Here is a 60,948-nt window from a genome sequence, read left to right on the forward strand (position 1 = left end):
CAGGATCAAATTACTTCTAGACAAAGTCTTTTAAAGAAATTAAATATTTAATTTGTTTTTGAAAGCCCTATGTCTAACTTTCAAAAATTTTAATTAAGAAAAAAAATAGGGCATGCAAAAAAAAAATTAACCTAAAATAGATTTCTTCCTATATGATTAATCAAAAATTTCTTAGGAATATATTTCTGTGATATGTTTTTAATTTGACCCTTATGGTATCTAAAGTACCAATTTAATCTATTAGATCTTCTAACTTGTTGAATATGTGAGCATGCGTGATTTTTTTAAACTCTTTTATGTCTATTTTTAATTTTTAATTTTCTATTTTTATCTTGTCGAAGTCTTCTAATCGATAAAATGTTGCTAGAATTCTTTTTGAATTTATCATTTTCTTTTTCTAATTTACAAGAATTTGTTGATAACACTTTTATAAACTGAAATAATTTATCAAGAGGTAGAGACCGTATTTGACTGACTTTGTCGATCCATAATCTGAAGCTCCCCCTGAAGTGTTGTAGTCTTCTAATGTCGCTCCCCCTTTATCGATGTTCATTTCAGATGAGCTTGCTTTGTCTTTATCTTCTTGGTGACTTGCCACTAGCGTAAGTCTAGCAATGGCTTCGATCTCTGATTCGGACAACGTTTCGTCCCATATCGCCTTTAGATTTTTGTACTTGTTCTGGGCTGGCTTCTTGTTCTTTACCTTGTCCTTGTCCTTTCTTTTCAATTTTGGATAATTATCTTTCACGTGCCCTTCTTCATTGCAGTGGTAGTATCTTACATTTCTTTTTCTTTGTTTACCCTGCACTTAATTAATTTTATTGGTTTTAAATAACTTTTTAAACTTCCTTACCATGAACGCAATTTCTTCATCATCAAGAGAAGTTTCAGAATTTGGTTCGTTCATTTTTGCTTTTAAGGAGATATTATGCTTGGGCTTCTTCTTCAAATCTGCACATCTCGTTTCATGAACTTCAAAAGTTGAAAATAATTCTTCTAGGGTACTTACTTCTAGATCCTTAGAGATATAATAAGCATATACTAATGATGCTCATTCAGTAGTCCTAGGAAATGCGTTAAGCGCGTATCTTAGCGAATCTCGGTTGGTTACCTTTTCTTCGAGATTCGTGAGTTCGATGATGAGTTTTTTTATTCTTGAGTAAAGGGGTGCAACAATTTTGCCTTCTTCTAATTTGATGTCGATGATATGATTCCGGAGCAAATCCTATCTCACAATTTTTGCCTCCTAGATCCATTCATGTAGTTCCAGGAATTTCTCCCAGAGCTCCTTGCCTGACTTGTAGGCTCTGATCCGGTTGACTTATTATGAAGGTAAGATGCTCACCAGATGGAACTCTGCTTTGTCGTTTGTCACGAAGTCGGCTTGCTCCTTCTTAATCTACTGGTATTTTGTCTTCTGGTGCTTCAAAATCAAATTTCATAACTAGTAATACATCAAAATTGGTCTTAAAAATATCTCCATTTTTTTTTCCAAATCACGAAGTCCCCCTCGAACTTAGGTGGGTTGATGTTCGGTCTGACCATCTCTTGTGTTTCGATCGGCAGTTAGTCCTTCTAAAGCGACATCGCTCTAATACCACTTGTTGGAGCAGGTTGGGTCGATAAGAGAGGGTTAATTGCCTGTTGAAAAATAAAATAAAACCCCTTTTCAATCTTTCAACTCAGATTAGTAGCACACTTATAAAAAGAAAATTAAATAACTAATAAATTAAGGACACTAAGGAGTTATTGGGTTACAACCTAAGTGGTTGTTAATCCAAGACATAAGAAAGTAATGAAAATATCTCTTTTGTGTAGGTGGAGAAGCTTGTTATACTTATTAAACGCTCAGAAAACTAGAAAGTGAATACAAGAGTTGTTAAATTATTCCTAACTCCATGGGTCTTGTTATAGCCCCTAAAAAATTCTATCCAAGGTTGGAAGGCGCCTCCAATGTGACAATTTTATCTGTGCAAAGATAAAGTTTTATCTTCACTAACGGTCACTGGGAAGGTGCCTTCGAACTGTTCATAGAGCAAGTGTCTTTTCTCCTTGAACAAGCTTCCGCTTCGGCTTCTCGTTCCTCGGAAACGCCGCATGCTTCCTTCTCATCTGCCAGCGTACTCCTCCGCAGCACCTCGTCCCTTAGATGCACCGAGCCCGTCAACTCTCTCCTGTGCCGTCATTTTCGCTAGCTACGTCTTTCGCTCGACTTCCTGTGCTCCTAAATTCCTGTACACTTAGACACAAGAGTTAACAACAACAGGACCTAATTTGACTTAATTGATCATATCAAAATAACCACAGGGTACTTACAGAAGAGACATCTACCACCATGAAGAGTGTTTTCGTGGTCCTTTCTGGGACTCTTCTCCTAGAGTCAGAGAGAGAGAGAGAGAGAGAGAGAGAGATCTACTCGAGCAGTAGCAATTGATGGCCCCTAAAGCTAAATAACGGAGTAACTATTGGACACAACTCTTCATCTTCTATTGCATTTGATCAAGGGTTGCCTTAAATATAATGTTGACTGAGCTGCTTATAACTATAATGACTCTTTTAACATTATAATTAGCAATTAAAGCATGAATTACCAGAGCGCCCTCAAGGGGGGCTTCCACCTTTTGTAGGTCTTGTGTACTAAAGCTTAAAGAGGGCCCAACCTTCCATCTCGACCGATTCCTACAACATAATTCTCCTGATGATGGACATGGGTTTTCCAGGCTCGGTTCAAATCTCTATTGGTGGTCCTTCCAAAATCAAGTTTATAATTCCTCTAGATGGACTCCTGACTTTCTCCTTGCCTTTGTGTCAGTTGCTCTTTATGGGAGATATTGATTTTTCTTGTTAGCGCCTTGATTTGCCCGAGTGTCTACATCAACTAGCAAGATTATTTTTTTCCCAGGTGATCTCTGGGCGGGCGATAGGTCACTTGTGTTTTTCCTTTCAGGGGTAGGGGAGGTTCCTTCCACTCTGAATACGGGATGGAAAAATTTGAGGATCCTAGATCCATTGTCCGAGCAAATTGAACCTCCTCTACATTAACATACTTGACTGAACGACCGAGCAAGTTGTCAAAATTAACTTGGGGTTTCCTTACCAGGGATAGGAAAAAGTCTCCTTCTTCTAGGCCTTATGAAAAGGCACTCATTAATATCTTTGAAATCATCGAATGTACATCCTGAGCTACCTGATTAAAGCGTTGAATGTCATCCTTTAGTGTTTCCTTAGTATTTTACTTGAAAGCGAATAAATTCAATGACATTTTATGATACCTCCGACTATTAGTGAAATGATGTAAGAATACAGTTTTGAAGTCGCCAAATGATCGGATAAAAGTAGCAGCGAGCCGGCTAACTGCATTTGAGCTAAGCTCGACAAGGTAGTTAAAAATATTTGACACTTAATGCCATCAGAATATTGATGCAGCATAGTGACATTTTCAAACTTACACACGTGATCTTCTGAGTCAGTCATGCCGTTATACTGTCCAATTATTGGTGGTTGGTAATGACGAGGCAATGAATCCTCCAGAATGTTCAGACATAAAGGAGAAGGATCCTGGCTATCCCTCTGAACAACTGCCGACATTCTATCCCGGTTGGAGTTACAGGGAGGGTATTTCTTGCAGAAGATTCAGAATGTATTTCCTACAGAAGATTCAGAATGTATTTCCTACAGAAGATTCAGAATGTATTTCCTGAGCATAAGCACTGGTAGTGGTTACCACCAAGTTTTGATGTATACCAGTCGGAGGTATTGTTGCCGGTGGAGCGCGAGGAATTCTTGTTGGAACCGGACCACGAGAAGTCAACTGTTGCACTTGTTGTTGTTCGAGTGTGCCTCTTACCATAGCAACCACAATCCTATCCAAGTCTTCTTGTGTGAGGGTGAGTGTCGGGATATTTCTAGTGTAATCCATTGAGTGTCTCGATTTAGGTATTTACCTTCCCATAGATTACGCCAATTTATTCCTACTCTGATATGCTCTAGGGTGACTCGCCAATGAGATGGCACGTATGTTGTCCACAGTTGACAAGTAAATAAAGGATCATCGTTGCCGAGAGTATCTGCAAACAAAGTCACCGGGGGAGCGATCCGGCGCTTGCACTTCAATGCTCAAGTCAGACACAATAACACGAAGAGGAATTGAAGAAATAAAGAGTTAGAGATAATGTCTAACCTTGCCCTCAGCATACACTTTTATATTTTTCTTGGGGACTTTCCCTCTTTCCCTATTTAGGAGCATTAATTACTGATAGAAGATATCTTTACTTGGGCTTCTTTGCCTTCAATGGAGCCAATATTAATTTAGCAGTATTGATTGCCGATAGAAGATGTTTTTGTATTGACTTCTTTATCTTTAATGGTGTTGTAACAAATATAGACGAAATCTCTTTTGTTTTCTTCTCCCTTTGTTTCATTGGTTTGTTATTATTTTGTCATGAATAAGTACAACAGTTATCTTCAACATCTGTTAATCATTAACACCCCTATCCGTTTATCCTCAACCCTCCAATGCTACTGTATATCTGATAGTCCTCTTAGCCTCCATAGGCAGCCTCGATCGATAGAGCACTTTGGTATTTACCCCTGTCATCTAAGCTAACTTCGTCCCAGTCGGCCGGGTACTTGGACAGCTAACTGGGACAGCTAGCTTAGTCGGCCGGGTACTTGGGTTGCTACTTGGACATCCAGCCCAGTCCGAGTGATATTCACCCCGGATAGTCGGGTACTTGGACAACTACTTGGGATAGCTAGCTTGATTGGTCAGGGTACTTGGGTTGCTACTTGGACATCTAGCCCGATCCGAGCGATATTTATCCCAGTCAGCTGGATAGGTATTATTTCGATCGTTCTAATTTTAACTTTTTAATCCATGTAGATAAAATATCTTAACTTAGAAGGACACGTGAAGACTTTATCTTTTCCCCATTTCATTACTCTATAGTTTTGATATAATCCTGGATTTGAGGTCTCTGAATTGACATATTATGGGCAATTGCAATAAAAAATCGTTCTTGAGTGAACAAATGAAACTACTCGTTTTATTAAGTTGCCATGGATTGCTTTAAAAGCCTTCTTATGATTATATGCGCCGAAAGAGGGAGGAGGGAATTTGTAATTGTAAACAAGTCATTAATGGGAGGATAATATACCATAAAATATTGAAATGTGTTGACAGACACTTGATTTATGTGAGCTATCACATTGATGATAAAACTATTATATTAAGTGTCAAAACATACAATAGAAAACTTATTCAATTGTAAAATTATGGCAATCCTTCAAGCGCAATCAAACTACAGTACCACAGAATAGTACTTTGCCTTGGAAACATAATAATAGGATTAAATCCTCCCACGATAGATTAATCAACTAAAGTTGAAGATTCTATTGTAATATATTATAAAAAAAATTTCTCTGGTAGTGAATCAAGAACATTAGCCGTCAATATTAGTTCAGATCTTTTGTCCTGAAATCATGTATGCTCGTGTTCCTTAAGATATGTACTTTCTTAATTTATTCTAATAGTATAAATTTTTATAAAGTTAAGCCAATCATTATCAGGATTAATTAGAACCTAGGGCCTTTTAATAAAAAACCGTCCGTTGCTTCGTCAAAATCCTTCCGTTGCAGCCCGGCCCAATACATATCGCAGCGGACCTGCTACTGAAACCGTCCGTTCGTTGTCTCATGGCGGTGAGTTCTCCGGACACTCTCGCCGTCATTTCATCCGTTTCGGACCGCGCATTCACGATGCGGCACTTCTGTCTGTTTCGTTGGGCCTCGCTCGAATGGGAAGCCGAGCCACGACGAGTCGTCGTCGTACGTCCTCGTCCCAGCCCCGCGCATATTTTACGTGTTTTCCACTGCACATTCAACGGATTGTCCTGCCTGCGGCCCACTTTCTCTCGTTTCTCACCCCACCAATCGATTAAATATTCCAAGGCACAGAGCAGCGACCCCATCAACAGTTCGCGTCTATGCGGTCGAGAGGCCATGCACGCAACTGAATTATTCTCATCAGTTGCGGCACTCGAGGAATCGTAATACTGGCTAACTAGCTAGCTAGCTACCCGACCGCCACCATGACTTTCTTCCGTCCGTACCCTGTCCATTGTGTTGCGTACGTGTCGTCGTGCGCGTAGTGAATGACGCCATCCTCCTCGACTTGGGTTTCTAGAAAGCGATGGCTTAATGTGGGCCGTGAGGCCCAATATCCGCACTCAAGCGGGACGAGTCTCACGTGCTTGTCGGTTTTGCACGGCCACCACGCGGCAGGTCGTCACGACGAGATTTCATATGAATTAGTTTACCCAGCTTGATTGCCTGCCTGCACGTGCCGTGGATAATAATGGTATTTGCATAAAGAGTTATTGCCTTCTCGTGCGTGTAAAAAATTGAAAAATAGATAAATAAAAAAGATGTCACGTGGTCAGTCGTGGAATTTTCGGAATTAGACTGAGATATATATATATATTTTTATTTTAGAAGTACAATAAATTGAGAGTAACTCTGCCGCTGTAGCTTTTATTGTCCCAAGCGAGATGTATGCATATAATTAATGGTGATAAATAGTAATATGTTTATCTCACACCTTGTTTGAAAACAACTTAAATAAATTAGTTGAGGGAATGTTTAATTTAGGGGAATAGAAGTGAGGAATGGGGAATGAGAATAAAAATTATTGATTGTCATTATTAATATTTGGATTATAAGAATAGGAATATAAATAAGGGAATGAATCCTTGAAATCAGGTAATGACTCATTCCCATGTACCTCCCCTTCAATGAGTCATTACCCTATTTTCATCAATCAAAATATTTTCTTATTCCAAAAATACCCTTGACCTAAAATTAAAATTTTCTCCCTTAATATCAAATATCAAAATATATTTATTTATTTTTTCTTTAATATCACTTCTCTCTCTTTGTTCTCCCTCCATATTTTCTCTCTCGTCATTTTATCACACTTTCTCTCTCCTATCACACTCTCCTTCCTCCTTTTTCTCATTACACTTTCTCTCTCATCATACTTTCTCTCTCCTCAATCTCTCCCATCACACTCTCTTTTTTCTTTTTTCTCATCACACTTTCTCTCTCCTTAATCTCTCTTGTCACACTTCCTCTTTTTTTTTTCTCAACACACATTCTCTTTCATCATACTTTCTCTCTTCTCAATCTCTCCCATCACACTCACTGTTCTCTTTTTTTCTCATCACACTTTCCCTCTCATCATACTTTCTCTCTCACCATACTTTCTCTCTCCTTAATATCTCTCATCTCACTCTCTCTCTGCTTTTTTCTCATTACATTTTCTCTCTCTTCATCCTCTCCCATCATACTTTCTCTCACATCATATTTTCTCTCTTATCATTCTCTCTCCTATCACACTCTCTTTTTTCATTTTCTCTCATCACACTTTCTCTCTCATTATTCTCTTTCATCATATTTTTCTCTCACATCTAGTTTTTTCTCTTATTTTCCTTTAAGGGTAAAAAAGGAAATTTTGATTTATTCCGATAGAAAATATGCAACTAACCAAACATTGCTTTTAAGAGTGATATCCATACTCATACCCATTCTCATTCCACAATATAATGATTCTCATTCCGATTCCTATTCCTAGGAAAGAATCAAACGCCCCCTGAATTGAATTCCATTAGGAATTGAATTCTAGCAGGAATTCAATTCAATTCCTATGTTTGGAATAGATTAGTGAATAACAGATTTGAATTGAATTCCTTAATTTGGAATCTATTTTAATTGAATTCCATTCTTATACATTTATCATTTTATCCTCATAACTAACCATTTAATAACAAAAATTTCAGAAAGAGAGTGTTAGCATACCACTCTTGATCTATCCAAACAAAATGTAGAGGCTACTGAGGAAGTCGTTGATTTTGTTGCTGATTCTATTCAGCAGATAAGAACTCGTGTTTGTTTTGCTAGGATTTCAATCCAGCGCACGGGAAGAAGTTGGCACACGGCGCACGGGAGCAGACAGTCGGTAGATAAAAAAAGGGGGGGGTTTTAAAAGGGGCATTTAAGTAATTCTAGTTCTTCAGGGTAAATTCCCTATCCAAATCAGATGGGTTTTGGTCTGATTTACATTTGCACTATTTCATGGAATTAGAATTCAATTCTTGAGCGATTCCATATCAAAATTTTATACCAAATAATGGAATTGAATTCCAATTCCACTAAGAATTCAGTTCTTAGTCTTTCCAAACAGGGTGTCAGTGTCTCCATCAATTTATCTTTGGATCAATACGGAGGAAATAATTCACATACGGCTACTAATTTTTTGAATAGTGACTAGCACATAAAAAAGATATTTATCTCAATTCTATTGATATTTGAATCTCATACCTTATGATGATAATATTTTATGTGTTAATGATCATATTATCCCGAGAAGATTGCATGTATATAACTAATGCACTTTAGTTTCATGATTAAAATATCAAATTGATGGGTGATGGTGAGTGATCCTGTCCGAACGCTGAATCGACGGATGCTGGGGACGTAGCGCTCTCCGGACTAGTGACGTGGATCTCTGACCGACTGTACGGATCTCCGACAAACCTACAAAGAAGTCGGGCTGGGAGGGAGTTCCCGGCGACGACCCTCCGACGCTCAAGTCAGACAAGAGGAAGATGAGAAAGTAGCTTCGAATATCAGAGATTGCGTACCTCCGGCGAAGTATGAGGACCTTTATATAGAGCTGTGAAGAGGCTTATGCACACATACCGAGGCGTTCACGTGTCCTACTACCATACCTCAGTATGGGCTTGCCAGAGGACCTTGCCTGACACCATACTACTACAGTCCGAGCACCTCTCTGATGGGACAGTAGAACCTTCCGTCATAGGATTCTGTGCATGACTTGGTCTTCGAACATGCTTATTGTCAGAAGATGTTCCTTTGTCCTTTTGTCTTTTCTCTACTCACGCCGAGCGCCCGACCGCTCGGTAGTCCCATCACGTTCGATCGGACATAGGTAATGGTCCGCTCAGGAGATTCCAGGTCGTGTGCTCGGCCGAACCTGTTCCTTCCCCGCCTTGCTGCTTTATGCCTCGGCCGAGCGGGCCACCCGCTCGGTCAGTGACCTTTGTTCACCATGAGCGTCGGAAACCCGACTCCCGTCGGGTTGTCTTTGATTCTGACCCATTTGGCCGGTTGACTCGATCCTTACCCGATCGGCTGAACTCCATATTACCCTTAACTTTTGACCTCTAAGTATCATTGACTTGCCTCAAACGGATCTCCCATCTTTACTGTCGGATCAGTGAAAAAAAGTCAAAGATTGAGAAATTTTTCCACAACGCTACGAATAATGGATTGAGTAATTAGTGATCAAGTGAAAATGTGTCGACGGTGGCAAGACGTGTTGTTTGGTTAACTAAAGACACTAATTAATTCATCATCAATTCTGTATTTATTTGTTTGTTTGTTTTCTATAACAAACTAAAAAATTCATCATAAAGTACCATTACGAAGCAATTGTATTTCTTAATTGAATCCATGTGCAATCGATTGATATTTTTCCACGGTCCAAAAAAAAAATAAAGACTAATAAATGTAAGACGCTTGTTTAAAGAAACAAAAATATCAATTGCCATATATAAAATTCCGAGATATTTCAGTCAAAAAAATGTCGAATCCAAATTTCTCCATTCCTGTCCTCCGTTTTTGGTTTTGATTGATCGATTAATGTCAACAACGACTCCACTAATTCCATCAATTGTCAACGACAGGACCATGTACTTACTACGTAATCATTGAAGTTGTGTCTATGCCGTATCTAAAGGAAGCATCGAGGAAGGAGAGTTGGAGGAGGATCTTACGAGGTCAACTCTTCATGTGAAGATGTCAATTACCATACTGTAGAAATTCAGACATTCTAAATTTATGTTTGAATGAAAAATCAATTTTTGGAGTAGGGAAAACCTTCTTTTACTACCAAGCACGTTGGTGTTTATTAAACTTAGAGATTCATCCTATTTAATATATTTTTAAAATGTCTTCTAAAATTTTACTAATATTAAAATATCTCAAAATATTTTTACTGATAAAATATTGCTCTCGTAAAATCATCATCCAAATTTGAATTTTACGAGTGAAATGGACATTGAAAGAAGTCTTTTAATATCAGTGATGCTTGGAGATAATTTTTAAAAATTATAAATCTGTTAGGACATTTTAAATTATAGTAAAAGATTATCATTTTAGACACAATCTGTTGTTAGATTATGTAAAGAAAGAGAAATCGACTATCAAATAGTTAAAGAGTACCCTAGAAGTTTTTTTTTTCTTCGAAAATGTGTCAAAATTTAATCCTAGTCTTATTACAGAAAACTTTCGATCATTTTAAAGAACCAATGTTGTGTAGTCAACTTAGAAAATAGCTTGATAATATATTTGTATTTCAATGCATATTTAATACAAAAAAATTTAGTGAATTTATTTAAAAGGACTAGGGGTGTAAATGAATTAAGTCGCTCATGAGGTATTCGAAACTCGATTTGATAAAAATTCTTTTGAGCTCGTTTAATGAAATTCGTTAAGATAAATAAATCAAGATCAAACTTCACAATATTCGATTCGTTAGCTTATAAACATGTTCGTTAAACTCACGAATCAACTTTTAAATAAAAAATAATAATTTTGATATTAATTTATAAATTTTACACATTACTTATGAAATAGATAGACAAATATATTGCCCCTAAGGTAAGATTAAGTTGGCTAGTGCAAAGTAGAGTTGCTATCATAGGGTAAGGGTTTGATGAAAAGTCAAGAAAAAAAACTCTCCTTTGCAATGGTCAACTACAACTTTCCGATTTATCTTTTCATAGATGATCGTGGGGTCGACCGTGTGGGGCCGTTGAGTTGACAGATTCCACCTTTTACTACCATATAGATAAATATATTAAATTTATTTATTAGAATAAAATTGTAAATTTTAATAAGAATATTATAATTTTCTCTAAATATATAATTTAGTTTTTAATGAATATTTAAATTTATAATTTATATTTATTTAGTTCGTTTAGATTCGATAAAAGTTCGAATAAGCTCGTAAGTCATTAATATATTCGTTAAATAAAATTCGAGTTCGGTTCGATTATAAATGAGCCAAACTAAAATATTAAAGAGTTTGATTCGACTTGAGTCGATTATACCCTTAAAAAGAGCATAATGTAGAAAATGAATTGTTGATGATTAGAAAATAAATAAATTTTCAAGGCTAGAAATTAAATTAGTGCCAAAACTACCCACTTCCTTTTTTTTTCTCAAATTTCTCTTTTACCCACCTAACTAATAATGAATATTTATAAACTCCCAATAATTAAGGGCCCAATAATAAACACTCAATTAAAATGTCGGGATTCATAATGCACAAAAAGATCCTGCTGATGACTACGAAGCTAATAAATTCACACAAAGTTCCAGATCACTAATCTCCGAAATTAGTGAGTTAAGCATATTTTGATGATTAATGAGTATATATTTTATCCAAATTATTTTAAAAATTAAAATGCTTTTGAACTTTTCTGCTTATTGTTTGAGCTGTTTCTGTGCCCCCTTTCAGTCTTCAACTCTTCTCGCTTTAGTCAGTGCGCGCGTGCAAAATTTGAACCCTATCGTAGCCGTCCGATCCTGGGTCCAACGCCAAGATGCGTGAAAGGAAGCACTGGCGGGGCCCTGCGGAGAAAACTGAGCCGCGACAGCCGTCCGATCCTGGGTCCAACGCCAAGATTCGTGAAAGGAAGCACTGGCGGGGCCCTGCGGAGAAAACTGAGCCGCGATAGCCGTCCGATCCTGGGTCCAACGCCAAGATTCGTGAAAGGAAGCACTGGCGGGGCCCTGCGGAGAAAACTGAGCCGTAGGTTCCTCATCTTCTCCCGTTTCCGTTCGTTATTATTAATGCGCCTGACGCCGTCTTGTTCGTCCCCTTTTATCCTCATTTCCTTCGCTTCGGGGTTTTAGCGGCGGGCAGATCGAGAAAGCGAAGAGAGGTTGAGGGAGGGGCGGGCGGCGACAGCGAACGCCGACGAGTTAAGGTTGAGGTTTGGATTCGTGATTTATGTCGTCTGGCGATCTCGATCTATTCTCGCACGGTGCCGGAAACTTTGCAGCTTCGAACCAGCGAAGCATCTCTGGCTCCTGCGTCGTCGGTGGGCTCACCTTCTTTCTCTTCGCCCTCTACGCCACCTCCTCCTTCATATCCTGCGCTCCTTGCGTTCCACTGAAGTGGGAGGGTTCGAAGAGGACGGACTCGATGCGATATACCAGGTTTGATTTCTATTATGATTCCTTGATTAGTTGGTTGCCTTCGTCGTCTTAAATAACTTGGTCGGGAAAGTTTCAAGATCTTTGCTTTCGTGGTTTCCATGGCTGCAGGGTTGGTTTTGGAGTGAAGTACTTTGGGTTTCAGCATAAAAATCTGTGCTTTGTCCTGTTCATCTTCTTGAGAGGAGCCCTTACTTGACAAAGGGAGCAGCCGAACAACTCCCCCTTTTTGGCTTGCGTTTTCCTCGTTTTTTTTTTCCTTCTTCCTTTGCTTTTTCGTTTTTCGTTCTTGATTCCGTCTTGAGGTTGAGGAAGACAATGACTGCACTTCGGCACATGCTCGGGAAGCAACCGCATAAGATGGGTAAAAGGAGGGCAAAGAACCAGCAGCAACTCGTCAGATCCGGTTCCTCCTGTCAGCACGAATCGAAGCGATGGGCAAGAACAATCCGCGTCGTCTTTGACGACCCCGACGCTACTGAATCAAGCGGCGACGAGGGCTTCAGCTATTCCTTTCGCAGGAGGAGGGCGATTCACGAGTTCCCGGCTCCTCTGTCTCTCCCTGCTGCTTTCTCGCCGGCCTCGTCGCGGGAAAGCAGCGGGAGGAACCGTAAAATCGCCCAAACGCGAAAGCCCCAGCTCAAGTCACTCGGTTCACTGACCTCGTCATCTTCCGCCAGATTTAAGGGGGTCAGGCAGCGGCCGTGGGGGAAATGGGCGGCGGAGATCCGCGACCCAATCCGCGGTGTTCGCCTCTGGCTCGGCACTTACGACACGGCGGAGGCTGCGGCCGCCGCTTACGCAGCCGCCGCTCTCCGCTTCCAAGCCGAGAAGAAGAATCTGTCTCGCACTTCCTCCGATACCACTTCATCCTCTGCCTCGACGCGCTACGACGCCATAGGGACCCAGGATCCGCCTTCCCCGTCGTCCGTGCTCTACCGCCGAGGCGCCCCCGCGAAGGCCTCCATCGTAGTAGAGGAGTCGATCGCGGAGCTCTTCGTGGAGCAAAGCCTGTCGCTCGCGGAGACAGGCTTAGCATTCGAACCGGACCTCTTTCCTATGGATCAAATGGAACCTGAGCTTCTGCCAACTGATCAGTTCATCGGCTTCGAAAGCATTCCCATAGACGAAGAAATCACCGGCGACGACTTTCCCAGTCTGGAGATCCTCAATCAATGGATGGATTTTGAGTTCTAACGAAGTTGAAAATTTTGCAGCGTAATCCCCGTTGACGAACTAGTGCCTGCCGTCTATCAGTCTACAAAAATCCTATTACCCTAATTTTTGTCACCTATAATTTATTATTATTATTACTATTACTCCTATCACTATTATCTAGAGAGAGTTTGCTGGAATAGAGGAAGAGTCGTGTTCAATTTTGCAATGTTTGTGAGATTTTCTTGGATTTTCCCGAAGCTATAAGAGCTGCTCCAAGAAGTTTGTTGCTCTGCCCTCTCTTTTGACTGTAATCGTGACAGTGATCTTCTTGTTGTCAAACCTGGTGCCAACTTTGATGTCTTCTCTTTCTCATGCTCACTGTGTGTTATTCTTTAGTAGGAGGCTGGCCGGTGTTCGACTGCTTGTTGCGTACGCTCTTTGCTTCCATTGCTTTGATGGTCGAAAGTGCTTTGTGCGACGCATTAATAACGCACTGTAAAAGGTGAATCTCGGTCATGGCTCTTAGCTGGCCTCAGGAACCAATTGATAGAGGTCGTAGTCAAACCTTACTTGATTCACCTTCTGCCGCGTCTCATTCAACTATCGCTGCTTGGCTGAATAGTATGGATTCTTTTCTATTGCGTAGAGTTGACGTTGGCCTCGAGGTCCCAAGGAGGAACACGCCAAGCAGTTGGCGACAACAGTGTTGGTTATCCAGTGCCGGTCGCCAATGCAGTGGACTTGGTCATGGCACACCAAGCCGCCGTGCGAGAGGGGCAGCCAAATGTTCAATGAAGTGAAGTAAAGCAAAGATTAGGATATGCCTACTTTAATGGTCCACGAATAAACAGTACTGCTGAGGAATTTTTAGCAGCCTTTTACCACTCAAAGGATTCACCGAAAGAATCTCTACCAGCAGAGTTCACCAGTGCAGTCATTTTTGCGAGTGTGAGATAGATTAAAAAAAAAAACAAATTGGCACTAATTTGACTAATTGAAATTATATTAAAACAAGTAGTTTAATTAAAAAAAACTAATTTTTTTTAAGAGCTGGTGTGTGTCCCGGCGCTGTGGCTGTCGACAGAGTCGTTAAAGGCGTGGAATCGTCCATGCTTATCCTCTGAATTCATGGGCAGCGCACGTCTCCATCAATTAACGTCGCACTGTACCAGGAGATCGATAGAGGCCGAATAGGGCCACACGTAGCAGGATACGATGACTCATCGTGCAGATAACGAAATCTAGTGCCCTTTGGATGCATCTGACGCAGCTCGAGCAGCACAGTCACCCTCTTTTATCGGATGGTGGGTGCAGGTAGAAAATAGGAGTGATAGTAGTGGGAGCAGTGAGTTCCCAGGCTTTAGGAATATCTTTTAATAATAACTTGATAATCTTAATTAATTAACCTACTTTAGAAGCATGCCACTGCCACAGTTCAGCCTTATGGGCCTGAGGTTTAAAAGAATACCCTAAGTAGAGTTCTGACTAGGACTAACTGAGAGAGAAATGAGTATCTTCGAAACTCATCATGAGTCGGGCCTGATTCAGCTCGGCCCATTTGCTTATGGCCTGCAAGAGCAATTTTTTTACAGATTTTTTGCACGTAAAGAACGTGATTGGAAGCTTCATTACGCATATATCGTCGCGTCAAATTAGCTTTGAACGAGGCAAGTTCTTCAGCCATCGTCATTTATTTCCACACGTACACAAGTTCATGATATGAACAGCATTTATTGATCGATACAGGCACGAATCACTCCGCTGCTTGTGAACATGGTCGCTCAATCTACAATCCAGAAAGCCAGGTTTAGGGTTTATATTTGAACAGACAACAAATTAAACCATGTGCATTCCGCTACTTAATTACCTTGAAAGTTGCACCCCAAGTGTCTTCGTCCGTTGCTGGCAAAACTGTGACTCTGTTCTTGGGATGCTCGTAGCTCCGTATTCCAGTGGAAGTCGAGAAGAAACAACCTACTTATTACAATCCCACATTAAAAAACCTTTGAGAAGAAAAAAAAAAATTAAGGTAAAGGACCTGGTGGAAACGATGCTAGTGATTGGCCACATGCGCTTCTGAGCACCTCTGTTTCATCTGAGAAAGCTAGGTAGCCATCGACGGTTATTCCCAAGAACAAGGGCACCTTCCCATCTTGGTCCTACGCAAATTAGATGGATTAATGTTTTCGATTAGTTAACTGATTGATTTGTGCGTGATTAATTACGGCTGCGGCGAAGACAGTGGAGGTGACGCGGTCGAAGACGACGAAGGCGAATTGGCCGACGAGGTGGGCGAGCATTTGGTTCGTTGAGTACGGAGCTCGGTCCCGCAGAGCTCGATAAGCTTCCATCACCAGCACAACCTCGCTCGCGTTCTTCGCCAGACCGTAGTGCTGCTTCAGGCTCGGCAGGTTCTCCAGCGTCCCCTTGAACAAGCAATAAATCTCCTCGTTGACTGCGAACGACCTGAGAATTAAGAAAATTCATCGAATATTGGTTCATTATATTGATCAAACAGATAGAGAGAGAGAGAAGATTGAGCACCTTGGTTGCAGCAAGGATTGGTTTCTGTGGGTGAAGGCGATCCGTGCGGCTCCGCCGATGTTGAGGGCCATGGAGCAGGGGTTGCTTTGGAGGAAGGCATCAAGAAGCTTGGTAGCTGTTTGTTTCGGGGTGGGAGTTCGGCTGCCGGCTTGGACGAGCTCCTCCGGTGGGCTGACGACTGCGTCGCTGAAGACTGCAAGCATCTTCGATTACTTCAACAAAGATATATTAACCCCCTTCGTTTTGGCAATTAAGAGATGCATCGATAGAACTTTATCTTTCATGAATTGGTAGAGAAATAGAGGAGGGCAAGAACAATAAAGGTGGCATGGACATTGAAGTGACCGCAATGTCCACTAGCTTCTTTTGCTCTCTGGACGGTTTGGGAAAGCGACAAGGGAGGTGGTTTTAGGAAGGCCAAGTGCAAGAAGAAGAAGGAGCTAGAGAGGCATGGAAGACGTGCAATTGGTGGAGGTGGCTTTGGGAAGATCGATGTCTCCCTGGGCCCTGGTCCAAATCCTGCGTTTTGATTCAGAGGAGAGCTCCGTTTCGTAACGTAGGTTGCTTAGGGGACGACGACAAGGCCGAGTGAAGCCAAACAGTTGCTTCCTAAGAGACGTAAAGGCAAAACTGATACATTAATTTTATTTTGTTCGTGTATTCTATTGTTTTATTATCATTCTCGTAAGTTTGTCACAGGGTGTAGTGCAATGATAAATAAGTTACTGGAGATAATGAGTGTTTAAATTTCATGCATGACACCTAAATCATATTCTTTTGCCTGATTAAAGCAACAATTCATTCAAAAACCTCTAATCATAAATCTATTTGAACCAATTTAAAAGGTCATCAATTCCCGAGTTATACGTATTCTTGAGAAAAAACTCTTTTCATTCTATAGTTATTTAACGATGGATTATAAACAGATGATATAATTTATCTCCTATAATTTAGAGTTGAATTATAAAAAACATCTAATATAAATGTAATAATATTTTTCTACCACTAACAAATTTAGAAAAGTGTATGGGCAATCTCTGCCGGGCTAATATGATCTATGGTAGCAAATGAGCATATATAGAATCATGACTAATGAGGGGCTAAAGGTATTAAGGCTTTGTTTTTTTATTATTACCTGAAGTTACGGTGCAGAGGTTAAGTTTTCCAAATAGTTAAACAAACATCTCCGGTTTAAATCTTTAACTACAGTATACTGTACACTGTATCTAAAAATATTGACCGCTTGAATAAGTCTCTATCAGGACTTTCTAATTTATTCTAGTAGTCAGTAAGAAATTTTCATCCAGTGCTTTCCGATTTATCTTGGTGGCTGATAAAAAATTTTTATAGATCAAGCTGATTATTTTTAAATTAGTCCGTTTGAAAAATTAAATACTTAATAGTACGGTGATAAAGAGAGGCCCCACCAAAATTAGGTCAAAGCAAGGAAGGCTGACTGACGTGGAGGTTAAAGTCAAGGAAGACATCAAAGACAACCAAGCGAGGTAGTTATGGCCGGATGGACGACATGCCCGAATGAACGAGCAAGGCCAAGCGGATAAACATAAGACTGTTGAATAACAATTTGCCGAAGATTTTGGGAATTAGTCGAATTTAAATAAACTAAATTAAATTCACTTATATGTCAAGATGACCTGAGTAGATAATCTTAAGCTGTCAACGGAGGTTGGTTTCTGCTAAATGCTGAAGGCAGCTCTGTAAATGAACCAAGCGTTCGTGAACAAGTTTGGCGTTCGGCTTGGTAAGAGCTTGTTTATGTTTGTTCAATATACATAAAACTAATTAAACAAACCAGTTTTAACATCTCGTTAAACTAAACAAACAAGCTTGAACACATATGTGTTCAGCTCGTTAACATTCGTGAACAATATTCGTGAACAATGTTCGCAAACCATATTCATTAATAAAACTCTTTTAAATATGCTAAATAAAATAAAATAAACAAATAAGTTTGAATTATCAAGCTCAATAAACAATCAAACAACTAAAAGTTTTAAACAATCAAACAAGCTTTGAATTGAGAGCTTGATAACATCTAAACGAACCAAGCTCAAGCTAAGCTCGAACCAAGCTCAAGCCAAGCTTGAATTGAGAGCTTGATAACATCTAAACAAGTCAAGCTCAAGCTCATAAAAAATAAATCAACGCAAGTTTGAATAACTATTTCAAAAGCTTGGTTCATTTTAAACTTGACTCAGCTCGGTTACCTTATCAAACAAGCTTGAACCCCCCAAAGCTCGGCTTGGCTCGGCTCGTTTACAGCCCTAGGAAGACTGCACAGTGATGGTAGAATGGGCTGAGAGGCCGAGTAGGCAGATCGACCGGGCAGATAGGTCAACGGGATAGTATGGTCAAGCGGACTGAGAGGCCGAGTGCTCGGTCTTATAGAGAAGTCGAGTGAATAGTGTGGCCGAGTTACCGAGCGAGCATAGCAACCATGCGGTTGGTCGGGCAGAGTGACTTTTAACGATGCATTTTAGCGTCGCCATATGTACGTAAAATGCGTCGCAGAATATTTTGCGACGCAAACACGCGTCGTCGGCATGCGTCGCAACTGGTTCGTATGCAAATGTCAATATGATCTTTGGCGACGCATTAAGGTACGGGTCGCTAAAGGTTACAACATTTCGCGACGCAAGTATTGGCGACACCTTCTTTTATTACGTCGACAAATGATGTCGTCAAAGGTGATGTCATTTCACAACACTAATATTGCCGACACCTTCTTTTATGCGTCACGAAAAGGTTATATCATGTCACGACACATGAAATGTGTCACGAAATGTATTTTTGGTATATTTTTTCTTTAATTATTTGTGACGCAGTCTATGCATTACAAAATATATTGCTCATTCAGTCACAACATCATAATGTGTCTAAAATGCATCATAAAAGTGCAATTTACTATTAATTAGTCAAATATTTTTAAAGCATGAACACAACTAGTCAAATATTATCCAAAAGAACATAAGTAGTGAAATGCACATTACATAATATTGCAAAATAAAAAACTACGTCGATGATGGAGACGGGGGAGGTGGTGGAGGAGGTTGAATTGAAGAGCATGTTGGTGGAGGCTGGAATGAGAAGCCAGGAATGACCTGTTGAAGTTGGTGCAATAATGCTTCAAATTTTTGATGCTACTCACGTATAGTCAGATTCTGTTCATCGATTATTTTTTGCATAGTTGCAAATTTTCCATAATCATCATGATGTTTTGAATTGATGTTTGTGGCTCTAGAACCACCCACTACAGATAGTTTAGGTAATTGACCTAAACCCTTCACGTAACGAGACCGTGAGCCTAAGACTTGCGTCATAATATTGATATCCTTTGGCTGGTTCACATTATCAACATTAGAGGTAAATACTTCACTTTATGATTGAGTCAATCGAAGATCTACCATTTCAGTCTAAAAAAAATATTAGAATGAAAAATAATAGATTAATGAATTTAAATTTTATGAATAAATACATCAACAATATATAAAAAAATTATAAACAAATAAATCACCAAATATACAAATAAATAACCAAATGTTATTTCATTTTACATTAATTCAATGAAGCAGAAGAAATTATGTGAAGTACGTATCAATTATATATGCAGACAACACGATCAAAATACAATTGGATCATTAAACAATTAATTATGTATAGATCCTTTGGCTGGATATAGATCCTTTGGATGGATATAGATACAAATGCTATTTCATTCTACAGATCCTTTGGCTGGATCAAAATACAAATGTTATTTCATTCTACATATCCTTTGGCTGAAAATAGATATTCATTAAACAATATAATTATGTATAGATATTCATTAAACAAAAATTTTAAAACAAAATATTAAGAAACATGCAAGCACTGTTAACGTAATTAATTAGTTAAGAGTCAAATAGGTTAAGTAATTTAATGTAAGGGTGGTGTGTGGTGAAGGAATGCCTCATTATCTCAAAGTGTAGTTAAAGATTATTATTATCCATCAACTTTTCTTATTCTACATTACTATATATGTATGTAGTTAGAGATATATGAAAGGTTTGCTTGAATATGTAACTTTCAACAATAAATACTTACATGTTTTTCTCGAAGATAATGAATACTTCACTAATTTGATAAATTGACAAAATAATCTTCTCTCTTGAGAACTTAATGTATATGTTGCTGGTGGCTTCTTCCATTTATTTCCATCTTTGTAGAGATGCAACTCTTTCCTAATCCCCATGTCTTGAAGATCTAGTCTTGCCTTTTCCGTGTCTTTTGATTTTTCTTCTATATTCAACAACGTACTGAGAACATTATCATTTACATTCTTCTCGATGTGCATTACATCTAAGTTATGTCGAAGTGGTAAGTGTTGCCAATATTCAAGCTGAAAAAATATGCTCTTTTTCGACTAATTAAGCTTAATGGGAGAACGATTGCGCTTTATACCTCCATATTGCTTATGTTTTTTCGGAATACCAATATGCACATGTTCTAACTGAGCTAATATTTCTTTAGCAGTTATTTCACTAGGAGGAGATATCCTTTCCGTCTGACCATCAAATTGTTTGCTTCGTCTCATTGGATCATTTAGAGGAAGAAAACGTCTATGTCCAATATAAGCGATCTTATTCCTTATGCCTTTTGAAGGAGTTTCATCATTAAAAGTTGGGCATGCTTTATACCCTTTTGTGCTACATCCATACATTAAAGCATGCGCAGGGAAATCATTGATGGTCCACAAAACTGCTGCACGCATTAAGAAAGTATGACTACTTATTGCATCTCAAGTATTCACACCTTCCCACAATTATTTTAACTCCTCTATAAGTGGCTAACGGAACACATCCATGTCTTTTCCAGGAGATGTCGGTCCAGGTATTAATAAAGACAACATCATGTTTTCAGACTTCATACACTTCCAAGGTCGCATGTTATATGGAACAACTATAACAGACCACATACTGTAAACAGTGTTCATCCTGCAAAATGGATCAAAATCGTCTGTTGCCAAACCAAGATGCACATTTCTAGGTTCCATGCCAAATATTGGAAATTTATCATCAAACATCTTCCAAGCAGAACCATCTGCTGGGTGTCTTAAAACACCATTCTCTTTTGGTCGCTCAACATCATGCCATCTCATATCTTTTGCGGTATGCCTAGATCTATACAAACACTTTAATCTAGGAGTTAGGGGAAAGTATTGCATCACCTTTTTTGGTACCTTTTTCCCTTTTGTATTTTTGCCAACCCATTTACTTGAGCCACATATAGGACAATTCTCAAACCCAACATTTTCTTTCTAAAAAAGAGCACAATCATGTTCACAGACATGGATTGACTCGTACCCTAGTCCCAATTCACGGAGCTTTCTCTTTGCCTCATAGTGTGAGTCGGGTAATATTGCTTGAGGAAATGCTTGCTTCAATAACTTAAGTAACATATCAAAAGACTTGTTACTCCACTTGTTGAGTACTTTCACATGCATTAATTTTACCAAGAAATTAAGTGCCGAGAAATTTACACATCCCGGATATAGTTCTTTTTCAATTTCCTCCAACATATCATCGAAATTCTCAGTTTGGAAATCTTCTTGTTGAATAGGCTCACTAGATTCTCCAATCTCTACTGGTCTCATCAAATCAGTTAGAACATTCGTCATTTCATCTGAGGCATCAATATTAGATTAGTTAAATTGCTAAGAGAAAAGAGAGAGTGACACAATTTCAGTATGATGGCATGACATAGATTAGTTAACTAATTTTAAATTACTTTCTTAGTTGTTTCATAAATGCCTACTTAAGTATATCACTAATTTGGCAAACATGGATCAAATGATAAGTATGACTTATGTTACACGAACAATCACATTGCACAAAATGCATTCATATTTCTATTTTTGTAAATTAATTTAGTAGAAAAATCAATATGTGAGCTTAAGCAAGGCTAGTAATTGAAGCAACCGCAGGTACTATTTATGCAAATGAGTGTTCATACTAAACCATAATGGTTTGATTGGTTCAATTTGAATCATTAAGCCATAAGTTGGTGACATCCTATTTAATAATTAGAATTGAGCTGGGGAGGGCTACTATGCCACATACATTGCTAAAGAAAGAATTGAAAATTTGCTAGAACATTTGTTTTCAATAATTTTTCAAATTTTTAAAACTTGTTTTGATTGTATAAGAGCTAAGTTAACAAATCCTAGTCCCCTCGGGGCGGTGCAATGGTTAAGACATGGGGCGTTGCCACATGAGGTCTTGGGGTCGAAACTGTCGTGACCGAGCATAACCTCCTCCATGTCTTGGCCATTTGCACTAATGGCTAGTAGTAACCCGTGATTTACCTCCTCCGTGTTGGCCTAGGGACGGGTTGACGGGGGCGCTGGGGGCGAGCGAATCGCCTTTTGCCACATAAGTTAACAAATCCCAAGTCTAAAGATGCATAATTTATGACCTCCTAGAAATTAACTTTATTATGCTGTCACTTGCCTCGTGTGAAAATCACTATCTTATTGCATTCATTGATGATTTTTTTATTCTAATAGAAGAAGAAATTTTCTTTAAAGAATTTTAAAGTTCCAAAACAAAGGTAGAGAGATAATTAAGGAAAGTCATTGAGATTGTATGAATTAATGTTGGTTGTAATTATTATGCAAAACAAGATGTAGTTAGGTAACAAATTGTTTTTTTTTTTGTAAGTTCTTTCAAAATTGTGGCAATTTTCCTCACGGTGGCAAAAGCTAACAGTAGCAGCAGTTGTGGCCAAGGAGGCGGTAGCAAGTCGTTGCAATTTGGTCACACGCCGCTAAAGAGGCCACAGGTCGCTCGTCGCTAAAGAGGCCAATGATCGCGCGCATCTACGACCAAGGAGGCGGCAACAGGTCGCTGTGATTGGGTTGTGTGCCACCAAAGATACCATTGGTTGTGCACATCTGCGACCGACAACAAGGGCATGCAATAATATAGTATAAGGATAAACCAAGGATTACCTATTGAGAGAGAGTAGGAGATCCTCAGCGAGCAATCGGCAATGGTGAGAGTCCTAGAACGAAGAAATGGAAATTCTGCTCATAAGCGCCCTATTAGCTCCAGATTTGCTTTTTTCCTGACAACGATTTGGAGGCAACGACGAGAAGGCTTTTTGGTGAAAACGGGATTGTGCGAACGAACAAGAGAATAGGGTAGGGGTTTAATGTATTAAAATAAAATAAGAATTATTTAATAATTGTTTGATTTGTTTTAAAATAATATTTATTTTGATTTATAATTTTGTTAAAAGAGAATATATACTAGTAGTTAATTTATTAAAATAAATTAAAATATTAATTATTTAATAATTTGTTTGATTTATTTTTAAATGATATTTATTTTGATTTATAATTTTGTTAAAAGAGAATACGAGCAGTTAATTTATTAAAATAAATAAAAATATTAATTATTTAATAAATTTCTTTCTAATACGTTTTCAAATGATATTTATTTTAATTTATAATTTATAAAAAAATTTAATCTCGAATTTTATTTTAACGACGCTTAAAATGTATCTACGATCGCCAAATGATCACAATTTGAGGAGGGAAAAATTTCCACTACTATTAGTGACGTTGAGTGCAGAATGCATCGCCATAGTGTCACATTTGGCGACGCGTTTTCTATGTCGTGTTGCCAAATAATCCAGGGAAAATTTGCGCTACCTTTTAGCGACGTGGAGTGATGTGCGTGTCGCCAAAGACCTTCATTTGACGACACGTATTGTTTAATGCGTCGCTAAATAATACAAAATAAATGTGGAAAAATTCCCTCCTAATGTTCTATCTTTTAGCAACGCGAAACATTCCACGCATCGCCAAAAAGTCATATTTTGCAACGTTGACTGTGCTATGCGTCGCTAAAAGTCAGAATTCTTATAGTGAGAGCGGCAGAGCGAGCAAGCAGTCGGGCGAACAGAGAAATTGAGTGATCGAGCGAGCGTTCAACTCGACGAGTGTGCGGTCGGATGGGCAGAACAGCCAAGCGACCGAGCAAGCATGGTTGGGTGAGCGTGCAATTGGAGGGGTGAGCAGCTGAGAGAGTGTGCGGGCGGACGGGTAAGTGGCTGAGCGAGCGTGCGACCAAATGGGCATGCAGCCGAGTGAATGAAGAGGTTGAGGCCTGTGATGATGGTAGCTAGTTTCCTTGAAACATATTCACTTCACCTCTCGCTGTGCTTCGATGTTTTTCTCCGGTCATTTGTTTCCCATGATACAACGGTTAACAGTGATGAGTATCAAACACTAGTGGTCACGACGAATTGAGAGGTATCTGACTGCTATCACGGGTATACTATCGAGTAAGATATGCACGATAGAGGAGGTGAGTAAACGTAGATGGTGAGCTTCAGCTTTTTGTGTGTAACCATTTTTCCTATGATTGTAGTCTCCTTATATATGAGTTCAAACCAAATGGTAACTTTAATGATCTATTAATGATTATTATTCGTCAAGCAGTAAAAAGATTTATGTGATAAAATATAAATTGTTCTAGTTAGATAAATTTTACTCTCATCGATCTCTAACGATCCCTTCACGACTACCCCATATTATTAAAGAAAATAAATTAAGAAATTGAGACTAGCTATAATATGAAAAGATAATTTCTCGATGTTTATTACATTCAACCTTTATTCTAGAATTTGTTATACGATAATCAATTGTACCATTCCTTGAGGCAAGAGATGTTAAAGAAAGAGAGTAATGAGCTTGCCGGTGAGAGAAACGATCACTTTCCTTTCCAAATTCCAACTAAAAGCATGAGGGAAGCTGACTTAGCTCAATTGATATGTTTAAATATAAATTGTAGATAAATTAATAAAAATATTTTGAGATAAAAGCGTTTTATATATTGTAATTTTAATTAATTTGGAATAATTTATTTTTGTTGATAGCAGCGTATTAATTAAGAATATTTTGGAATTAAAATATAAAGAGGTTGATTATATATATATTTTAGATTTTAAATTAAAAAATTAACAATTTTTTTATAAATCTCTAATATATTAATATATCGTAAATATATTATAATATTTAGTAAATATTTAAATATATTTCATTTTTAATTTTTCTTTTAACTAAATATTATAACCGAATTCAAAAATCTGAATTCAAGGATAAAATCTTAAAAAAAAAAACTTAAAATTATAACTCAGAAGCCTGAATCCTAGGAATAAAATTTTAAAAAATAGTTTAATTAATTTTCAATTTAAAATATATATATATATATGAATGATGGCGTCGAGTTAAATGATTAGAATGGTTATGTGTGATCATTTGGTTAATTTGATATTAATTTTATATAAATTTTTATTATTATTATTTTAAATAAATTTAGTTAATTCAGTATTATTATTATATGATAGAATGGAAATGAAAATAAAAATCAAATCCACTAACTCTATGAATTTGACTTATTTAAAAAATCATTCTTAAAATATCATTACTAAATCCACAGTGTCAAAACTATTTTTCATTTCCTCGTTCTTAAATCCACCAACTAAACACCATCTATATAATTTGTTTTTTTTTTAAAAAAAAATCAAGTGTAAGTAAAATGTCGCGTCCATTGAATTGCGCTATATATATTTCTCTACCAGTCAAACAGTTGCCCGGTTGCTGACCGGTACAAGGTGTTACTTGATCTTCAACGTATCTGATGGCCTGGAATGTTAAACCTCTGCGACTTTCTCTCGTCAGGGTAAAAAGTTTTGTAACTTTTATTATTATTATTATTATTATTATTATTATTATTAGAAATCTCGAATCTTACAGAATTGAAATCCAAATTATTCTCCCTACAGGATTGAATCAACTTCGCAAACAGAATTGTTTATTTAATTTGACTACAGACTGTTGGTTGAGATGATCCCTCGTCTCGTCTGTTGTAATGTAATTTTAGATGATTATATTTTCATAATTCGTACCTGATTATAAAAGTAAAATAAATTATAAGTTAACTAATTATAATCGATCATTAAATATTAGGGATGAGAAAAGTTTTTTTCAAAGGATATATATTTATTAGAAATATAATTAATCTCTATCTTACTATAATAAATTTATCTTCTTCTAATTAATTGGACGACTTAACTCCACGAGCACACTAAGAGTATCCACACCAGCTTCTCTATTCAAAATGTATAATTTAGAGTAAAAAAGTTACTTTATTAAATTTGGATATCCACTTTTCAAAACATCATATATCAGCTTCTTTATTTCTTCTCTCTCCTCTATAATGTTTAGGGAATGGAATCCATTCCCTAAATTTAGAGAAGTACAGTTCATAAATATATAATTTAGGGAATAGATAGGGTAACTGATGCAAAGATTTTTTAACTACCCTATCTAAAATTTAAGGTAAAATCTTTAAATAGGGTATCTATGCAGATGCTCTAATATCTCATCCATATAGTTTATGTTTCTGGCTACGTTACAATAAATAAGATCAATTGTTATTTGATCTTATGATTGTTGCTTGGTCTGATCGTAATTAGTGAGTTAGATCCCACTTGTTATTTTATTAATATATGGTGGGAATGCTAAAAGTCTCCACATGTATACCAAGGTCAAGATTTCTATTGACGTGGAGCTTATGTGGAAGACAAAAGTCATGCGGCTTAGTTGGGTAAAACCGACTCGAATCATGTTGACCGTGGCGGGATTCATAAACTTACTCCGTCTAATACTCTCGATCGATCGTGCCCGCCCGGGCATCACTTGGTCCAGGCGTTAGGAGTCAATGCCACTCCCGATCGCCCGTGTCCGCCCAAGCATCACTATCACTTCAGGGCATTATTGTGGGAATGCATCTTCACTGAATCTCTTCTCCAATTTCTTACTTCAACTTACCAATTGCAGACTTCATGTCCCTTAACCCACCATGACTTCTTGTCAGATTTCAACCAATTTGGACTCTTGTCGGCTATCAACCTAACTGGACTTCTTTCTGCCAGATCTCAACCAATCTAGACTTCATGTCAGCTATCAACCTAGCTGGACTTCCTCCTGTCAGATCTCAATCAATCTGGACTTCATGCCCCCTATCAATTTAGTTGGACTTCCGCTTGATGTTCCGATCCTCTAGATGAATCATGTCCTGTACACTTGGTAGAAAGATCAGATAAATAAAACATTTAACTTGTAACTTATTTATCATCCACCTCCTATTTCTCTCCAAGTAGGTAGATCGGTTTCAAATTCTACAACCACTAACTTAGTGTATTGAGACATCATTCAATAGTTCTTGCCATTGACTAAAATTATTGCTTAATTTTGGACTATTTTTTATTTTCTACCATTATGTGGACGAAAATCATTTACAATTCAGTTCTTAATAACTTATATTTGTCAGTTCTTTTGACTACCACAGACTTAAACTACCTGACATTTTTGTTGTTTTTAGACTTAGAAGCCGATCTAGATATGATTATACAGACATTTCCCCTTAAACTTACTACTAATTGTTCTTTAATAAAGGCTATGGTACTTGACTGGGCTCTCTAGATTTTCTTGCTGAAAGGAAATTATATTATATTAAAAAAATATAAATTGTGTCCCAAAACATTTATCAAAAATGACTGATAGAAGTTCTCCAGGTTGCACAATGATGTTGAACAGTGGCGGATTTAGCTTAGGGCTTAGGGGCGACAACGCTCCAAAAATAATTAATTATTAGTGTTAATTTCATCATAGGTGAGAGTAGTTAACTACGGATTAAAAGGACGGATCCTTTAGGAGCAATGATAATACAATTATAGGTGAGACTATCAAATTCAATGGAAATCTTCTGGTTGACTAGGAATTGGAAGCCAAGGGACGGAATTTTTAGGAGCAATAATACAATTATAGAATACTCTAGAAAAATAACATGTTCAACTGAAACTTAAACTTATGTATTACTTAAGAATGGAGAATATTTATCAACACCGAAGATAATAATTAACATAAACTTCCATAATAATTAACATAAACTTTCATGGTTACATAAAATAGAGGATTTAGTCATAACTCTTTAATTTAACATTGTTTGTGTCGATGGATAGGAAGAGACACAATGATGAAAATAGTCCTTGGAATGATGACTACTTGTGTAAGTTCATTAAAAAAATAATTATTACCTTCATGAGTTGGTCGTAGTTAGTATCTGCATGGCTCTTTAATCTAATAGATTTTGTGATCAATTTTCAGCGAATACAAAATGTTTCATTTGAGATCTAATTTCTCTCATACAAAGGACCAATGCGCTAAGGTAAAATATCTTCCGTGATTTACCTGGTTGTATCTTACTGTAGGATAGATGATATTGTGTCGTTTTAGATAAGCGATATCACCTTTGCTTAAAGAGAAATTGCCCTTGATTTAAAAATCATGAGAAAAATGATTATCGGCATCAGACAAGTAACCCAAACCCTATAAGACTTGATTCAACCTATTTAATTGGTAGATTTCTCTTGGAATTCACTTTGGCTCCTCCAAAGATAAATATATATAGTTGATCCGATGGTACTCATCACTTAGTATGTGGCTCCTCTAAATTTAAAATCTTAGATCCGCCCTGATGTTGAACATCTATAAAATAGGTTACTTAGGTTGCTTCTTAGTTTTTTTTTTTCTAGTTATTTATTACATAATAAAGGATATACTCTGATTCTTTTGTAAGCAGGTAATCTCCTTACTAAATATAGGAGTTGATTTTGTTGATATTATAGCACTGTGTAATCCTTCACCTTCCTTCAAGAAATGTTAAAAATATTTATGGAACATGGAAAGAGAATACGAATTCATTTACCAAAATAAAAAATTATCTTGTAGCAAAGATAACAGAGATAAACAATGGTATATATGTAATCTATTCTTATTTTTGGGTTTAGCCATGTTGCATCATCTCTTCATTTGTAAGCAATTCATTCAGGTAAGGTTATTGCAATAACACAATTAATTTTCCCATTAAGAATTGGATGATTTTATTGTTTGGATTTAGGAATAGAGACAACATGTGGTTTGACAATAGACAATTTATTTCTATCCAAATCTGCAAATGCTTCGCATAGGGCTAGGTATTTTCGCTTGAGGCATGCAATGGCTCCAGTTTGACTATTTATTCATCAGATGGAAGTAGGGGTGAGCATTCGGTTAATTCGGTTCATAAATTAATCGAATTAACCGAAAACCGATTTAATGTTGGTTAATCGAATCAAATCAAATTAGTTATTTCAGTTAACATCGAATTAACTAAATTTGTTTAAAATAACAATAAAAAGAATTTATATAAAATTAATATCAAATTAATCGAATTAACTGAATGCTCACCCCTAGATGGAGTTGTAAATTTTCAAAGTACACAAATCAAATTGTTTTAAGTAATTTCTCCGTTCCTGTTGTTTGTATATTCTTATCATTCACTCTTTTGAAATAATGTTAGCCCCTTAATGCAATATTAATATTGAAATTGGTCTCTCTTTCTCTTTTCTTATTTATTTTTTTTCCTTCTAAAATTACTATCCATTTGGGTCTGAATTGCTCCTGCATAGTAAGAATGCCTTTTACATTTGAAAATTGGCACAAGACACCTTTTTTTTCTCATTGTCTATGATAAACCCTTCAAACCTGTATTGATGGAGCTTTGTAATATTATCAAGCTCCCTTGTTTTTTTCTGTTTATTAACATGACCCTCATGTCAAAAGTCAGTAATGATAATATAAATGCTTCTGCACTGTTTGAGTCTAGCAAGTACATCCTCTGGGATAAAGCAGTAATTGGACTTTCATGATAAACATGTACCTATTTTGAGAATGGAGAATGTTTTGATAAGTATCTAAGTCCTTGTATTCTTGTTTACTCTTTGCAGAAAGTTTTAGGTCAGGTTTTGGAGGAGCTTGGATACTCAAGAGATTCAACACTTTATTTGGAGGACTTCATAAAAGTACTGGTCTCATTCTTTACCCATGGGCTTCTATGTTTATCAAAAACTGAAATATTCTGTGTTCTTTTACTGATGAATAAAAACCATGATATTGATATTAAGCTGTCTGTAGGTATTGTCTACAGATTATGATAGCTCTTTGTTTCAGTGTTCTAAATTCATAGTATATTATTCCATATTAATTAAATGAAACCAGAAAATGTTTTGCACGCTTTTGTGTTTGTGATTGTTATTTCTCCATCAATATATGTTATCCCTTCCAAATTATAGAGAATGAAACGTAAGTTGATTTTCAAACTTTGAATTTTTTTTACAACTATCTTTTATTGCTTTAACCCATGTATTCTATCCCTAGCTTTTTTAGGTTTGAGCGTCCAAGAAATCTAAAGATACAGCTAGATTTAGTAGCTTGAGTTGTAAAAAGATGATTTATAAATATTATGTGTACTGTTGTTTTTGATATTCAAATACAATAATTTTAAAATCATTGTCGTTTTAGTGTACTTTTAACAATAATGTTAATTACAATAATTTTTAAAAAACAAAAACATTGAGCATTTTTATTCTAGTGAATTAATGTTTCCAGTGGCAGTAAAGAGAAAGATTCTTAGGTATTCAAAACTTTCCCTTCTAATTTCATTGAAATGTCTTGTCAAATGTCCCCATATTACAAAGTCATTGTGCAGAATTCCCACATTTATTTTGTTTGGCATAGGAGCTTGCCCTCACCAGCATTGTTAGTTAGAGCCCTCGAGCCAATCATTTGATGATTGTTGTATGGACTCATTGTATCATATTCTTGTATATATAAATAAAGACATTTGTTTTAGTTATTATACTTACTCGTATTGGTGCCAAATAACTAAGTATAATGCGTCCTTGAATAGAGGGTTCTTACCTATATCAATCGGTTAGTTGAACTGAGAGTGAGATGATATAGGGAAGACTACTCTTAATCATTTCTAGTTGAGTATTAACATTCAGGGACAATGTTAATGCGACGAGACTAGCATGTAGGTCAACTCGATGACTTGATCTCACAAGTCATGGATATGGAGATATCAAGTTGACACATGGGTATGCATTGGAGAATGTATACTGAGTGACCCGCCATGAGAAAGTATCATGGATCGTTATATAAATGTCATATATTTTCTCATGTGGCTATTAGTATGACTACTAGTCCTTGGACCTGAAGTCACCATGGATCCCTACATAAGGAGTTACGTACTTTGGTTTCGTCAAACGTCATCCGTAACTGGGTGGACTATAAAGGCGATTACTGGGTATGTAACGAATTATGCAGAGTGATGTAGATGAGATCTATCCCTCCTATATGACGGGAGTGACATCGATATTCTTGATAGAGTGAGACCACTAAGTGCATGATCATGCCCAAATGAGTCAATATGAGATATTGAGCTCATTTGATTGAGTGAGTCTACTTGGAGTTCAAGATTTAAATTGATTAGAGGATGCCTCGGTCTATGCCTCACATTGATCAATCTAGATGTCTAGGATAGAAGGACACTTGTCATATATTGTGAGGAGTCACAATTAGTAGTCACAAGGTGATGTTGGATCTCAATATTCTTGTAACTTGGGTAGTAATGATGTGTTGCTAGATACCGCTCATTACTTATGCTTCTAAATGGGTTTAGGAGCATTGCCAACGTTACAAGAACTTATAGGGTTACACACAAAGGGCAATTAGATGGAGATTAGGTTCATTTGATGAACCTAAATGATTAGGTTCATATGATGAACCAAATTGGATTAAGAGTAATCCAAATTAGGCTAATTGAGTTGGACTCAAGTTGGTTCATGTGTTAAGTGAGTCTAATTTGGACTTAGACTTATTTAATTAATTTAATTCAATAAATAGAGATTCATTAAATTAAAATTGACTTGAACCAATGGTTAGATTAGATCAACCAAGAGAGAGAAGTGGTCAAGTTTGACTTGACTTAAGTAGGAAGATGAAGAGTCTAAGTTTTGACTTGACTTTGATTTGACCAATGCCACATCATCAAGGCTTCTTCATTTGGTCAAGTTTGACTTGACCAAATGCCACCTCATAGGGGAGATCAAGAGACTTGACTCTTGATATTCCATGGGGGTTACAAACCATTATGTGGCCGATCACCTTTAGTGTGGATCAGATTGATTTTTTCATTCAAGGCATTCATTCAATCTTCTTCCTCTTGCTCTCAATTTTCTTCTCCTTCTCCTCTCTTGGCCGAACACTTTATAGGTGCTAGCACACTTTTTGTTTGGCCTCTCCATCTCTTGCTTGTGTGGATACACATAGAGAAGTGTTTACTTTGACACTTTCGAGATTCGACGAACCGAGGACTAGCGGGATTGCGAAGGGCTTCACATCAAGGGTAAAATTCCTTCTCCTAGTGTAGATCTAGGCTTTAGTAAACTCGTACATGAATTTTGTTTTATAAACTTCGCACGGATCCGGTGGCATGGGAGATTCGGGGTTTCCGCAACGCGAAAAAGCGGTTTTTGGGGCCCAAAATTCCCAACAAGCATTGCCACCAATAAAGAGAAATCTCTGTCCACGGAAAATGATTCTCAGGTATTCAAAACTTCCCCTTCTAATTTCATTGAAATGCCTTATCAAATTTCCCCATGTTACAAAGTCATTGTGCAAAATTTTCCACATTTATTTTGTTTGGCATAGGAGAAATCTCGATATTTTTTCATATTATTGATACTTTTCTATTCTTATAATCATAATGGGAATTTAATCGGAAACTACAACTTTTTCTTGGATTTCTATCTTTTGTTTTTTTTTGTTGTAGGGCACATTTGTTATTGTTAATGTTGACCATGAAATTCGTCAAGTCAGAGAGCTCTCTTATATTCTCTAGAACCTACAAAGTAAGTGAAGTGGACCAATCCGGCGGAGCCAAGGACACAGTTCTATCCAAAGTGAATAATTTTATCTATCCAAAACATTTTTTTAAAACCCATGCAAAAATCTATTTGATGGATGAAAATCATGGTAATCGAGTTTCAATGTAGGCTAGCTCCGTAGTTTTTCTTGTAATCTGACTGGGTGGGTTGCTATGGGCAAAATGCTCCTTCCGACCTTTTTCATTAATATTTATAAATAAAAAATTATAAATTATTATAAATATTATTCATAAAAAAATTTACTAAGAATCAAGAATTCTTAGGTATTCAAAATAGGGGCGGGCATAATTCGGTTAAAACCGGAAAAACCGACCGAATCGAAAATTTTTGATTTTTTTGGTTTGATTTTTTCGATGTTTCAGCCGGTTTTAGTTTAAGTTTTTTAAAATTCAGTTATTCGGTTCGATTTATGATTTTAATTCTCAAAAAATCGAACCGACCGTATTATACTTAAAATATAATTTTTATGAATATTGGGTCATACAAGTGGATTAGTTTCTAATCATTTATAATATAATATCACAATGAAATTATATATTTATATATTTACTTATTGTTACATGATAACAAAATTTTAGTATTACTTTAAATTCATAACTATTTTAAAAAATTGATATTTTTTCTTTGTCTCTTAACTAATATTTGTAATAACACAAAATCAATTTAATTCATTGTATAAACCGTATATAACCGACCGTATAAAACGGACCATATTACAATAAAAATTGGACCGAACCGTAATAAAATGGTTTGGTTTTGGATAAAAATCTTTAAAACCGAACTCAAAAAAATCAAACTGTAGTAGAGTAAAACCGGACCAAACCGACCAATGGCCACCCTTAATTCAAAACTTTCCCTTCTAATTTCATTGAAATGTCTTATCAAATTTCCCCATGTTACAAAGTCATTGTGCAAAATTTTCCACATTTATTTTGTTTGGCATAGGAGCTTGCCTTCACCGGCGCTGCCACCAGTAAAGAGAAATCTCTGCCCACGGAAAATGATTCCCAGGTATTCAAAACTTCCCCTTCTAATTTCATTGAAATGCCTTATCAAATTTTCCCATGTTACAAAGTCATTGTGTGCTAAGGTTCCCCTTCAACTACGAGAACTGTTATTAGAAAATTTTAAATAACAAGTAGAAGATAATATATAATAATTATTCATATTTTTTTATAAATTATCTTTTTTATATTTTATTTATAATAAATATATTTATTTGTAGGGGAAAAAAAGAAAATCCAAGAGGGTGGTTGCTCTTTGTCTTTCAGTCCCAACCCTGATATTGTACGCCATTGCTTCGGAAAACAGTGAAGAAATACCTGAAAAATTGGAAATCGTAGCTACAATGTTGATAACCGTATTCACATTAGGCATGCTGTTTTGGTGATGTTACTGCAGTATATATTCACATTAGGCATACTGTTTTGGTGATGTTACTGCAGTATATCTTCACATTATGCATACTATTTTGGTGATGTTACTGCAGTATATCTTCACATTATGCATACTATTTTGGTGATGTTACTGTAGTATTCACATTCTGTTTTAGAGTCTAGACACTTAATAGTTTTACAGTGATCATATGCTCTAGTTGTGGGGTGATGTTTTTCGTACTCTCTTGTTTTCACATTCGTCAGATGGAGGCAGAGGTAAGTATTCGGTTAATTCGGTCCATAAATTAACCGAATTAATCGAAAACCGATTTAATGTTGGCTAACCGAATCAAATCAAAATTTTACTAAAACTGAATTAACCGAATTAGTTATTTTAGTTAACACCGAATTAACTAAATTTGTTTAAAATAACAATAAAAAGAATTTATACAAAATTAATATCAAATTAACCGAATGCTCACCGCTAGATGGAGATGTAAATTTTCAAAGTACACAAATCAAATTGTTTTAAGTAATTTATCCGTTCCTGTCGTTTGTATATTCTTATCATTCACTCTTTTGAAATAATGTTAGCCCCTTAATGCAATATTAATATTGAAACTGGTCTCTCTTTATCTTTTCTTATTTATTTTTTTTCCTTCTAAAATTACTATCCAGTTGGGTCTGAATGCTTTTCACCTTTTACATTTGGAAATTGGCACAAGACACCTTTTTTTCTCATTGTCTATGATAAACCCTTCAAACCCACATTGATGGAGCTTCGTAATATTATCAAGCTCCCTTGTTTTTTTCTGTTTATTAACATGACCCTCATGTCAAAAAACATTAATGATAATATAAATGCTTCTGCACTGTTTGAGTCGTCTAGCAAGTACACCCTATGGGATAAAGCAGTAATTGGACTTTCATGATAAACATGTACCTATTTTGAGAATGGAGAATATTTTGAGAAGTATCTAAGTCCTTGTGTTCTTGTTTACTTTTTGCAGAAAGTTTTAGGTCAAGTTTTGGAGGAGCTTGGATACTCAAGAGATTCAACACTTTATTTGGAGAACTTCATAAAAGTACTGGTCTGATTCTTTACCCATGGGCTTCTATGTTTATGATCAAAAATTGAAATATTATGCGTTCTTTTACTGATGAATGAAAGCCATGATATTGACATTAAGCTGTCTGTAGGTATTGTCTATAGATTATGATAGCTCTTTGTTTCAGTATTCTAAATTCATAGTATATTATTCCATATTAATTAAATGAAACCAGAAAATGTTTTGCACGCTTTTGTGTTTGTGATTGTTATTTCTCCATCAATATATGTTATCCCTTCCAAATTATAGAGAATGAAACGTAAGTTGATTTTCAAATTTTGAATTTTTTTTACAACTATCTTTTAATGCTTTAACCCATGTATTCTATCCCTAGCTTTTTTAGGTTTGAGCGTCCAAGAAATCTAAAGATATAGCTAGATTTAAGTAGCTTGAGTTGTAAAAAGATGATGTATAAATATAATGTGTACTGTTGTTTTTGATATTCAAATACAATAATTTTAAAATCATTGTCGTTTTAGTGTACTTTTAACAATAATAATGCTAATTACAATAGTTTTTAAAAGGCAAAAACATTGAGCATTTTTGTTCTAGTGAACTAATGTTTCTATGTAATATTAGTTTCAACCAATATTACAAAAATAAGGAAAAACTATGCAAACTAATTTATAATTGTAGTTGGAGAAAAATCATTCCTTCTATGATTGCATATGATGTTTTGCTAATTCCTTTTTCTATAGCAACGTTTGAGTTGACATTTAACACGCTATATAGGTCAATCTAGTTACCGATGAACTCCATAGTTCTTCGAGATTATATGGAGATGCTTATTTATGCACAAAATTGAATATTATAGAGTTTGAAAAATGACCAATTAACTCTTTGTTTAGTTGATTGGATATCAAATATTCCTAGTAAAAATTGATCAATTATTGCTTCTGGTGCTTTGAACGTGACTAGCTACCTGTTCAAAGCTTACTGTACAATTTCTATCGTGTTCCAAGTTCCACTTATTGTTTATAGTTTGCGTGTTGCTGCAAAGCATCTATTCATTCCCCCACCAGAAATTTTCCTTTGAACTGACACTAATTTTAATTTGGTGCAACTGTTGTTATATCAGTTATTAATTAGTCGCATCACTAGTTCATTAATTTCACCAAATGTATATTTTGATGAATCATATTATGTATAAAAATTTACCCAAATTGAGCTTAATTAAGTCACCATCAGGTGAGATTAATTCACATGTGCTTTCTCAGTGGTACATTATCCCTTAAAGCCCACAAATGAAAGTACTCCGGCCAGCTTCACATTCGCTCCGATATATAATTATGTCATCGGAATAAGAGCAGCGTGGGCTTGGCAGAAGTGGAGTAGTCTCCATGATCAAGCGCTTGAACACTGCCATTGATCATCGATTCATCAGGTATTCTTCCTGGTCTCTTCTGGTCCCAACCCATGGAGATTGTATGGTCAAGAGCAGCGTGGGCTTGCAGATTTATCAACAGCATCTTATTTTTCAAATGCTTATAGTCCTTATATTGTCTAGAACCTACAAAGTAAGTGAAGTGGATCAATCCGATCCAGTGTAGCCAAGGACACAGTTCTATCCAAAGTAAGTGAAGAATTTTATCTATCCAAAACAGTTTTTTTTAATCCATGCAAAAATCTATTTGCTGGATGAAAATCATGGTAATCGTGTTTCAATGTAGGCTAGCTCCATTGTTTTTCTAGTAATCTGGCTGGGTTGCTATGGGCAAAATGCTTCTTCTGACCTCGTTCATTAATATTTATAAATCAAAAATTATAAATTATTTATAAATATTATTCATAAAAAAATTACTAAGAATCAAGAATTTGAATCACTACTCTTACGATTGGTTAAGGTGACGCTACTAGAGGCGTGATGAGTTCAAAGAAAGATGAGCTCCCTGTCGACCCTGCCATTGACAAAGGGAAATCTGTACTACTTGAATCAAGTGGCAATAAAGAGAAAGATTCTCAGGTATTCAAAACTTTCTCTTCTAATTTCATTGAAATGTCTTATCAAATTTCCCCATGTTACAAAGTCATTGTGCAAAATTTCCCACATTTATTTTGTTTCGCATAGGAGCTTGCTCTCACCAGCGCTGCCACCAGTAAAGAGAAATCTCTGTCCATAGAAAATGATTCTCAGATATTCAAAACTTCTCCTTCTAATTTCAGTGAAATGTCTTATCACATTTTCCCATGTTACAAAGTCATTGTGCAAAATTTCTCACATTTATTTTGTTTGGCAAAGGATAAATCTCGATATTTTTCATATAATTGATACTTTTCTATTTTTATAATCATAATGGGTGATCCTGTCCGAACCAGAAGTCAACAGACGCTGGGCACGTGGCGCTCCAAGGCTCGCTGATGTAGATCTCCAACTAGTGTCGAGATGCTCCGGCTATCCTGCACAGAAGTCGAGCCGGGAAGGGGATTCCCAGCGACGACCCTCCGACGCTCAAGTCAGGTAAATCACGATGAACAAGGTGGCTCCAGAAGTCTCAGAGTACGTACCAGAATCCTCTTGCCGGTGAAACCTGAGGTTCTTTATATAGAGCGGTGTCAAGTTTGGGCACGCGTACCGAAGTGCATAAGTGTCCTCTGTCCTTTCCTAGGTATGCGGCTGTCAGAAAGCTTACCTGACCCCTATCGCTACAGTCAGAGCATGCCCTCGATGGGACAGCGGAATCCCGAAGTGCATAAGTGTCCTCTGTCCTTTCCTAGGTACGCGGCTGTCAGAAAGTTTACCTGACCCATATCGCTACAGTCAAAGCATGCCCTCGATGGGACAGCAGAATCCCCTGTCACAAGATTTGGAGCATGGCACACACGTGAAACCTACAGGTTGTCAAAGAAAGAAATCCTCTGGCCTTTTCCTTTGCTCCAAACTTGTAGTCCGAGCGGACGGATACCTAAACATCCGACCGGACATCCGCAATGGTTTACTTGTGCTTTGTGGAGACTAACAGGGGTGCTTTATGACTGCGGTCGGTCAAAAGGTCAGCTCGGTCCATGACCTTTTTAACTGAGCGTCGGAACCCCGATTTGACAGGGTGCCTCCCAACTATAAGTGTGAGCCGTCCGGACCACTCCTATGGCCGTCCGTCCGGTCGGACCACACTCTCCTCTGGGTGGGCGGCTGTTCCGGTGACTTCCACTTGGCGTTGACTTTGCAAGAAGGGGGGGCCCACTCTTACTACCGAATCACTTGCCTTCCCTTCAAGTCTAGTCGAAGGAGGCGCATAGTCCGACTGACTGGACTGTGAGCCTAGCCGAACGGCTCCTCCATGCTAATACTCTTCGCCCGGTCAACGGCAGAGATATCCTTGAATGAATCAATGATGGCTTTCGCCGGATCTCCTTGCGTTCTGCGCCAATCTTCGACATCAATGTCGATCATACCTTCATTAAATGCTCTGAATGATTGACTGCCACGTGGAGCAATGCCATCAGAGTACGGAGGCGGTTGCATGATATTTTGATGTGACCGAAGCAATTCGAAATAAACGGCTAGATGTATGCATTGATTCCTGTGACCTGGATCCGACGGTGGAGGCCGCCCGGCCCTCACCCTATAAATTCTTCATTTCCTCCTCACCTTCACACGCCTCCGTCACCTCTACTGTTGCTTTCTGCGCTCTGGAGCTCCGGCGATCTCGCTTCTGCCCTTTGACGCTATCCGGCGCCTTTCTTCGATCCCTCTTCCCCCAGTAAGGTTTTAGATCTCTCCTTTTTCCTTTCCGACATCTAATTCGCACTTCTGCTCTAGTTTTTGAAACTCCATTTCCTCGTCTTTGAAACTTCCTTTTTGATTTCTTCTGTCCCGATCATGGCCAGTTCTTCTCATCCCGAAGAACAATCTTTAGGCCCATGGTATACTACCATGCGATCTCGTTTCGAACAACGGGATTTTGATATTTTGGCTGACAATTTCGAAATCCCCGAGGATATCGAAGTTCGCCTAGCTGGTCCTGCCGCTCGGCCTCATAGACCACCGCGCGGCGGTTTCTGTGTCTTTCGCGACCAATTCATCGCCGGTCTGCGGTTCCCCGTACATCCTTTTATAGTAGACGTCTGTAACTATTTTAGCGTGCCGCTCGGCAGTTTAGTACCAAATACCTTTCGTCTGCTCTGCGGCGTTGTCGTTTTGTTTAAGATTCACAACATCCCCCTCCGACCGGAGGTCTTCTTTTACTTCTATTATCCTAAGCAAGCCGAGCCGGGCACCTTTATGTTCCAAGCTCGGCCCGGTCTGGTCTTCTTCAATAAACTACCCACTTCCAATAAACATTGGAAGGACTATTATTTCTACCTCCGCATGCCCAGTCAGCCAAACTTTCCGACCCAGTGGCAAGTCAGTCTACCTCCCCCTCCCGAACTGAAGAAATTCAAGACCCGACCGGACTATCTTCACGCCGCAAATGTACTAGCCGGTCTACGACTTGACATCAACAAGCTTCTTCACGAGGGAGTGATGTACATTTTTGGGCTGAGTCCTATACGGACCCCACTTCCGACCGGCTTCGGTAAGAACTTTGCTTTGGCACTTGCTTTAATTGCTAACTGATTTCTTTTTCTCTTCATGCAGCTGACATCGTCATGGACTCGGTGATGGCCGGCGTTCTAAAGAGAAAGGCAGCAGCGCTGGAGGCTGTGGCAGCCAAAGAAATGAAGGCGCTGGGTATTCAGCCGGTCGGTTCTCACGAAGGAGAAAGCGGCACCCAGGCTGAATCGGCCGCTCAGGAAGAGACGCCGAGTGGAGACCCCGCTACGCTCGGCTACCTCCGCGGTCCAACCCTCTGACCGGGCCGCCTCGACTGCGAAAGGGAAGGCGCCTGTGCCCGAGACCATTTCGTCCGACCGGACGCCTTCTGACTGGGACGAGCTGACTGCTCCGGTCGAGGCCACTCCGGTCGACACTCTCCCCCCTGCTCGCCGTTCTTCATCTCCCTACTGAAGAGTTGCTGCCAGAAGCTGACCGGACAACCGTGCCCGAGCACACTATTACTTTGAAAGGGCCCCTCGCCGAGATGTGGGCCGACGCTCGGGCGCGCGTAGCACTGATCCCTCTCCAGAACTTAGCCAACAGCCACATGCAAGCGGCTACGGGGGTAAGTTCTTCGTTGTTTTTTTGTTGTTTTGCCTAAAATATTCCCGCTCGGCTTCTAACAACTGCGCCTTCTCGTTTCAGAGGTGGGTGGAAGAGATAGCAGTTTCCAGCCGTCTGGCTATGGCGGACGAGGAGATAAGGCAACTGCGGGCGGCAGGTGGTCCGAGCGGCTCCCAAGGACCTTCCTACTCCGAGCTGCAAAAAGAGCTGAAGAAAGCTCAAACTCTGCTGGCTGCTGAGCAGAAGAAAACAACGCCCTGGCCGAGTCCGAGCGACAGGTCAAGTCGCGTGACACAAAGATAACTCTGGCCACCACTCGGAAGAACACAGCCATCTCCGATCTGGAGAAGAAAAACGTGGAGGCCCGGGGCCTGGAGTCGAAGATAAAAGAGCTGACGGAGCAGCTCGATCGGGAGAAGGCAGGCCGCTCGGCTGATGCGGAGAAGATCGAACGTCTGAATGAGGCCCTCACAAGCTCCCAGGCAACCTTCAAAGAATACCAGGATGTCGAGCCGAGCCGAGTCGCCGCTCTCCAACAAAGCCACATCCGATCGCCCGAGTTCTCGGAGAAAATTTGCGAGCGGATGTACTCGGCTTTCGACTTGGCAATTACGGCTACTATGACCTATCTGAAGTCGAAGGGCCTTCTTCTGGAGTCCACCAATATTCCGGGCGGCGATCAGGTGGAGCTTCTGAGCAACATTCCGAGGGACCTCTACGACTACATCGAGTAATTCTTGTAATTTAGCCGCTCGGCTGATCATGAACCCTTTTGTATTTAGGCCACTCGGCCTAAGGTTTTAATTTTAATGAAATGCCTTCCTTTAGTGTATTTTATCTTCTTGCACTGTCCCCTTGCTAACACTTGTGCTGTCCGCTCATCTCCTGTCACATCACACCTTTGGAGCACATAATTCTTCAGCTCATCGAGTATTTTCTTCAGCTCTTCCGTTCGGCCGCACATAATTCTGTGTTGCTACCAAGAATCGCTGGTTATGAGACGATCCGAACCTCTCGATGTTCAACCTCGGAGCTCGACGGTTAGCCTGCTCGGATTATTTATAGACGCCGACTCGTCTCTCGATCTTTAACGACGGTGCTCGTCGGCGCGGATATTTATAGTCGGTCGGCGCGGCTCTCGATCTTTAACGACGGTGCTCGTCGGTCTTCCGCTCGGAGGGTTTATAGACGTCGGCTCGTCTCTTGATCTTTAACGACGGTGCTCGTCGGTCTTCCGCTCGGAGGGTTTATAGACGCCGGCTCGTCTCTTGATCTTTAACGACGGTGCTCGTCGGTCTTCCGCTCGGAGGGTTTATAGGCTCGTCTCTTGATCTTTAACGACGGTGCTCGTCGGTCTTCCTTCGGAGGGTTTATAGACGGCGGCTCGTCTCTTGATCTTTAACGACGGTGCTCGTCGGTCTTCCGCCGAGGGTTTATAGACGCCGGCTCGTCTCTTGATCTTTAACGACGGTGCTCGTCGGTCTTCCTTCGGAGGGTTTATAGACGCCTCGTCTCTTGATCTTTAACGACGGTGCTCGTCGGTCTTCCTCTCGGAGGGTTTATGAACTTCTCTGATCTTGCAGTCGGTGCTCGTCGGTCTTCCGCCCGAGGGTTTATAGACGCCGGCTCGTCTCTTGATCTTTGACGACGGTGCTCGTCGGTCTTCCGCCGGAGGGTTTATAGACGCTCGTCTCTTGATCTTTGACGGCGGTGCTCGTCGGTCTTCCGCCGGAGGGTTTATAGACGCCGGCTCGTCTCTTGATCTTTAACGACGGTGCTCGTCGGTCTTCCGCTCGGAGGGTTTATAGACGCCGGCTCGTCTCTTGATCTTTAACGACGGTGCTCGTCGGCCGTCAAGGCTAATTTTGACACTTCCGTTCGGCGTAGCTCTTTGCCTTTCCCCCAGCTTGGATAATGCCTTCCTGGCCGCACGGCTCAGGATCTACTTCATCGAGTATTTTGGCTCGGATAATATACCTCCGTCCGAATGGCACGGGGCCTTCGATCTTCGAGCGTTTGGCTCGACCCATTTACCTCCGGCCGAACGGCACGGGTTATTTGCTTACAAGTCTTAACCACATAAACCTCCCGGCCGATCGGCTCGGGGGGCCTTCGCGCTACGATGATAATGCCTTATATTCGCTCCTTTGACTTTTCATCTCTGCATTTCAAGTATTTAGTCGAAAAATGAAATACACAGGGTGATTTACAGTGATACACCTTTCACCCCGCCCGGTAAGGCTGGAGGTGGTTCGCGCTCCACGGCCTATCTAGCTACCGTCCGTCCTCATCCTCCAGATAATACGCGCCCGAGCGGAGCTTTTCGATGATTTTGAAAGGGCCTGCCCAGACGTCTCCGACCGGCTTGACTTTCTTCCAGACAAGATCGCCGACTTGGAACGATCTGGGAATTACGCGCCGGTTGTAGTTTTGCTTCATCCGCTGACGGTATGCCATCAGCCGAACGGACGCCTTTGCCCTCTCCTCTTCTACCAAGTCCAGCTCCATGTTTCTTCGTTCGGTGTTGTCATCATCATAGTTCTGGATCCTGGCTGACTCAACGCCGACTTCGACCGGTATGACAGCCTCACCGCCATATACCAAATGGAACGGTGTGACTCCCGTCCCTTCTTTTGGCGTCGTTCGGATGGCCCACAAGACGCTCGGCACTTCATCCGGCCAACTCCCTCCCAAATGGTCGAGCCGAGCGCGCAGAATACGAAGAATTTCCCGGTTGGCGACTTCAGCTTGACCGTTGCTCTGAGGATAGGCCACGGACGTGAAATGTTGCTCAATGCCGTAGCTTTTGCACCAATCCTCTAACATCTTCCCTGTGAACTGCCGCCCGTTTTCGGACACTAGTCGGCGAGGGATGCCGAACCGACAAATGATGTGTTGCCAGATGAATTTTTAACCATTTGTTCAGTGGCTCGGCCTCCACCCACTTGGAGAAATAATCTACCGCCACTAGTAAAAATTTCCTCTGTCCGGTCGCCATCGGAAATGGACCCACAATATCCATTCCCCATTGATCGAACGGACATGAGATGGTTGATGCCTTCATCTCCTCTGCCGGTCGGTGGGAGAAGTTGTGATACTTCTGGCATGAAAGGCATGTAGATACTGTCTGAGCGGCATCTGTTTGTAAAGTCGGCCAAAAGTATCCGGCCAAGAGGATCTTCTTGGCCAATGAGCGTCCGCCCGGATGACCCCCGCATGATCCTTGATGTACTTCCTGGAGGATGTAAGCTGAGTCCTCCGAGCTTACACATCTCAGCAAAGGGCGCGAGAAAGCTTTCTTGTAAAGCTGATCTCCGATGAGTGTGAACCGACCGGCTCTTCTTCTGAGGAGCCGGGCTGCATATTCATCGGATGGTGTGGTGCCCGAACGGAGGAATTCTATAATGGGTGTCCTCCAGTCACTTGGAAATGTGAGGCCTTGCATCCGATCGACATGCGCCACCAGTAGCGTTTTTTCAATTGGTTGTTGAACGGCGACCGGCGTTATTGAACTCGCGAGTTTGGCTAACTCATCGGCTGCCTGGTTCTCCGTTCGGGGGATCTTCTGAATAAGCACCTCTTGGAAAGTAGCTTTGAGTTGATTTCAAAGGTGCCGGAAAGTTGCTGAGCGGCCAACTGTGAATCAGAATAGAGTGTCACCCGAGCTGCTCCCACATGCCGTGCTGCCTGCAATCCGGCTATGAGGGCCTCATACTCTGCTTCGTTGTTAGTAGCTTTGTAATCTAGCCGGACGGATAGGTGCATCTTTTCCTCCTGAGGTGAGAGTAGTAATATTCCGATCCCACTTCCAAGCCGAGTGGAGGATCCATCCACATATATTCTCCACTTAGCTTCAGGCTCTGGCCTTTGCACCTCGGTCACAAAATCAGCCAAGGATTGGGCTTTAATCGCCGAGCGGGGCTGATATTGGATGTCAAATTCACTCAATTCTGTCGTCCACTTGATAAGCCGTCCAGACGCTTCCGGATTCAACAGCACTCTTCCGAGTGGACTGTTCGTCCGGACAATAATGGTGTGAGCCAAGAAATACGGTCGAAGGCGCCGAGCGGCAAGAACCAAAGCGAAAGCCAACTTCTCGAGCCCGGTGTAACGAGATTCAGCGTCTTTTAAAATATGGCTTAGAAAATACACCGGCTGCTCTTCGCCGTTCGCCCTCACAAGTGCTGAGCCCACAGCATGCTCAGTTGACGACAGATACATATAAAGTGACTCACCTCCGATCGGCTTGGCTAACACTGGCAGAGAATTAAGATATATCTTCAACTCTTCAAATGCTCGATCACATTCTTCATCCCACTGGAACTTAGCAGCCTTGCGCAGAACCTTGAAGAATGGAAGGCTCCGGTCGGCGGTTCTGGAGATGAATCTGGATAAAGCAGTTATCCGACCGGTCAACCTCTGCACTTCTCTAGTTGCAGAGCTTTCACCTTGCCGGGGTTGGCTTCGATTCCCCGCTCGGTCACTACGTATCCCAAGAAACGTCCTCCCTTTGCTCCGAACAGGCACTTCTGGGGATTCAGCTTGACTCCATATTTGCGCGGTGTTCGGAAGGTTTCTTCCATATCCTTGAAAAGATCGGCCGCTCGGACGGATTTGATAAGAATGTCGTCAACATAAACTTCCAGATTCCGCCCTATCTGCTCCCTGAACACTTTGTTCATCAAGCGTTGATAGGTGGCCCCGGCATTCTTCAATCCGAACGGCATCACGTTGTAATAGTAAGTGCCGTCGGCAGTCACGAAGCTAACCTTTTCCTGATCTTCGCGGGCGAGCGGTACCTGGTGATAGCCCTGGTAGGCGTCGAGCATGCAAATTAATTCACAGCCGGCCGTAGAGTCCACCAGCTGATCTATCCGGGGTAGTTGGAGACCAAGACTACGTTGGCCAGCCAGCTCGGGAACTGCACCTCGCGTATGTGGCCGGCCTTCAGAAGTTTTTCTACTTCCGTCCGGATAATGGCATTCTGCTCGGCGCTGAAGTCCTTTTTCTCTGCTTCACTGGCCGAGCGTCCGGTCGGACATGCAATTCATGTTGCGCTAGGCTCGGTGAAATCCCAGGTAACTCATGTGTCGACCAGACGAAGACATCATGATTTCGTTGGAGGCATTGGATCAGCTTCTCCTTCTGTTCTTCCGCCAGATCAGAGGCGATAAAAGTCGTGGCCTCCGATCGGGTCGGATGGATCTGGACTTCCTCCTTTTCATCATAAATTAAAGCAGGAGGTTTCTCGGTTATGGCATGTACCTCAATTCGGGGAGCCTTCCGAGCGGAAGAAGCCTCTGCTCGGATCATCTCTATATAGCACCGCCGAGCTGCTAGCTGATCTCCCCGCACTTCTCCTACTTTGTCCTCCACGGGGAACTTTATCTTCTGATGGAAGGTTGAGACAACTGCTCGGAATTCGCCGAGCGCCGGTCGTCCCAAAATGACGTTGTAGGATGAGGGAGAGTCGACCACCACGAAGTTAACTGTCCTGGTCCTCCTGAGCGGCTCTTCTCCCAGCGAGGTGGCCAGCCGGATTTGTCCGACCGGCTGAACTTCGTTACCCGTAAACCCGTAGAGCGGGGTTGTCATGGGCAGCAGCTCGGCGCGATCAATTTGTAACTGCTCGAACGCCTTCTTGAATATGATGTTGACCGAACTTCCTGTGTCAACAAATACGCGGTGAATGGTGTAATTTGCTATTACCGCTTTAATGAGCAGCGCGTCGTCGTGGGGCACTTCTACTCCTTCTAAGTCCTCGGGTCCGAAAGTGATTTCCGGTCCGCTCGCCCGCTCCTGGCTGCAACCGACCGCGTGGATCTGCAGTTGCCGGACGCCCGCCTTTCTGGCTCGATTGGAGTCTCCTCCGGTCGGCCCGCCAGCAATAACGTTGATCTCGCCCCTGGAAGTATTGCTCCTATTTTCCTCCTCCCGAGCGGACGGTCGTGACCGTTCTCTGGACGCCCGGCGATTCTCCTGCCTCGGGGATCGGTGCCGATCGGGTGTCTGCTGGTGTCGTCCCTCGGTGCGGGTCCGGTCAGCTTCATGAGTCCTACGTCTCCTGTCGATGGGAGGCGACCGTCGTTCGGCTTTCCTGGGAACAGGATTGGACACAAAGGGAAGGCTTCGGCAATCCCTCGTGTTGTGCGTATCCGTTTGGTGGAATTTGCAGAACATAGGGGTCCACCTCTTCTTTGGCTTGGGCCGAGCGGCAGCCACTTCTTGTACGTGCGATCTGACGTGAGGGGATCGAATTGCTTCGGCCCTCGGTCCTCTGGGCGGCTGCTGAGCGGCTTGCTGTTTCCGCTCGGCATGAACAGGTACGCGCTCGGCTGGAGTTTCCTTTTTCCGAGCGGCTTGCGCTTCTTCCACATTTATGTATTCGTTGGCCCGATGCAGCATGTGATCATAATCTCGGGGCGGCTTTCGGATGAGCGATCGGAAGAAGTCCCCGTCCACAAGGCCTTGCGTGAAGGCATTCATCATTGTCTCCGATGTGGCCGTTGGGATATCCATCGCCACTTGGTTGAACCGCTGAATGTAAGCTCGAAGCGATTCTCTCGGCTCTTGCTTGATGGCAAACAAGCTGACACTTGTCTTCTGGTAACGCCGACTGCTGGCGAAGTGGTGGAGGAAGGCCGTTCGGAATTCCTTGAAGCTCGTGATGGATCCGTCCGGCAACCTTCGAAACCACCGTTGAGCCGATCCCGAGAGGGTGGTAAGGAAAACTCTACACTTTACTCCATCTGTGTACTGATGGAGCGTGGCTGTATTATCGAACTTGCCCAGATGATCATCCGGGTCCGTTGTTCCATTGTATTCGCCGATCGTCGGAGGCACGTAGTGCTTGGACAGAGGGTCTCGTAGGATAACCTCCGAAAATTGACGATTGATCCGCTCGGGGGAGGAGTCCGCTCGGGGAGCTTTTCCCTTCCTGTCATCCCGCCTTGGCATTTCATCTGAGGAAGATCCTCTATCTCTTCGGGCTGGTATGGCTTCAGGGGTGCGAAACAAGGCCCGATGGAATGCAACGGTGGTTGGAGGTGCTTCCGCTCGGCCATGAGATGCAGATGTTGCTTGCTGCTCCGCCCGCTCGGCGGATGCTTTTTGTTTTTGCTCCATTAGTTTGGCGGCCCTTATTTCGACCAGGGCGTCGAGTTCCTCTGTTGAAAGCGTCACCGTGTGTTGTCGTCCAGCCTCGTCCATTGTCTCCGATCGGATGCAGGAGCGTTCCCACAGACGGCGCCAATTTGATCCTGTCCGAACCAGAAGTCAACAGACGCTGGGCACGTGGCGCTCCAAGGCTCGCTGATATAGATCTCCAACTAGTGTCGAGATGCTCCGGCTATCCTGCACAGAAGTCGAGCCGGGAAGGGGATTCCCAGCGACGACCCTCCGACGCTCAAGTCAGGTAAATCACGATGAACAAGGTGGCTCCAGAAGTCTCAGAGTACGTACCAGAATCCTCTTGCCGGTGAAACCTGAGGTTCTTTATATAGAGCGGTGTCAAGTTTGGGCACGCGTACCGAAGTGCATAAGTGTCCTCTGTCCTTTCCTAGGTATGCGGCTGTCAGAAAGCTTACCTGACCCCTATCGCTACAGTCAGAGCATGCCCTCGATGGGACAGCGGAATCCCGAAGTGCATAAGTGTCCTCTGTCCTTTCCTAGGTACGCGGCTGTCAGAAAGTTTACCTGACCCATATCGCTACAGTCAAAGCATGCCCTCGATGGGACAGCAGAATCCCCTGTCACAAGATTTGGAGCATGGCACACACGTGAAACCTACAGGGTGTCAAAGAAAGAAATCCTCTGGCCTTTTCCTTTGCTCCAAACTTGTAGTCCGAGCGGACGGATACCTAAACATCCGACCGGACATCCGCAATGGTTTACTTGTGCTTTGTGGAGACTAACAGGGGTGCTTTATGACTGCGGTCGGTCAAAAGGTCAACTCGGTCCATGACCTTTTTAACTGAGCGTCAGAACCCCGATTTGACAGGGTGCCTCCCAACTATAAGTGCGAGCCGGCCGGACCCCTCCAGGTACTCGATTCCATCGACCGGCCGACAGTCCAATCGGACCGGCCGTCTACGGCCGTCCGTCCGGTCGGACCACACTCTCCTCTGGGTGGGCGGCTGTTCCGGTGACTTCCACTTGGCGTTGACTTTGCAAGAAGGGGGAGGGCCCACTCTTACTACCGGATCAATGGGAATTTAACCGGAAACTATAACTTTTTCTTGAATTCCTGTTTTTTATTTTCCTTTTTTTTTGTTGCAAGGCACATCTGTTATTGTTAATGTCGACCACAAAATTCGTCAAGTCAGAGAGCTCTCTTATATTGTCTAAAACCTACAAAGTAAGTGAAGTGGACCAATCCGGTGTAGCCAAGGACACCGTTCTGTCCAAAGTAAGTGAAGAATTTTATCTGTCCAAAATATATTTTTTTTGAACCCATGCAAAAATCTATTTGCTAGATGAAAATCATGGTAATTGAGTTTCAATGTAGGCTAGCTCCGTAGTTTTTCTTGTAATCTGTGTGGGTTGCTATGGGCAAAATGCTCCTTCTGGCCTCGTTCATTAATTTTTATAAATAAAAAAAATTATAAATTACTTATTAATATTATTCATAAAAAAATTTACTAAGAATCAAGAATTTGAATCATTGTCCTTATGATTAGTGAAGGAGACGCTACTAGAGGCGTGATGAGTTCGAATAAAGATGAGCTCCCTGTCGACCCTGTTGATGACAAAGGAAAATCACTACTACTTGAATCCAGTGGCAGTAAAGAGAAAGATTCTCAGGTATTCAAAACCTTCCCTTCTAATTTCATTGAAATGTCTTATCAAATTTCCCCATGTTACAAAGTCATTGTGCAAAGAGAATTTCTCACATTTATTTTGTTTGGCATAGGAGCTAGCCCTCACCAGCGCGGCCACTAGTAAAGAGAAATCTCTGCCCACAGAAAATGATTCTCAGGTATTCAAAACTTCCCCTTCTAATTTCATTGAAATGCCTTATCAAATTTCCCCATGTTACAAAGTCAGTGTGCAGAATTTTCCACATTTATTTTGTTTGGCATAAGAGAAATCTCAATATTTTTTCATATAATTGATACTTTTCTATTCTTATAATCATAATGGGAATTTAACCGGAAACTACAACTTTTTCTTGGATTTCTGTCTTTTGTTTTGTTTTTTTTGTAAGGCACAATTGTTATTGTTAATGTCGACCACGAAATTCGTCAAGTCAGAGAGCTCTCTTATAATCTCTAGAACTTACAAAGTAAGTGAAGTGGACTAATCCGGCGGAGCCAAGGACACAGTGCTATTCAAAGTAAGTGAAGAATTTTATCTATCCAAAACATTTTTTTTTGAATCCATGCAAAAATGTATTTGCTGGATGAAAATCATGGTAATAGAGTTTCAATGTAGGCTAGCTCCGTAGTTTTTCTTGTAATCTGGTTGGGTGGGTTGCTATGGGCAAAATTCTCCTTCTGATCTCGTTCATTAATATTTATAAATAAAAAATTATAAATTATTTATAATTAATATTCATAATTAAAAAAATTTACTAAGAATAAAAAATTTGAATCACTGTCCTTACGATTGGTGAAGGCGACGCTACTAGAGGCGTGATGAGTTCGAAGAAAGATGAGCTCCCTGTCAACCCTGCCGCTGACAAAGGGAAATCTCTACTACTTGAATCCAGTGGCAGTAAAAAGAAAGATTCTCAGGTATTAAAAATAGGGGTGGGTATAATTCGGTTAAAACCGGAAAACCCGAATCGAAAAATTTTGATTTTTTTTATTTGGTTTTTTCGGTGTTAGGGTCGGTTTCAGTTTAAGTTTTTAAAAATTTGATTATTCAGTTCAATTTACGATTTTGATTCTCAAAAAACCGAACCGACCGTATTATACTTAAAATATAATTTTTATGGATATTGGGTCATAGAAGTGGATTAGTTTCTAATCATTTATAATAATATAATAGCACGATCAAATTATATATTTATATATTTACTTATTGTTAGCTGATAACAAAATTTTAGTATTACTTTAAATTCATAACTATTTTAATAAATTGATATTTTTTCTTTGTCTCTAAACTAATATTTGTACTAACACAAAATCAATTTAATTCATTGTATAAACTGTATATAATCGACCGTATAAATCGGACCATATTACAATAAAAACCGAATCGAATCGTAAAAAAATGATTTGGTTTTGGATAAAAAATCTTGAAAATCGAAATCGAAAAAATCAAACCGTAGTAGAGTAAAACCGAACCAAACTGGTCGATGCCCACCCCTAATTCAAAACTTTCTCTTCTAATTTTATTGAAATGTCTTATCAATGTTACAAAGTCATTGTGCAAAATTTCCCACATTTAATTTGTTTGCCATAGGAGCTTGCCCTCACCCGCGCTGCCACTAGTAAAGAGAAATCTCTACCCACGGAAAATGATTCCCAGGTATTCAAAACTTCCTCTTCTAATTTGATTGAAATGCCATATCAAATTTCCCTATGTTACAAAGTCATTGTGCAAAATTTTCCACATTTATTTTGTTTGGCATAGGAGAAATATCGATATTTTTTCATATAATTGATACTTTTCTATTCTTATAATCATAATGGGAATTTAACCGGAAACTATAACTTTTTCTTGGATTTTTATATTTTGTTTTTCTTTGTTGCAGGGCACATCTGTTATTGTTAATGTCAACCACAAAATTCATCAAGAAAGAGAGCTCTCTTATAAAGTGGTTACCAAAGAGGACCTAGATAAGGCAATAGAAAAGGGTGTGAAAGAACTACGAGAACTGTTAAAAAAAAAGATAATTCAGTGTACGAAGTTCCCGCCATGCAGGCCTCGGGGAATGATTCATTGTACTCAGTCTTACCCTGCTTTTTGCAAGAGGTTATTTTTAGGATTCGAATCCGTGATCTTTTGGTCACATGGTAACAACTTTACCATTGTGCTAAGGTTCTCTTTCAATTACGAGAACGGTTACTAGAAAAATTTAAATAACAAGCAGAATGTAATATATAATAATTATTCATATTTTTTATAAATTAATTTTTTTATAAATTATTTATAATAAATATATTTATTTGTAGGGGGAAACAAAAGAAAATCCAAGAGGGTGGTTGTTCTTTGTCATTTAGTCACAACCTTGAAATTGTACGCCATTGCCTAGGAAAATAGTGAAGAAATACCTGAAAAATTGAAAATCGTTGCTACAATGTTGAAAACCGTATTCGCATTAGGCATACTATTTTGGTGATGTTATTACGGTATTCACATTCTATTTTAGAGTCTAGACACTTAATAGTTTTACAGAGATCATATGCTCTAGTTGTGGGGTGATGTTTTTCGTACTATGTTGTTTTCATATTCTGTTTTAGAGTCTACACACTTAATAGTTTTACAGAAATCATATGCTCTAGTTGTGGGGTGATATTTTCCGTACTCTGTTTTTTTCACATTCAAATTTAGGATGATGTTTTTCGTACTCTGTTTGTTGTGACAGACTCTAGACACTTAATATTTTCACACTTGAAATGTTAAACAATACCTATATGCAAAGCATGAAGTGAATAAAAGGAATTCAATCGTTAAACAATACCTACAAATTTAACGAGAAGTTTCACCAAATGTATATACCCAAATTGAGCTTAATTAAGTCACCATCAGGTCAGATTAATTCACATGTGCTTTCTCACTGGTACATTATCCCTTAAAGCCCACATTATCCCTTAATTAAGTCACCATCAGCTTCTGGTCCTCCTCCTTCGACCAGGCTCCCCTGTTGGTTGCATGCTTTTCGACATCGCGGCAAGGATTACACTCGTGAGGAGATTGGGATTGATAGTGGGGGCGATAAGATCATATATATACCAACTCGATCGAGGGGAGTTGGACTGGTGGTTTTACAAACGAGGAGAGGTTTGACTTCTTGTTAATTGCGACTGAGAGTAACTGAGAAGGCGACGACAGAGACTGCGACGACGTTGCGCAGAACGCGTGCCAAAGACGTACAGTCCGTCGTCGAGGGAGCGGCCAAAGAGGCAGGGCGAGGAGGGCGGCGGAGGGTGCGCGGCGGCATGCAGGCAGACGGCGAGGCGTCCACAGGTCCTCAGGAAGACAAGCTATATATACTGTGCTTGTTGTTCTCTCTCTGCCCATGCACACACGTACAAAAGCCGCGCATCTGTTTGCTTGATTATCAAGCTTGGAATCACAGCAAATTAACACCAACAACCTTTTCCCCAGTGGCGAGCAAAAGCCAAACCTCTCATCGAGAATAAAGCAGCAGCGGCAGCAGTCCACGGTCAGAAGGCAGACCCTACATCCCTAACACTCAAATTCCTCCAGCATAAAAATCCCCAAGAATATATCATCACACTCATTGCGGCATCGTTCCCCCAATATTTAACTGTGCTTGGCATTCTCGATCGCCATTGCTTCTTGCCTCAGCAGCATCTCATCATGGTCGTGTTGACATAGCTCAGCATTAATTAAACTAAACTAAGTTATTGTAAACAGTTAGCTCCTCTCTTTCTTTGCACGCTTTTGTGTTTGTGATTGTTATTTCTCCATCAATGTATGTTATCCCTTCCAAATTATAGAGAATGAATCGTAAGTTGATTTTCAAATTTTGAATTTTTTTTTACAACTATCTTTTAATGCTTTAACCCATGTATTATATCCCTAGTTTTTTGTAGATTTGAGCGTCCAAGAAATCTGAAGATATAGCTAGCTAGATTTAGTAGCTTTAATTGTAAAAAGATGATATATAAATATTATGTGTACTGTTGTTTTTGATATCCAAAGATAATAATTTTAAAATCATTGTCGTTTTAGTGTATTTTTAATAATAATACTAATTATAACCGTTTTTAAAAGACAAAAACATTGAGCATTTTTGTTGTAGTGAATTAATCTTTCCATGTAATATTAGTTTCAACCAATATTAAAAAAATAAGGAAAAAGTATGCAAACTAGTTTATAATTGTAGTTGGAGAAAAATCATTCCTTCTATGATTGCATATGATGTTTTGTGAATTTCTTTTTATATAGCAACATTTGAGTTGACATTTAACACACTAGATCGATCTAGTTAACTCCATAGTTCTTCGAGATTATATGGAGATGCTTATTTATGCACAAAATTGGATATTATAGAGTTTGAAAAATGACCAATTAACTCTTAGTTTAGTTGATTGGATATCAAATATTCCTAGTAAAATTGATCAATTATTGCTTCTGGAGCTTTGAACGTGACTAGCTACCTGTTCAAAGCTTACTGTACAATTTCTATCATGTTCCAAGTTCCACCTACTGTTTATAGGGAAAAGGTTTGCCTGTGACCTTCCACTTTTACGAAAAAGTTCAACAAATTTCAAAAATTACAACACTTTATATAATTAACACTTTTTTTTTGTAGCTCCAAAAATAGAATCACACGGAAGCCATTCATCTTCAACGAGTGTGATTCTATCCGTGGAGCTACAAAAATAAAGCACGGATAAGAAGATAGAATCACACTTGATCTATCCACAGCAAACACTCTTTTCTTCCTTTCCCAGCAGCTACTAATCCTTCTTATAGCCTATTCCCCTTCTTATTTGGGCCCCTAATCCTTAAGTCAGCCCACATCTACCATTAAATATCAATCCCCTTCAATTAAAACTCCTTCAATTAATAACAGTAATAACAAAAACATACCCTAATTAATTAATTATTATTAATATTTTATTTTTATTTTTATTTTTTATTATTTTTTTAAAAAAAACTTTATTAGGAAAATGCCTGACCTCAACCTTGACCCTACAATCTCCATGGGTTGGGACCAGAAGAGACCAGGAAGAATACCTGATGAATCGATGATCAATGACAGTGCTCAAGCGCTTGATCATGCATGAAGACTACTCCATTTCTACCAAGTCCACGCTGCTCTTATTCCGATGACATAATTATATATCGGAGCAAAGGTGAAGCTGGCACTTTCATTTGCGGGCTTTAAGGGATAACGTACCAGTGAGAAAGCACATGTGAATTAATCTCACCTGATGGTGACTTAATTAAGCTCAATTTGGGTAAATTTTTATACATAATATGATTCATCAAGATATACATTTGGTGAAATTAATGAACTAGTGATGCGGCAAATTAATAACTGATATATCAACAGTTGCACCAAATTAAAATTAGTGTCAGTTCAAAGGAAAATTTCTGGTGGGGGAATGAATAGATGCTTTGCAGCAACACCCAAACTATAAACAGGGGCGGATCTTCTTATCCCAAAATCCCTAGTCCGCCCCTGATCCACACAATTGCTATAAAATTTCCTCACGTGTCAAACACGTGCCACGCTCCAACGCCCAAAAGCCAAACGCCTTATGCCTCGCGATTTCCTTCTCCAGCGTCGAAGCCCTGGCCTCCTCCGCAGCCAAAGCCCTCGTCGCCTGCAGCCTCCCTCCGAAGCCGTCTTCCTCCCACGACCTCCCTCCAGCGCCGCCTCCTTCCCTCCGACCTACATCGCCGCCTCCTCCCAGCGTCGGGGACCTCCAGCGCCGCCCTCGTCGCCTGCGGCCTCCCGTCCTCCACCTCCTGCCGACCTCCAGCGCCGCCTCTTGTTTTGTTTCCAGCAAACCTATTTTGGTATTCTCCAGCGACCTCCATCCTTGCCTCTCTCGACCTCCAACCTCCACTCTGAAGATTAAGTAAAACTCTTTCCTCTCTCCCATGGATTGCTTCTCTTCCTCTTTGTATGTCCAACCCTAGCCCTAATCTTCCGCAATCCCACCTTTTCTCACCCTCAAAAATCCCGCCGCCGCTCACGCCCCTTGCTGCCGCCCTTGCTCCTTCGTCGTCGCCTACCTTCTCTATTTCACAACGCCACCAGGCCCTCCATCGCATCCTTTCCTCCATCGCTCAACTGCATTGATCGCCTGGAAAACGGCAGCCTCTTGCGGTTTGCTACTGGAGCAGGCCGGAGCAGATTGACGTAAATCTAAGTGCTTCCCCTGAGCGACGATCCCAAAAGGTCACTACTCTTCTTCCTGTCTCTTTCTCCTTTGACTCTCTTTCTCCTTGACTCGTGAGTGGCGATCTGCGACACTGCTGTTGGAAATCAGAAATTTAAGCACAGAATGATTGATTTTTGCAGGTAGCAAACTTTATTGTGGACTGAGATGTTCCAGCTTGTCCGAAGAAATGAGGATAAGTCCAGCATGATTTGGCTTACCCATGGAACTGCAGGAAGAAGAAAAAAAAAACATTCTGGTCCTTTTGCGTTTGGCATGGGAGGTATTGGAAAGATAGGTAAGTAAAATATATTTTATGTTATCTCTCAATTATGGTTTATTAGTGGTGTTTTTAATATCAAAATCATCATTTACCTGCAACTTTATTTTCTCTCGAATTTGTTTATGCAGTACCTTGAAATTCATCAATTATTCTATGGTAGTTACAGGGTAGAGCTTTTCTAGGGTTTTCGAATGCGATTTTCATTACCGGTAGCATTGAATTTAGGCTGTACAAAACAGATAGGTTGTGTTTTCTCCTTATTGTTCTGGATCTTGCTTTCACGGAGAGGTAGGTTGTGTTTTCTCCTTATTGTTCCGGATCTTGCTTTCACAGAGAGGCTCAGTTGTGTATCCCTGAACAGAATTGGTTGATTCAACTTCCATGCTAATTTAACTTGTTGATTGGTGTTGATTTAGGAATTTTCTTGCTGGATTGTTAGTTCACTATGGGTATCTAAAAGCATGAATAGATTCTTGATGGCATAACAGTGAAGATTATGGCTTTGTTCTGTAGTGTTTATGAAATCTTGGCACAGTTTCTGGTGGATTGATTCGGATTGATATTTTTTTTTTCTATTTGTTTCTACTTTTGTTTCCGGGATCTTTGCACAGTTTTAGATTGAATTGATACTTGTTATTTGCTGCTGGATTAATCTATGAGGAAGTCTTGCTCTCCTGTTAAATTTTTGCCGGAAATTTGTTAGGTAGTCATTAATGAATTAGGATTGGATGTTAGATGAAATTGGTTTCTGTTGTAGTTTTCAGATTCTCGGATAGTTTTGGTAGGTTATATGTATTGATTGTTGAGTTGTGCTTTTATCTTGCTTGAGTTGTTGAAGATGACCTTACTGGAAATTAGGAAACAGATTGGCATTGCAGGACTTATTACATTATTACGAATTTGTTGTGGTTACTGGAATCTTGTAATGGTTTTGTAAAAGATTAAAGGGTTTTGTACAGAACTATGTATGCTGGAATGTTTGAGAATAGTTTGTATGTGATGAAATTTCGGGTCTGGTTGGTTGTGCTGGAGTTTCACCATGATGATTTGCATTTCATCTGGATTCATTTTCTTTGACCAAGTATTAGGTAGTTTTGATTAAACTCTGTTTGTGTGGATCATGCTTTAAAATAGTTGTGTAGCAATTAGTGTTAAGTGTTAAATGTTAGGCTTTGAGATCTTATTTTCCCTGTCCAGTAATAATGTTAGTTTGTTTAAGCATGGAATAAGGAGGTTTAGAAATGATTGAGAACAGTTTTGGTGTGCTGAAACCTTCAGGTTTGATTGATGGTGCTGGAATTACACCAGGATCATTTGTGTTGTGCATAGATTTATTTTCTTTAACCAGTAATGGAAGTTTTGCTTAAGTTTTGATTAATATGGATCATGCTCTAAATTAGTTGTGTATTAATCAGTGGTGGGTGTTAAATGCTATGCTAAAGCTTCCATTTTCCTTGTCCAGAATTGATGTCATTTTTTTTTGTGATGAATGCTATACTTTGATAAATTAGTTGTGTATTTTGCTGGTGTTGAGTATATGCTTAGAGAATTCATTTCCCTGTTAAGAATTGATGCTATCTCATTGTTGAATGTATGCTTGAAGATTTCCTTCCCAAGGTCAGAATCAATGTTATATTGTAATGCATAGATTTATGAGCTATACGTTTCAAACTGTTGTGTGCTATTGCAATTGATTGGTAAGTGTAATTGCTGATAGGTTGAAGAAAATTATGTATAGCCTATGAATAAGGATAACTAGAATACTATAGGATTAGGTGGTGTAGTGACAGTTTGGGCTCCTTAGGATGAGCTCCAAGGAGGGCCCACCCAATTTGACAGATGACTGATAGTTGATTGGAATTAACTGACACACTATTCTTATTATCTAGTAATCTATTAAATGAATAGAAGATGTTGTCATTTCTCAAGTCATTCATATTAAATTGTACAATTTCTCCAAACTTAGCAGCTGAACATCATCTATAATTATGATATAATTGTAAGCGTCGGCAATTCGCCTCTTTCAATTGTTGAAAATAAGGAAGGATATGATGGCGTTCATTTTTATTTTGTCACTTTTAGCAACTTTTTTCTTTCAGATTTATCAACATGATTGATGAATTTACTATGAAATCATTCTCACAATAACTTAGATTTGGATATGTTTATTTTTCAAATGCTTATAATCCTTATATTGTCTAGAACCTATAAAGTAAGTGAAGTGGACCAATCCGACGTCCAAGGGCACAGTTCTATCCAAAGTAAGTGAGGAATTTTATCTATCCAAAATATTTTTTTTTGAACTCATGCAAAAATCTATTTACGGGACGAAAATCATGGTAATCGAGTTTTAATGTAGGCTAGCTCTGTAGTTTTTCTTGTAATTTGGCTGGGTTGCTATGGGCAAAATGCTCCTTTCGACCTCATTCATTAATATTTATAAATAAAAAATTATAAATTATTTATAAATATTATTCATAAAAAAATTTACTAAGAAAAGAATTTGAATCAATGCCCTTATGATTGGTGAAGGTGACGCTACTAGAGACGTGAGAGTTCAAAGAATGGTAAGCTCTCCGTTGATCCCGCTGTTGACAAAGGGAAATCTCTACTATTTGAATCCAGTGGCAGTAAAGAGAAAGATTCTCAGGTATTCAAAACTTTCCTTTCTAATTTTATTGAAATGTCTTATCAAATTTTTTTATATTACAAAGTCATTGTGCAAAATTTTTCACATTTATTTTGTTTGACATAGGAGTTTGCCCTCATCAGTCCTGCCACCAGTAAAGGGAAATATATGATCACGGAAAATGATTCCCAGGTATTCAAAACTTCATCTTTTAATTTCATTGAAATGTTTTATCAAATTTCTCCATGTTACAAAGTCATTGTGAAAAATTTCCCACATTTATTTTGTTTGGTACAGGAGAAATCTCGATATTTTTTCATATAATTGATACTTTTCTATTCTTATAAATATAATGGGAATTTAACCGGAAACTATAACTTTTTCTTGGATTTTTGTCTTTTATTATTTTTTTTGTTGCAGGGCACATCTGTTATTTTTAATGTCGACTATGAAATTCGTCAAGTCAGGGAGTTCTCTTATGAAGTGGTTATCAAGGAGGACGTAGATAAGAGAATAGAAAAGGGTGTGAAAGAACTACAAGAACTGTTAAAAAAAAGGACAGTCCGGTGCACGAAGTTCCCGTCATATTGGGTTCCAGGAAGGATTCATTGTATGTAGTCTTATCTTGTTTTTTGTAAGAGGTTATTTTCAAAATTCGAACCCGTGATATTTTGATCACATGATAATAACTTTACCGTTGTGTTAAGGTTTTCCTTCAATTACGAGAACTGTTATGGGAAAAATTTAAATAACAAACCCAAGATAATATATAATAATTATTCATATTTTTTATAAATTATTTTTTTTAATAATTTATTTATAATAAATATATTTATTTGCAAGGGGAACATGCTCTTTCTCTTTCCGTCACAACCTTGATATCTTACGCTTGGGAAAACAGTTAAGAAATATCTGAAATTGTAGCTATAATGTTGATAACCGTATTCCCACTAGACATATTATTTTGGTGATGTTATTGTGGTATTCATATTCTGTTTTAGAGTCTACACACTTAATAATTTTACAGAAATCATATGCTCTATTTGTGGGGTGATGTTTGTGACAGGGTCTAGACACTTAATATTTTCACACTTGAAATGTTAAACAATACCTATATGCAAAGCATGAAGTGAATAAAAGGAATTCAATCGTTAAACAATACCTACAAGTTTAACGAGAAGTTTCACCAAATGTATATACCCAAATTGAGCTTAATTAAGTCACCATCAGGTCAGATTAATTCACATGTGCTTTCTCACTGGTACATTATCCCTTAAAGCCCACATTATCCCTTAATTAAGTCACCATCAACTTCTGGTCCTCCTCCTTCGACCAGGCTCCCCTGTTGGTTGCTTGCTTTTCGACATCGCGGCAAGGATTACACTCGTGAGGAGATTGGGATTGATAGTGGGGGCGATAAGATCATATATATACCAACTCGATCGAGGGGAGTTGGACTGGTGGTTTTACAAACGAGGAGAGGTTTGACTTCTTGTTAATTGCGACTGAGAGTAACTGAGAAGGCGAGGACAGAGACTGCGACGACGTTGCGCAGAACGCGTGCCAAAGACGTACAGTCCGTCGTCGAGGGAGCGGCCAAAGAGGCAGGGCGAGGAGGGCGGCGGAGGGTGCGCGGCGGCATGCAGGCAGACGGCGAGGCGTCCACAGGTCCTCAGGAAGACAAGCTATATATACTGTGCTTGTTGTTCTCTCCTTCTCAGTTTCTCTCAGTCGAAGACGTGCAGTCCGTTGTCGAGGGAGCGGCCAAAGAGGCAAGGCGAGGAGGACGGCGAAGGGTGCGCGGCGGCATGCAGGCGGCGAGGCGTCCACAGGTCCTCAGGAAGCCACGCATCTGTTTGCTTGATTATCAAGCTTGGAATCACAGCAAATTAACACCAACCTTTTTCCCAGTGGCGAGCAAAAGCCAAACCTCTAATCGAGAATAAAGCAGCAGCGGCAGCAGTCCACGGTCAGAAGTCAGACCCTAAATCTCTAACACTCAAATTCCTCCAGCATAAAAATCCCCAAGAATATATCATCACACTCATTGCGGCATCGTTCCCCCAATATGTAACTGTACTTGGCATTCTCGATCGCCCTTGCTTCTTGCCTCAGCAGCATCTCATGGTCGTGTTGACATAGCACAGCATTAATTAAATTAAACTAAGCTATTATAAACAGTTACCTCCTCTCTTTCTTTGCAGGCTTTTGTTTTTGAGATTGTTATTTCTCCATCAATATATGTTACCCTTCCAAATTATAGAGAATGAAACGTAAGTTGATTTTCAAATTTTGATTTTTTTTCACAACTATCTTTTAATGCTTTAACCCATGTATTCTATCCCTAGCTTTTTGTAGATTTGAGCGTCCAAGATATCTAAAGATACATCTAGCTAGATTTAGTAGCTTGAGTTGTAAAAAAGATGATATATAAATATTATGCGTACTGTTGATTTTGATATCCAAAGACAATAATTTTAAAATCATTGTTGTTTTAGTATACTTTTAACAATA

At 39.6% G+C, this 60,948-nt stretch overlaps 2 protein-coding genes and 1 long non-coding RNA gene across 3 annotated transcripts; 2 read left to right on the forward strand and 1 right to left on the reverse strand.

Annotated features, from left to right (window-relative positions):
• The first annotated feature begins 11,955 nt into the window (after positions 1-11,955).
• LOC122020463 (ethylene-responsive transcription factor CRF1-like) lies at positions 11,956-13,800 on the forward strand. The gene is made up of 2 exons (XM_042578404.1): positions 11,956-12,306; positions 12,415-13,800. The coding sequence occupies exon 2, from the start codon at positions 12,622-12,624 to the stop codon at positions 13,498-13,500; it is 879 nt and encodes a 292-aa protein (XP_042434338.1). The 5' UTR covers positions 11,956-12,306; positions 12,415-12,621; the 3' UTR covers positions 13,501-13,800.
• Positions 13,801-14,893: 1,093 nt separating this feature from the next.
• On the reverse strand, positions 14,894-16,480 carry LOC122021309 (stem-specific protein TSJT1-like). The gene is made up of 5 exons (XM_042579414.1): positions 16,006-16,480; positions 15,687-15,927; positions 15,500-15,620; positions 15,329-15,435; positions 14,894-15,247 (listed from the first exon to the last, which is right to left on the reverse strand). The coding sequence occupies exons 1-5, from the start codon at positions 16,206-16,208 to the stop codon at positions 15,215-15,217; spliced, it is 705 nt and encodes a 234-aa protein (XP_042435348.1). The 5' UTR covers positions 16,209-16,480; the 3' UTR covers positions 14,894-15,214.
• A 38,388-nt stretch (positions 16,481-54,868) lies between these two features.
• On the forward strand, positions 54,869-59,156 carry LOC122020613. The gene is made up of 6 exons (XR_006122264.1): positions 54,869-55,542; positions 55,666-55,820; positions 58,008-58,066; positions 58,338-58,455; positions 58,561-58,626; positions 58,855-59,156. It is a non-coding gene; the product is annotated as an uncharacterized LOC122020613 (long non-coding RNA).
• The last annotated feature ends 1,792 nt before the right edge of the window (positions 59,157-60,948 follow it).

The sequence above is a fragment of the Zingiber officinale genome, chromosome 9A, assembly GCF_018446385.1.
Source record: "Zingiber officinale cultivar Zhangliang chromosome 9A, Zo_v1.1, whole genome shotgun sequence".
In the NCBI taxonomy this organism is placed as follows: domain Eukaryota; kingdom Viridiplantae; phylum Streptophyta; class Magnoliopsida; order Zingiberales; family Zingiberaceae; genus Zingiber; species Zingiber officinale.

What these genes read in the sequence shown, in the direction of transcription:
- LOC122020463 (XM_042578404.1), top strand. Translation starts at nt 12,622, where the DNA reads ATGACTGCACTTCGGCACATGCTCGGGAAGCAACCGCATAAGATGGGT.
- LOC122021309 (XM_042579414.1), bottom strand. Translation starts at nt 16,208, where the DNA reads ATGCTTGCAGTCTTCAGCGACGCAGTCGTCAGCCCACCGGAGGAGCTC. An exon ending in ACTAGCATCGTTTCCACCAG is followed by an intron (nt 15,436 to 15,499) that starts GTCCTTTACCTT and finishes TGTAATAAGTAG; the next exon opens with GTTGTTTCTTCTCGACTTCC. An exon ending in CTTGGGGTGCAACTTTCAAG is followed by an intron (nt 15,248 to 15,328) that starts GTAATTAAGTAG and finishes TCTGGATTGTAG; the next exon opens with ATTGAGCGACCATGTTCACA.